Source organism: Corvus kubaryi, unplaced genomic scaffold (assembly GCF_017639235.1).
Source record: "Corvus kubaryi isolate FWS band 111438036 unplaced genomic scaffold, C.kubaryi_AGA036_p1.0 133, whole genome shotgun sequence".
In the NCBI taxonomy this organism is placed as follows: Eukaryota; Metazoa; Chordata; class Aves; order Passeriformes; family Corvidae; genus Corvus; species Corvus kubaryi.
In genome coordinates, this window is record NW_024580667.1 from 13,755,296 (window position 1) to 13,827,384 (window position 72,089).

Sequence of the window (72,089 nt, forward strand, 5' to 3'; positions counted from 1 at the left end):
TTGTCTGTACTCATGTGCCTTTGCTTTTTTTGGAAATTATGATTGCACCCACCTTGACATCTTCCACATGCTGCCAACACCTATGTTCAGATGCAAAACCGATCCTGCGCTCTTAGAAAGTCAGCATAACAATTATGCTGTTTTAAATCATGTAATAAATGTAATAAAAAGGAGTGAAAATCAGTGTCATTGCCTCTTCTCAATGAACAGGGTTCAGCCAAATCTAGGTAAGACTCTAGCTCTCTGCAGTACCCATGTTAGAGGTAATAGCAGAGGCTGCAATGTTTGGAGAAGTGTCTTGATGTTTTGATCTTCAAGAAGAGTAGGGTAACCCTGTTTTCTTCACTGAAAGTAATTCTAGACTGTATGGCCAGTCACTTTTTCAAATTTCAGTCTTTCTCTTAGCTATCTCCATCACTTTTTTTTCCCAGTTGTCCCTTTCCTCTTTTCACCAGGCACAGTAACTTGGCCTGATTTTATCAAAAAACATCTTGCATTGCTTAAGAAGACTCACCCCATCCATCTTTGCTTTTCCTTTGAAGCCTTATTTTCATCTAGAAAATGTCTGCAAAGAAGCCAGTGCTGCAGGTAACACTTTCTCTAACATCTCCAACATCGGAAATATTTCAGTTCAAGTTTCTCAACTGATGACACACCGCAACTCAGCTGTAGTGATGTTTCTTTTGGTCCTTCCTGCACCTCTTGTTCCTGGAAAAGATCTATGTACTGGGCAGACTTTGGAGAGTGTGATTGCAGAAAATTATCCTGGGCTGGCGAGGGAGCAGGGAGAGCACATTTTTCTATCAGCAAACATTTATTTTTTCCCCCCAATACTATATGCTTTATTTCCTTTTTCAGTGCAAGAGAATGTGTTGGTAGATCCTCTGCCTTAATTCGAATTTTAGAGCCTGTTCTAAGATCTGGTGTGTTTGTGTGAATATATAGTGACTTGTCAGATCTGTTCCCTTCTTACATGGAAACAGTGCTCACAAGTTTACTGGAGTGTCTCCTGAGGGGTAACAAATTCAAGTACAGTTACTACAAATAAATTAAAAAGTATAATAAAGAAAATAATAACCTACCTTAATCAAAGGCCAATAATCTCTGTTCCAGAAGGAATAGCAAGAAGCTGAGGTTACACAAGAAAGCATAAGAATCAGCTCTTGATCATATTAATTAAACTGAATTAAGCGGCCTGAGGGACCCTAGAGTAACTCCCAGTAAAGATATCTTTATTTATATTTGACCAGCTCTGAATGACGGTGCATATAATCTTCCTAATATAAGTACAATATGGAAATGGAAGCTTCATTAACTTCATTTCCTGGTAAGGGTGTCCTTTAAGCCAGTGGCAGAAAACTTAATAAAACCCAGTAAAGTTAATAAACCCAAATAAAACCTACTAGGTAAGAGACTTGACATATTTTCTTAATGAATATCTTAATAAATCCCTAAGTCTGTGGTATGAAACAGCAAAGAAATGTGTTTTTCCCATAGAGAGTTCCCAAGATCTCCCATGCAAATAGAAATACAATATAAACTGGTAATTAATGTCAACATTGGACAAGATGCAGCAGAAACAAAGAGAAGTACAGTTCTGCTCCAGAACATTTCTACTATCTGGAAGTAATGTTAGGCAGCATAAGGTGGTTCTTTCTATCATTCTGTGTATTGTATGACAAAGCTGTTCTAAGAACTGTGGGTGTTGGTAGATAAGGAGCTGGACATGATCCAGTAGTGTGTGCTCGCAGCCCGGGACGCCAGCCGTGTCCTCAGCTGTATCAGAAGTGATGTTGAGGAAAGGGATTCATTCGCTCTACTCCACTCTCATTAGACCTCGCCCAGAGTTCTGCATCCAGCTCCGAGGCCCCCAATATAAGAGGGACAAAGGGCTGGAGCACCTCTCCTATGAGGACAGCCTGAGAGAGTTGGGGCTGTTTAGCCTAGAGAGGGAAGGCTCTGGGGTGACCTTCTGTCAGCCTTCCAGTACCTAAAGGAGCTGAAAAGAGAGCTGGAGAGGGACTTTTTACAATGGCCTGTAGTGCTAGGACAAGGGAGAATGGCTTCACACTGAAGGAGCACAGACTTAAATTAGATGTTAGGAAGAAATTCCTCTTTACTGTGAGGGTGGTGAGATGCTGGAACAGGTTGCCCAGAGAATTTCTTTACTCCTTCGAGGGTTCAAGTCATGAGATTGCTGCTGCGCCAGCACAACTTGTACTGGCCTTGTCTGCCTGAGTGGAAAGAAACCAGACTGCAGACTCGTCGAATTTGCAGTCTCTAGGCACTTCATTATGTGCAGTGCTATGAGATGTCTTGCAACACTTTTCTCTACAGATTTTCCAATGAGTATCAGGGACTTTCCAATTTGTGCAAAGTGCTACATTAAAAAAGTATTAAACTAATGGGATATTATCGTACTCCATACCTTTTCATGCTAAATGCACAGTGAAAGGTCTGAGTCATGATACTTGTACTCTGTGAAAAATACCTACTCAAATGCAGTATTTTGATTATTTCATAGTGTGTAATATTATAATAAACAGATCACCTGGAACAAAATGCAATATAAGAAGCAGTTTTGTATAATAATATATAACAGAACTGTAGCCAACAGGATAGAAAAAGAAATTGAAGTTTTAAATGGGGGATAGCATAAACATAGAAAGAGAACCTTTCCAATAAACAGTCTTTTGTCAGTTGTCTATACTGTTTAAGCTTTAAATAATATTATTAATAGTAAGTCAAACATGCAACGAAGTGTGAGCTGCATTATAAATCTGAATCAAACAATGCCAAGCAGCAGAAATTGAAGTTAGTGTGACATTCTGCCTCCTGCAGCACTCCTACACTCCTAATGTCTGCATCCAGCTCACAATGTGTGTAATGAGGATGGAAAAGATCCACAGACTTAGTGGATTGGATTGATGACCTCAAGTGCAATAACTCTCCACAAAAGCAAGATCTCCTTCAAGCTGTGAGCTGCAATTGATTCTTAGAGGGCCAAAACTGTTGTGTAACAGATGCTCAAAGTGATATGGATGCTGAAGCAAAGGTCACTCAGTTTCTTTCCAGTGAGCCAGACACAAAGCCCACCGATGCCAACATATCCCAGGAAAGCTTTCATAACATGCCTCTGTGTTTTTCCATTAATTAATCAACATTATGCAGCTGAGTTTCACAGCCAATAACTGTTAGGTGTATTCAACTATTCTAATACAAATGCTCTTTTGTTTTTATAGGCAAGGCTGACTGCAGCTTTTCATTGCTCTTTCTGTGGCCTCCTCTCTTGCCTGCTCCCTTCACAGTTCCCTGGTATTGCATCCACATTTCCACTGCTGCTGCAGGTCAGTGGTGGCAGAAATGGGAGTAGTACACATTTCAAAAACCTCTGCCAAGTCTTATGGGTTTGCACACCTGTTGCCAGTCCTGTGTTGCCCATGGGAGCAAACTGGACCTGGGATGAGGATTGTCGGTGGGATTTTTGGTGACACAGCCTCTGGTGTTGTCTATTAGGTCACTGGAAAATAACCCTTTCTAATGTTTGAAAATTGACACAAAAGCAAGTGGAAAAAATGCTTATGAAACTTGTGTGTTTTTTCCTAACTAAAAAGCAACAGATATAATCTATTTTGTCTGTCATGCTTTATTAGCTGTAAGTTTTGTGCAATTCAATATTCATGTTTTGACAGAGTCTTCCGTTGAGTCCATATTTCTGTAGAGGCCATTCATGAGCAATTTTAAAAGCATGGTGTATAAAACTAGAAAATACATCAAAGTCACAGAAAAAAAAAAATCCAAATTGCAACATGTTTTCACTTTCTGATTTTTTTTCTAAATTTCCTTCTAAGTGCTATTTCAAGGGAGCTGAGACATTGACATTAATGCAAATTTTCATTTAATAGGGAAATTATTTTTCACAGCAGATTATACAGCCTCTGGAAAAGGAAACCAAAGCATGTTTCAGATAAAATAAACTGCACTGCCTCTGTGCACAGCAATTCAAGATATTTAAATTCTATACAGATAGCTGAATGCATACATACATTACTTTACAAAGTAATAAGTAATATTCATAGGAGATGTCAAATTTACACACACTTTATGAAATGTGTACAATCTTGCAGTTTGGAACTAAGCTTTTGCACACATGCATTTGGAAACCTAAATGAAGTGGGTTGTGTCTTCAGCTGTCCTCAGAGTGCACTGCTAATAAAGCCAATCTGTGGTATGGAACTGCTTCTCATCTTGCTGTTATAATTTTTATAAAAAGCAAATACTGTGTGGTGTCTTTAAGATATTTTTTAAGTGCATGTCATAGTAATGGCTTGCCACGCTTCCTGAATTGATTCCTGGCTTGTTCTAGATTGCCAGCAACTGGTCCTGAATGCACATTCAGAATGACTAGAAGTGCTCAACAATTTTTCCTCCAGGAACAAACAACTCAACTTGAAATGCCCTCCTGGAGTTCAGTGCTCACGGCTCTCTCAAAGAGCTCCACCTCTTGGAATGAGGTGAGTTCTGCCTGGAGACTGGGAACTGCTGAGTGAGGGCATAACATTAGAGTGTTTTTCAACCCAGACTCTGTCCCTCAGACAGAGCTTACCTCTTCCCTGGAATGCAACACTACCCTTACAGAGAGCAACACAACCAATTTTCCCAAGTTTCCTTTTGGACGCCAATAAATTATGTTTTTCTGACAGATTGTCCCTTTCATGGCACATATGAGTGTGTTTCAGACCAAGGAGCATCTTGCTCTTTGCCTTCAGCCTCTCGCATAGATAGCAGAAGTGTACTGTAGGCATGAGATTGGCTTGAGAACTTTCTGGATTTGCTATTACCTTCTTCTGAATGAATCTATGGCAATAAGACATTTTATTCTGACTTTTCCTCCCTATTCAGTCTGCTACAGGAGTAACCACATGGCCCAGGGGAGACAGGCCTTAAGTTAGATTTACGGTCTAACAGAGCTTGAGCAAGTTGCCTAAAGTCTTCCCACAGGGTCCCCATGGCCATTGGAAGTGTTTTCACAGCCAGTTCCCCTATCATGCCAGTGGGGAGTTTGACAAGCCCAGTGGGACAAATGAGCAAAGACCCAAACCACCATCTGAAGAGGTCTCCTATGTGCCTCATTAAAGTGAGTTATGGGGAGTAAAAGACCCCTTCTCCTTGTTAAACAATCCTAAGAGCCTGCCTAAGGTGACATGAGATGGTGGTGATAGGGCAGCAGTTGGTAAGAATAAAAGAACGGGGCTGAGTGCCTGCTTTTTTCAGGGCTACAGGTAGGAGAGTGGCACCCCACACCTGGGGACTACACTCAACTTTGTTGCTGACCTCCAGGGTCAGGGGGCCACCCATTTCTACCTGCTTTGACTTGGGTTTAGGCCAACCATGAAACACAGATAGAAACATCACTCTCTTTTTTTTTTTTTTAATTCCTTGAACCCTTTGAAGTGCTTTGCAAAGAAGACTTGTTCAATGGACAGGTGTTATAGTCTTCCTTCTCTGTCTCAGTGCAGAGCCTGGTGTCAAATCCACCCCCACTGAAACCCAGCTGCAGGGAGATGTTGGTGTGGATAATGCACTGTCTGACTCTGCAGCTGGAAGTGCTGACACAAAGCCCAGACCCATCCACTTCAAAGCAACATACTGGGTGGACCTGACTTGCCTTGAAAACACAGAGTAGCACTTACAAAGAAATGTTCAGCATAAGGCAGGCATTTTACCATTAAGTGTAATTAATTTGCATTAAGATAGATTCAATCTTTTATTTCAAAAGAATTCTAGGATTGATTCTCTTTAATTCATATCCACTTACAGTAAAACAGTCAAGCTAATCACAGAAATCATTTGAAGTAGCTATTTCCATAAACAAGCAATTAGGCACTTATAACATGAGTTTTAGATGTGATTTTAATATAAAATGAGATGTAGTCTTAATTGATAATCTTAGAATTAAGCAGAATGTTATTCAGTCTCTATTCTTTAAAGATTTTACAATTGCTGTGCTCAATTATTATGAAGTGCAAGGTAGACACATAAATATTCATCCAGCTGGCCAGCAGTGAGGGTCTTTCCAAGGGGGTACTCTTTCATCCCTTTTGTGGCATGACCTGCACAGCTGCCCTACCTGTGTGAGGACTCATTAACTGTGAATCCACATCCAGCTCCACCAATTTCAAGGTGCCAAGACTTTCAAGGTGTCCTGTACAATTAAACTTCAGGCTTCCTAGGGAAGCTATTACAAGGGAGAAGTAAGTTCTAGGAGATCTGTAGCCTGGGCCTGAGTGAACAGGTCGTGGGGTGCCCAAGCATGATTTGGAGATGTGTAGTGCCTCTTCCAGAGGTCTTGCAGGAGGCTGTCCAGCTGCTTACAGCCCCAGCTGCAGGCAGGATGGCAGGGGTGGACCCCTGCCAGCTGTTCTGGGAGGAGAGAGGGGTCAGGGACAAGGTGGTCTGACCAGAAAGGGGTGTGTGAGCACAGGGCTGGCCCAGGGCTCCTGGCTCTGGGGAAGGTCTGGCTGTAGTGGTGCATGTGAGATGTACAGCCCCTGCAAGAAACACCCTGTGTCAGGGAGGGCTGCAGCAAGAGCAGCTTGTCCAGCTCATCTGCTGAGCACCTCTGCAGGCTGGCTGAACTTGCTTGGGTGGGGAGTCTGTAGCCACCCAAGCTAAAATACATTTTACAGCCCAACAACTTTTTTGTTCCTAAATAAATATCAATTTACAGAAGACCTAAATCAGCTAAAGTCAGCTATCTTCCATCTATGTTTTCCAGGTTTAAAATACAGTATCACATATAAAGATGGTGTCATAAAAATTACAAACAAAAATTAAAATGAAGTGAGGGTGGCACAAATATTTCATTGAGGTGGAGGTTTGAACAATGCCGTCAAAATATTTCCTTGCATCCTTGAACTGCTGCTCCTTCCTCTTGGAAAGGGCAATATCAGTAATCTCTAATGATTTATGGTGAATGATAGAGGCCCATCACCTGCTGTGGTTTCCCAGTATGGAGAGGATAAGCTACCTGTTATCATGGCCCAGCACTAACAATGAGCAGTTAGCATTCAGGGGATTGCTCACTGCTCAGATAAGCAGCACTGAGCTTCTTGCCTTTAAAGAAGGCTGAAAGACAGGGTTTTCTTCCCAACTGAATACCCACAGATGGTTTTCTGCTGTAAAAAAATGTATTTTGTCAGAAAAATGAGGAAGAATGTATATTATTTCTGCCAAACCATGCACAAAAGTGTAATTTTTCTGGGTTTTAACTATAACATTCATTCCACATAAATCAAGCTAATTGGGAGAATCAGGATTACACATATCAGTAACAGGTTTCCTGTTTTCTTGTTAGGTGCATAGAGGTGCTTTGAATTTTTGTTCATTTGTTTAAAACAAAGAAAAATTCATCACCTGGATTTAAAAAAATAACTATTTGAGTTCAACAAGTATTTTCATAAATAAATATTTGTGTTTAAAAGTAAAACTCTTCCACCATCTGATATTTTTTTCTTGCTTGCACCTATTGTTGTCATGCAGCAGAATCACACATCTTTGATTTTTCATATTTAAACATTTTCTAAAAGGCAATATTTGGAAATACTGAAAAAAAAAAATGCCCCTTGTAGACAGAGATGAGGAATCTGAATTGTTTACCTGGTGTCAGTATTAGAAAGCTTCTATGCTTTTTGATCCCTTGTGGTGATTTTTCAAACCTAGAATAAATAGTTTTAGAGAGAAATTGTACCTGATAATCCTAAACTAAAGCAAGAACAGCTGAAAGCTGTGATTTACTCGGCATCTTCATCTCCCACCAGGTTCAGTGTAAATGAAGGGAATTCAGGAATCTCAGAAAAATTTAAATTCCTGATGAAGAACCATGTTTTATCCTATTTAATTTCTCCTGAGTAAGCATGGACATAACTCAGTATAAGCATGAACATAATATAGAATCATAAAATGGTTTGGTTTGGAAGGAACCATAAAGATCATCTTGTTCCAACCCCCCTCCAATGGGCATGGACACCTTCCACTAGATCAGGTTGCTCAGAGCCTCATCCAGCCTGGGCTTGAACACTTCCAGGGATGGTGTATCCACAGCTTCCCTGGAAAACCTCTTCCTGTGCCTCACCACTCTCACAGTAAAGAATTTCTTCTGTGTATCTAACCTAAATCTCCCCTCTTTAAGTCTGAACCCATTGTCCTATCACTACAGTCCCCGATGGAGGGTGGCTATCCGGCTTCCCTGTAGTCCCCCTTCAGATACTGGATTTATTCCTGTTTAACATTAATTTAGCATTTCACACCAATTCAGCAAATGGCAGCTATGTACTTTTAATAACTCTGCCCAGTAGCACTTGTGACCCAGGACGAAAGCACAGCTGCCCTGTGGGGAACAGCAATATTTCCCCGCTGTGTAACACCCGCATTCTCACCCAGGGACCATTTTTCCCACACCCCCACCCTGCAGATAGTCGAAATGACACAACTGCCATGTGTCACACAGGACAGGGCAGACTGAACCCAAAGGGCTGCCTTGTTCAAAGCAAATTTCACCTTTCCACTTTTAGACATGTCTGTGTGGACCCAGCAGGAAAATTCTTCAGCCTCCCAGGAGCCAGGGATTTCAGGGTCACTGAAACACAGCATTCCTTAAACAACATGGTCTGAGTCATTACTGCAATGCTTCCAGTGCTGATGGAGAGAGCAGAGCTGAAAAGGGGGTGCAGAGCCACCCCAGGGTCACAGCCAGGGACTGCAAAGCTTCCCAGGACTGGGCAGTACCTGAGTGCACAGTGCTGGAGTTGCCTGCCAGGATTTTATCTTGGGCACAGGTTTTCTTGAGTTGTATCTTGGGCACAGGTTTTATCTTCGGCACTTTGAAATTTACCAAACAAACAAAACACTGCAGACAACGCTCCAGGTTGAAAGAATCAGCACTGCAGCTGTGCCAGCAAACACTGCGAGAGCTCTAGATAAGGGATCAGGCTGCTGCGGCAGTGTAAAGTACATCGTGTTTTTGAAACCAAGGTAATGAGACAAGGAATGAGAAACACACACAAAATTGCAGCTACAAATATTTCAGTTACATGCTGGGATATTTCAGAAAACTTTCTTGAATCTTCCTTCCTTCCCTGACCTCAACTGCTGAACTGAATTTATTTCATTATTTTAATATGAGGATGAAAGAGAAACAATTTCAACCTCAGGTTTGCTCTTTCAAAGGCATTAAAAAATGAGTGCAAGTTTGTGAAATACATTTCAAAATACTTTTTGCAAGGAACTTCTTTCAATGCATTTTTTTTTCCCACAGACCCACTAAATTGTCTTAAAGATATTGAACAGGGAGCCAGGATCTGAATAAAATGAAGAATGTTAATGCAAATTGACATCTCATTTGAAAAGACTAGATCTAATTTTCTAAATATTAAAATAACTTGTATTTATCTTAGATTCTGATGAAAGGATTGCATTTTACATGGAGCTCCCCCTAAATTTATGCCTATCAGATGCAAAAACCAAGTTAAAAGGAATCATAGAATCACAAAATCATTAAGGTTGGAAAGACCTCTAAGGTCCTTGAGTTCAACCAGCAGTGAGGTCACCACTAAATAATACTGAGCAACTTAGGTAGGAGTGAGGCTGTGACACATGTGAACAACCTGCAGCTGCCTTTCTGGAAAGCATTTTCCAGACCACAGCCATAACCATCTTTCCTGTTCTTGGAGGAGTCACTACCTCTGTTTGTAAGAAAAGGGTAAAATCAATACCACTTATTTAAATCTGCAGTGCTAAATCTTCATAACTCTCCTGTGTTCAAAACAGCACCTTTCTCAGAGAGGCAGAGTAATTGATTCAGCTTAGCCCTAAGGGAGTTATAACACTGCTCTTCTCCCCATATTTATGATTTTCTCATTTTTATGATTCATGATTTATGATTTTAGCCCCTTCGCTCAGAAAAAAAAAAATTCAGAAACTTTTGAAGTCTCTTGTAGAACAAGAGTAATCTCTTGTTTGTTACTGAACAGGAGGACACATCATGTAGCACACCTGGTGTGGTTGCTGTTGAAGTATGTAATTCCTGCTTGCCTTTGATTAAATTCTTACAAGGATAAAGAAAATATTTTATAAAAATACCTTAGGCCAGATAAATTTTTCTCATTTTGAAATGTCATAAACAGCTCAAAACTCAACCAAACTCTCTGAAATGTTTGCAGACTGAGCGTCTGGTACTGTATGTGGCTTTATAGTAAACACTGGGGAAAGCACTGAAAATTTTAATAAATGAGGACCTTAGATAGCTCAGTAAATTGAAATTAACATCATAGTGACACAGTCAGCCAAGCAAGGGAATTGACTCATCTATAAAATAACCCTATCCCATTAGTTTTCAGGCTGATTAGGATGTGAGGGCACTTATGACTGCAGGAGGGGGTGACACAGGTGTCAGTGCCCAGGGCTGGTGGGGGAACAGGGCAGTGTTGCCCTTAGCAGCACATCAGCACAGTGGTGTGGCCACATCCTGAGCTCATGTACCTGCATGTCCAATCTCATCTGGAGGACAAAAGGAAAAATCAGGTGAAGTTTTCAGAGCTCTGTCTTTGGCATCAGAGCCTGTTTGAGCCCTTGGAGACACCAGCTCCCACTAGCATCACAAAGCAGTTGCAGATGCAGGGCTGAGTGCTTTTACACTGCACACATGACTTTTTCTACAAACACAGAGCAAACCCAGGACAAAGTTTTACCAGCTTTCATTTATCTTTTGGTGTGGTAATGAAAAGGATCATCATCAAAGAGTGTTGGAATCCTGGGTTCAGAGAATTTTAGTCTTGCACACAGCACCCAACGATGTTCCTTTACAATTACCACAAGGAGACTTTTTCATTTGTGGAAATAGAGTTTGGTCTGCCATTCCATCAAACCCCAAAGGTGGACCATGCAGCATTGGGAGACTTACTTTACTAACACCTAACATAAAAATGATTAAAGAACATAAGCATAGAGAAAAAAGATTTGTTGACCAATAGACACCTGATTGTAATGGTAATTTTAAAGCTTGGAATTTTGGAAGAAGGTTTGCTGCAGCTCTCTTTGTACTTCATGCTGCTGCAGGAGCAGCCTTGAAACAATTGAATCAATTAGGCTGTTGGCTAAGTAAGAACTCTCATGCCATTTCTCTCGCATTGAGCAACTTGTTAACAGATGTTCAAAGTGTAAGACATGCAACTTAGCAAATAGCAAATAGCAATAGATTTCCTTTTGTTAGTGCACAGACACGGATGCAGACTTTGATGGAATGTGTTGCATGAACCTTTCTGACCATTCTGTATCAATACACGAGAGCATCCAACAATTAGAAGAAGGTCTCACTAAACTCAAAGCTGAAAGAGGATCATGTTTGGATGATCTGTCTGATTGGTTGAGCCTCGCTCCACTATGGAGAGAGCTTTTGAGAGTGGGCATGTATGTTTTGATTGTCATAGTCAACATGGTACTTGTACCATGTCTACTTCAGTGTATCCGACAATGGTTTAAGAAAGCAGTTAAAGCAGTGTTCATGGTTCAAACAGGAGGGGGAGATGTTGGAATCCTGGGTTCAGAGAATGTCAGTCTTTCAGTGCTGACAGGTAACGATCTTCAAAAGCACAGTGCATTTGACCTGAGGCCTTGGGAAGAACTTCCCAGATTATGTAACAGCACTGAGATTGTTGCTGTGTAATTAAAGTTTTGTCACTGGGTGGAATATCTAGAGATGTAGAAAAATAAGGTTTATGGGATCTAGTAACAAGATGGAGGATTTGGGGCATAGGTTTGCTCTTCTTTCCTCCTTCTTCGTCACAAATCTAGGTGTTTGGTATTGGTTCAAAAAACCCGCAGTGTGGATCATGAATAATTAGTTATTGGATTATAAGTAAAAATAAATTAGTTGGCATTCCATAATTGGATAGTGTGGACTTTAAATGGCCTTGGAAGTTAGAACTTCAGGGCCATTTCCACCTTGTTAACTTAGAGGCACATTCCGTGCAGCTGTGCTATAGATAAGAAATAATAAACACCAATTAGAAGAAGAAGCCCCTGGCATCCTCCTGCGTTTCAATCTGAACTCTGAGTAAAAGAACTCGTGAAACAGAGGCAAAGAAGAAAAGAAACGAAAAGGAGAAAATTAATAAAAGAGGATAAGGGCCATTAAAAACCCAATAGTCTGCTGCAGTGATTGGTTTATGGCCTCATTTGGCAGCAGTTTTATTTATCAGGTGTGCAGCTTCATTGCTTGTCTTATAGCCCAGGTGCTTCAGGAGTTTGTTATCTGCAGGACACTGTGCTCTTGTTTCCAGAATAGATGATACCCGGCACAGGACTTGTTCTGGGGTGAACATTACAGTAGACCTGATTCTCCAATCAGTTTTGGCACTCTGTCTCCACAGATTTCTGTGAATACAGCAGGAAAAAATGTAGGTTGGAGATCAGACCTTGCATTGTTGACAGGTTTTGCTGAAAAACAAGTGTTTTACAAAGCACTACTACAAGAAAAATAGCTGTACTTCAGTTTCTGCTATTGCCTGCCCTTAGCCAAACCCAACTAAAATTTTGTGGTACCACTTGGGCGATGGATCATTCACTATCTCACACCTTTGAAGACAGGAAGAACAAAACAGTAATGCTTGGAAATTGCCCTGCTGTGTCCTCCGCAACATGGCAAAAGCTCACACAGTTGAAAGCTGTAAACATATTCCAACTCACATTTATTCACGTTACTGCTTTCACATTGACGTGGTGCAAGATACTGCTCATTTCAAATGGAGCCACTGACATGCCCCAGTAAACTCTTGATATCTTTCAGACCATGAATTAATACTGTACTCAGAAAATTAATAAATGCTTGAAAAGTCTGTAAATGACCTATGGTGAACTCCTTTGTAAATTTACCTTATTTAAATGTATTTTTTTCTATGTCAAAATACATTACACCATGAAATGATGGATGCAACTGTTCTGAGAAATTGTGTGCACCTCATATGGTCTTTATCACTGCTGTAAGTCTGCATAAATTTGGGATTGAGCAGGATGTGATTCTGCAGAGCCAAAAGAGATTTGATCTTAAAGTGCTCATTTTGCTCTCACTGAAAGCACAGCAGCAGTTCCCAGGGAGATCCTGTGGGCTGGTGCTCAATGATCTGATGCTCCGGCGATGCCTCAGTCCAGGGTGAAATTCTGGATGCTTCAACTTCATCCCAAGATGAAATGCTGGATGCTTCAAGCTCCTCTGAGTTCTCTGAGCACACCACACCTCCTTGCATGCGTGTGTGCATGCATGTGTGCGCTGCTCCCCATCCCCACGGAGCAAAGCCTGGCAGCTGTGCTCAGCACTTTATGTCCCTGACTGTGCCCTTTAAACACAGCCTTCGTGGCAGATGTGGTTGCCATTGATCAGGCTGAAGGTGGCCAGGGAGTGGTTGGTGCTCTTGAGGGAGGTCATTCGTGTCGTGCTCCTGGCCATGCTGTGGGAGCGGATGAGGAGGCGAGCTCTGCAGCACAGCAGCTGGTTGTTGAACTGCTTCCGAAAGCTCTTGCTGAGCAAGTAGAGAGCAAAGGGGTTGACACAAGAGTTAGTGAAGGCCAGGATCCGAGCGCAGATGCTGGCAATGAAATGCAGCACTGAGGTGTCCACCTCAGAGTAGTGGTAGGAGCGGTATAAATAGATGATGTGAGTGGGCAGCCAGCAGAAGGCAAAGAGGCACACGAAGACCAGCACGGTCCTGGCCAGGCGCTTACGGGACTCAATCTGGACGAAGAAAGAGAAACACAGATTAGCTGCTATTCCTAGCTCAGACCAGTGGCTGGCTATTTTTGCCAGTGCTGCAGCTTTCAGGCTAACATATGGCAGGTGGCATGTCCAGAGCAGGGAAATCTGGACTGCACGTAAACACAGTCAAGAACTCTCCTTGTCTCTCCTCAACCCCTTTCCCTTATAAACAAATAATTCTGAAAATTTATTACATAAGAAGTAGTCTTTCCTTTCCTGTTTAGAAATAAAATTCCAATGGCTTGTCACTTTGCAAAATCCCAGCTCTGGCAACAAAAGTGTGGACAATCTTCATTAGTTATCCACACATAATATATACAATCATATGTAATTTTAATATATCACCTTATTATTATTACTATTACTATAATCAGTTATCATGTGGGAATCTGGAATATTTCACAAAGCTCAGAGGCAGGACATTCTGCCACGGGGCCATGTGGTGTATGTACACAAAAGTGCTGTCAAGAGCTCACAGCCCTTTGAGACCAAGTGCAGCACTCAGAGTCTGGAGGAGATGGAGAAACAGAGAGAGGATATTCTGTACTTGGAGAAACACCAAGGCAGCAGCGAGGTGGACCCTTCAGCTGAAAGCACTGGAGCCACCAGGAGAGAGCTACAGGTGGTGAATCGATGGGTGACCACCTTTCAGCATAATCTGAGCTTTGTCAGGGAAAGGTGCATTCACAAAGCCAGCTAGCATGCAGTATAACCTTCATGCAGACCAGCCACACTTTTGTTTTACTTACTTCTACAGGCTTGGACTCAACCCAAAGGTATTTCTCAACTGAGGGGAGCTGAGATAAGCTATACCTTGTCTTTTGACCACAAGTGCTGCACACTAAGATAACAAAGCCACTGAAAAACATATCTCTCTTCCTAATGAACACAAAAGCCATGAAGGAGGTTGCCCAAAATGAGAGGACAGACAGGGTTGCCCAGAAAAACCTGCTAAAATGCACTGCCTCCCTGTGTGAGGTAGTGTGACCAGAGTTTGCAGGCTTGGAAAGTGTAACACTGCTGACCTTTTAGGGCTTCCTAATGTTCTCCTCTGTGGTAATCCCAGTAATGCTCCTCAGACACTCCTAGGGAATTAGCTGCATCCCACTTATTGTATTTAAATAGGATGTGAATGGCCTCCAACTGCTCCTGGCCCCAGCCCTGCTGCCCTTGCTCCTGCAACAGTGTGGCCACAGTGCCTGGCCAGGCTCCCAGGACACTTCCCCATCCTCATCCCCCTTCCAAGCTGCACAGGTAAATCAGAAACTGAGCATCTTACACAGGCTGATCTATTCTCAGGACAGCTGCAAGCAGGAAGCAGGCAGGAGAGACATGACAAGCCCATTTTGACTTTATTCTGTGCCCCTTTAAAGGCACCAACTAAAAATCAGCCATTGAGCTCAGGAAGAACTGACATGTACCAGGTGATAACGTCTCTAGAGAGACGGCTGAAAATTAAATCCTTTGAGAAAGGGCTCTCCTTGGCTAACCATATATGCTTTTTAAATGTATTCTTAATTTGATATAGGGCTATTGAGGCCACATCTGCACTAAAAAGAAAGGAAGCAACGCAATAAAGAAATCGATACCAGTTATCTCAAATGGAGACATATAGCAGTTGAGTGCACAGCAGGACGGGAATGATGGACGGAGAGTGCTAGAGTGCAGCCTGGCCTTTTGCTTTCTTTAGAGCTCTCTCCCCAAAACCAAAAGGGGAAAGGGCTGCTTGTACTGTTCACTTTATTGCCACTAATCAAAACAGCCATTGAATCAGCAGAGGAATGGCCTGGGCGGGGGGGGGGGGGGGGGAAGATTTACACACATTCAGAAGGGAAAAAGGATAAGGATTTCAGGGATCTCACACCATTTGATGGGCAGAACCAAAGTCTTTCCAGCCCTAATGATTCAGCACAGCACCTGAAGGCTATGTGAGATGATTGTGTTGGGTCAGCCTAAGGTGGAGGTGTCAGCTGGGTGCAATTGAGCGGACAACTGCGCAGCTTAGAACCATTTGTGCCAGTTTGGCTGAGGTTGAAGCGCACCTCGTTTAAAAGGAAGAGGTAAGGCAAGTCAGATAAATGCATCAAGGTAAACAGGCTGTTTAGAAACAGGCAAGGTCTTCTCTCTGACAAAGCAACTTTGTGAAGTTTTGATTTTCTCCTATATCACCCCTTTGCTTCAATCTGTAAACACTTACTCAGCTCTGCCTCTTTCCCTGTATCCTAGTCAATACCTTCCTAGGCTTTGGCAAGGGTCTCCTGCTATGCTTGCCATGGTAACCACTCTGCCAAAGTCTCTGAACTTACAAAGAGGAGATGCTTTAACTGTTTAGCCCTGCATCGTGGCTTCTTTCAACCATTTTCATTCTTTTACCCCACCTAATCTATTAAAATCAGCACGATATACACGGTTTCACAGTATAAATTTTCCTGTATTCTCTCTCTCCTCCCAGATTCACAGAGAATGTGGATTTTTGAAGAAAGTCAAATCTCTACCTGTTTCCTCACATGCACATTTCCTTCCACGGGGATGTTGTAAGCACTCCGGATCAAATTCTTAGCAATAAAATAATAATATACTGAAATGACAGATAGGGGAATGATATAAAATATGAGAAATGATGCCATTGAGTGAATTTTGGGATGCAGCCCATCTGAATGTGGGTAAGGAGCACAGCTGATAAAAGTTTTATTAGTCCCTTTGTCATGGAAAGGGTGCAGATCTGAAAACACTGCTTCAGGGATGGCAAGCAACATGGATACAATCCAGATTATAGCAGCTCTCACACAAATCTTCATCAGTGCATGGGATGCTTGGATCTCCATTGGCCTCACTATAGCTTTATACCTAAAAAAACAAACAAAAAAAAGGAAATAGTTTATTGGCCTAAACATTCGAGCATAGTATTCCTGCTTTCCCCTTCTGTTCAGAATTAAAACCCCAACAAAGCCATTCTTTTCTCCAGATTGGATTTTTTCTGATGTTTTAAATTTCAATGTTTTCAATAGATTTCTCATTTTAAATCAGAGCCACCTGTCATCAGTTCATTCAGTTTCATGTGTGTTGATTATGAGTTCATTTAATTTGTAATTGACCTGACAAAGCACAGGGCTCCCTGACATTAACATGTTAATTAATATTAATGACATTAATATATGTCCAAATAGCATTAAGACAGGAAGTGCAATCATAGACTTCCCTTCAAAAGTGTACAGCAGCTTAAACCCCTTCACAGAATAGTGTTGAAGGAAACTGGGCTGCGATTTTGCCACACATTTCAAGTTGTGAGTATACTGGCCTCCTTACTTTTTCTCAAGCTACAAAGAGCATGTTTCCTGTTTTAATTGCTGTTTGGTGGTGTAGCTGGCAAGAGTTTTCTCTAACTCAATGCATTCAGGTTAAGCAGCCAGAATACCTAACTGAGCTTCTTGCAGGAAAAACTCCACATTATTGCTTGCTATTGTAGATATGTAGATATATTTTTTTATTTGAAATTTTGTCTTTCATGATTTCAGCCTTTCAGAAAATTGTACTTTAGAATCCAAGAATATCACAGAATTAAACTTATTTGAAATTGGTCTGCACAGTGAGAGGAATGGAAAGCATCAGTGCTTCATATATGCTGGAGCCCTGCTCTGGCAGGATTTGACACTCCAAGTAAACTGCAACTCGCATATGCATTTAAGAAACATGGTAGAAGAAAAAAAACGTAATTAGGAAGGAGTATCTACAGGTTTCACAAATTAGCATGTAGGGTCATTATTATAACAGTTACAAACTGTTAGATATTTCTTTCAGGTTCTGTCTCACTCTGCCCATGGTGCATTTGGCTCCCCTTTGCTCACTGCTCCCTGGGGATCGGTGTGTGCCTGGGTCCTGGGCTGTCCCAGCCCACTTTGGCATGGCAGGCATCCCATCAGCTGCTTCAGAGTCCATTTCTAAGCTCCTTCCAGCATCCTGGCTCCTTCACACAGTTGAACTGGGCACCCGGGTGGGAGCAGAGGCAGTGAGCACAACGCCCTGCCCGAGTCCAGGCAGCACACCAGGGCCCCTCCACGCGCAGCCCAAACCCACACTCTACAGACACTCCATGACTCCCCATCTGCTATAGCCTGCATTATCCAAAAGCTCAGAATCTGAAAGAGGAGCCCATCAGTCCTGCCCTGTTTTAACTGGGTAACTGCTTTATTTGCAGGCTAAGCATGCATTCAACTTCTGATTATATGCAATATCCTGCTCAGCATACTTAACTTTCCATTCATGTAAGTATATATGTGTCTCCATATCTCTGTGTGAATTTTATATACATACATATACTTATATTCATGTATACATAACTACATACATAGTTACATACTTTTTTAATGAAGACTGTATCTGGACATTTATTTTGTCATTTGCAAATATTTCTTCATACAGATGTTTTGTGTAGACGACATTTGCTTTCATGTACTATGAATACCGTGCTCAGTAGTTTGCTGTTTAACCACTTATGCTCCAAGCTCCCCTTTATTCCAGCTGTAGTGGCCAGACACAGTATTTTTAAGGCTTGCTTAGCACCTCTTTAACTTCCACTCTGAAACTGGGGATTAAGTGGTGTCATACCACAAAGCACAATCTTCCAGCACCAGATCATAAACTCAGGCAAAGAAAGACACGGCACTTAAACAAATATGATGCTCCGGCTATTGCAGTCATAAAACAGAAGTGCTAGGCAGATTACTAAAGGAGTGTTGTTGAAATAGCTCAATTTATAGTCTCATTGTCCAGATATAGATTATTGACAGAAACACTAGCTCACTGAAAATCTTCAGTAAACCTTAAAGAAGAGAAATGCAAAAGGAAATTAATAATATATCAAGGTACTAGCAGATTTATTTGGTTCAAAGGTCTTTCTGCAGATGTCTACTGTATGCTTATCAACATGAAATGTTAGCATGATTATTTCACGGATTTTCTTACAAAATATAGACAGTTGAGAGAATATTTTCCAGTATTATTTTCCAGGAACGTGGATAAGTTAAAGAATATAGAGAAAGCAAAATTGTTTGATTTTTATTAACATTAACAGAGTTGGAATAGACAAAAAATTACTCCATTTCAAGTTATTAGCACATTTTAATTAGAGATGGCATTTACAAACAATTTAATTTGGACAGAACCTAATTAGAAATGTTTAGGAATGCTGGCACTGATTACTAGGCATTCAGTTTCTTTTTAAAACCTCCTACAGCAGATGTAAAAGATCTGAGAGAGGTTTTAATTGCAAGGGGTTCAGTGTAGACTCAAGACACGGGAGTGAAAGAACAGAAAGATAAAACAGAAGAAACAAAACTAGAAAACAGACTTTGAAAATACAAGTTCTCAGGTGCAGAAGCACAGGTAGATACTTTCTTAATAGCCTGACAGTCAAATTAAATTATTTTGCTGACTGTGTGACTCCCTTGATTGTGGGTTAATTTATTCAGAGATCTCCAGTAATCTCTGCTAGTCTCCGAGTATTGATGTGTGACTGATCTGTACTGATCTGGTAGGAATCCCCATTTCCAGTCACCTTGCTGATGTGTCAGTGGGTCTCTCCCAGTTTGTGTTTCAGCTGCTCTACTCTCCCACGACAGCTCGGGCTCTGGAGAGCAGCTGCAGGGGCTGCTCCCGGAAAGGGCACGGAGGGTGGGGGATTCACATGAGGAATGGCCCCCCAGGCTGCTGCTTGGGCTGAGACACCACTAGATTTTCCTGTTGCTGGTGTTCAGGGTATGAAAAAGCTGCACCTCCTGGTTGGCTTCTGAGTGGGGCTCAGAAATGCCTTCACTCCTTTTCTTTTCCACACCACTTTCCTGGCAGGGTCAAGCCTGGGTTTTATAATTTATTTGACATTTCTTCGGAACTTCATCAAGGTAGACTGGGTTTGAGTAGAAGCTCATTCTGCTTTTCAGCATGTGTATTTCCAGTTTGTATGTCAAATAATATTTCAAGCTTTCCACAGCTTTGTCCCCTGCATTTTGTTTTTCAATGAGCTAGCCTAAGGCACATAACTTTCCCATATTTAACATCCAGCATGTGAATATTTCAATCCACTTTGAAGGGGACATTGATGAATATACCTATACACCTTAGAGAAGCCATGGACATCATGGAGCTGAGCTTTCATGCAAAGGTCTTGCCACAGCATTATTTTTAACCCAGGTAGAAACATGGGCTCTTAAGAGTATGTGTCACATTGCATGTTCAACTGTCTGCAGTAGATCTAGACATGGCACTGGACTGATCCCCTCCGCTGCTCGCACATTCAGTCTCTAATTATTATTTGAAATATATATATTTTTTTTTCAGCTAAACTTTCCCTATCAGCTTTTAAAGAAATTTTTGGAAAAGCTTAAAAACCAGAGGTACAATTCATGCCCTACAACAAAGGCCAAAACTTAAAAATATGCCTTCTGAATATTCAGTTGAATAAAAAAAGACACAGCGAAGAACTCATGCCAAACAGCCCAGATGAAAATGACTGTGTTGCTGATCTGATCGGAAATATGAAAAAGATGCTGATCTTTACTACTGCTAGTGCTTGAATTTCCCTGTTCTCACTTGTGAAGCAGCAACTTGAAGCAGCCATGTACACTGCAGCTGCCAATGACCTCCCAGCCAGGATAGATGCCAGTCAGCTCCTTGTCTTGCAGTCTCACTCACAGAAGCCCTCAAACAGAAATTACTCATGGGGCTATCCTCAGTGTGCTTAATACAATTGCAATTCATGAGGCACCGTGAGGATTTCCCCCCTAAGGAAATCCTCCCCACACCAGACACAGTGACCATGGTGCTGTCCCTATTCTCCAGGTCAGTCTCCAAGAGGAAGTGGGTAATTGTGTGGCTTCAACCTGGAACACCTGATCACTTTTTAACTTAATCCCCAAAATTCATTGTGGATTGGTAGGAGCCCACACAGCACGTGCATCTCCACTGAATCCTTGAAAATGTCTTTTACACATCCCTTAGGATCTCTATCGTGCTCATTGAGTTATTGTTTCTCGCAACTGAAGCTACTGAAATGACCATAAACCACTAAAATGTGATGCACCCAAGGTCTTTGTGTGGTAAATACTTTCCTGCTGAGGTTACTATGCCAGGGAAACAGGAAAACTGTGTTGTTGTCCCTGTGTTAATTATAATGTAACTAATGATAGCATCACCTAATGTACTCTAAAGCTCACAGTATGCAAACATTGGTTAATACCATGCACTTAGCCCCAAAGCTGCAGCTTCGAATATAAACACAGAAGAAGGTGTAGCATGAAAAATACAGTTACAGATATACTGTCCAAAGATACCAACCAAAATATGCCCCCAAATGGATGTCAAAGTTTCCTAGGTGTAGTTTCTCTGTTGGTACAAAAATATTTTAGCCATCTTTGTGCTCCTCAGCTGAGCCAAGAAAATACACACCACCTGAAGCATAAACAGGCTTTGCCCTCAAAGCCATACTGCCTATATATTTCTATGCATAGAGGGGCTGCAGTTTTGCTCTCTGGGGAAGAAAGGACCTTATCCATAAAGACTGCAGCCTCAATGCTTCCTTCACAGCTTTTTCCTGTCACCTTCATCCACTTACTTGTGCCTGTTACAACAGCCACAAAAATTAAATTAAAACAACTAAAACATGGGGAGGAAAATCATTTGTTTTCCTGGGATTTAAAATTAATTTAGCTCCATATGACTAACTCCCCATTTTGGTTTTTTTTTTTAGGGAAGTAACTTTCTGCTGTGTGGAGAAGCTGGTGCTATAGGCAGCCTCAGTTTGCTCTCCTCTTTTATGATTGCTTTGTATTAATGCCTTTCTCCCTTCCCTTATGCCAGCAAGAAAAAACTAATGTACATGAGCCAGGAGTGTAGGGAGCAAAAATGGCTGAAAGAGGCTCTGCCACGGAGTACTGCCCTTTTCTATCTCAGTCCTTCCAAGCACGTCCATCTTTCTGCAGCTTAACCTCACACCTGCAAGAAATATAACAGAAAAAAAAGCCTACCCATCCTTTTTCCACAGGAAAGGAACACTGCCCCTCCAAAATGAATTTGCAGGAGTCCCTAACTGTCAAGGAAAGTTTCCTCTTACAGTATCACCTGTTACTATATCCTACACCATTTACATAAATAGATCCTGTGCCCCACTCCTGAATTTTTATAATGGTTTTAAAAACCAAGTGTGTTAAAACCTGTTCAAACAAGATTTCAGAAGCCTTGTCCACCCTTGCTTCATTACCAGTCTCACTGTTTACACTGCATCAGGCTGGTGGAAAGATGTGCCATACTGACACTTTCTGTTTTCTCTCTGAAGTAAGATATCTGCTTATGAAGTTTTGAATCTGTTTAAACTGAGCTATATTTTGAGAATCTCTCAAGCTAATTTGAGCTAATTTGAATCTCAAAATAAATTTAAAAAGCAGGTGTTGGCTGGAATGGAGTGATGTCTTACAGAAACAGTCATGTAGATTGCTGAGAAGTGAAAACACTGAGTTCTTCCCAGTTCTAGGAAACGAGCTCCTGAAATTGCCACAACTTCCTGCGGTAATGATGGAAGAACTGCCTCTCAGTCAGCATGTCCCCCATACTTCTTCTGTTCCCCCTTGTAACTGAAATGGGGAGAAAAGTGCAATTTGCAGTCCCTCTGATCCCCAAACATCTGTTCCCGTTTGTAAGGTTAATGTGAGCACATTGGTCTGGCCCTGGCCCGAGAACAGACCAAACAAAAATCCTTTCACTGAGATTTTGTAATTATGTTCTACTAGCATCACATTATTGTTTTGCCCACATAATATGAAGGACTGGCTCAATTACCATTCAAAAAAGCCTCAGGCAACAGAGAAAAATTGATGCTATGGAAAAACTGCATAAATGAAGAAGATGGAGCCCTGTTGAGTGTGATGCTCCACCTGGAAAGCAAGAAAAAAGTCTTACTAAATATCCAAAGAAATTTATGACAAATGCAATACCACAAACTTTCCTTATTGTTTCCACCATGGATGTTATGAATATTTATAGCTCTGAAGACAATTCAGTAAATCCACACAATTGCTAGACTGTCTAACCCATCAACACACTCCAACAACCTATTCTGGGTCTATCTGCTTTCTGCATACTTAGTTAAGATTATCATTATTATGCATGATTCTTGAGTGAACATCTGTTATTAAAATCTTCAGTAAATTGCATATGGGCACAAAGACATCTCTAATGGGCAAATCTTAAATACATTGTCAGGTACTGCCTACATTCTCTTTTTATTAACTTAACATATAAATGAAAAGAAAAAGGAGGCATTGATGGAAGTGGCATAGTTCTTACTTTTAAAGCATATGTTCAAAATTCAATCTGTATACCTGCATACTGCTACATCATCCTAGAATATGGACAAATCAGAATTTCAGTCCAGGAATGTGTAAATTCAGAATTGAGACAGGGTGTTTTAGAGAGCACTGAACTGCACTACATATTGGGGAAGGAGAGCTTAAACACTAGTCATTTCATAGTGAATGTGTTATTCCTAATCATAACCATCCACAGCCTCAAATATTTCAGAAATTACCTATACATATGAAAAACAATGGATTAGAAGGTTACTGCAGGAAATAAAGAACAACAGCTGCATGGATGATGCTTTTCTTATCAGAAAATTCCCCTTTGCACCCAGGGTATTTATTCTCAGAAAGTGATCTTCAGCCTGATGCCAGGTTAAAGATTTCAGTGGGGCCAGCTTCACAGTTCCTTGTGAACAGATGTGAGACCTGCTGTCTGAAGCAGAGATGGGACCCATTCATTTACAGAACCACAGAATATGCTGAATTGGAAGGGACTCATAAGGATCATTGAGTCCAACCCCTGGCCCTGCACAAGACACCCCAAGAGTCACACCTTGTGCCTGAGAGCATTGTCCAAATGCTTCTTGAGGTCTGTCAGGCTTGATGCTGTGACCACTTCCCTGGCGAGCCTGTTCCAGTGCCCAACCACCCTCTGGGTAAAAAACCTTTTTCTAATATCCAACCTAAACCTCTCCTGACACCACTTCAGGCCATTCCCTCTGGTCCTGACACTGGTCACCACAGAGAAGAGATCAGTGCCTGCCCCTCCTCTTCCCCTCGTGAGGAAGTTGTAGACTGCAATGATGCCTCCCCTCAGTTTCCTCCAGGCTGAACAAACCAAGTGACCTCAGCCACTCCTCATATGGCTTCCTCTCAAGACCCTTCACCATCCTCATGGTCCTCCTCTGGACACTCTCTAATCGTTTAATATCTTTCTTACATTGTGGTGCCCAGAACTGCCTCCAGGACTTGAGGTGAGGCCGCCCCAGTGCAGAACAGAGCAGAGCAGAGCAGGACAAACCCCTCCCTGGCCCAGCTGGCGATGCTATGTCTGGTGCCCCCCAGGACACGGTTTAGAAACATCCTTTAACTTCAAAACCAGCAAGCTTCCACACAGCTCTCCAGCACCAGCTAAGCACTGCACACATTTTTATGGGCTCAGTGCCTGGGTAGAGCCAGAGGGATGTGCCTGCTCTGTGTCATGTGATACCAGAACACATGCTGTTGTTGGGATTTCAATGTGGTGAGCATCTGGAGTGGAGCTGGGAGAACTGGTGCTGGCACCGGGGCCACTAGGCATGAGAAGGAGCAAGCCCCAGGGATGCTTTCCATCCAAGGATTTGCTGCCTCAGTCCAAGTCTCTAGGGATGTCAGCAGCTTGGGAGTGGGGGATCTGCATGCCTGAGGATTGAACCCTGACCAGGGCAACTAAAGGTGGGGCCTCAGACATGAACCCCTCATTTCACTAGAGAATCTGCCATATTTCTCCTGAAAGCACCACCTTTGGTGCATAAAGACAGCATCACTGAGTTATCTGAGCAGGTGGCATAACTGCTGGATATCCCACAGAGCCAGTTATAGAAATTCATTAGAGTTTCTAAAAATGGCAGTTTCTCAACACAAAAAGTCCTGCCTGTGATGTACAATAAATCAATACTGTACCTTGTTTTGACAGAGAAAGATGAGCTCATCATTGACCTAAAAATTAGCACGTCCATAAGCTATAGCAGCTGTGGTGTGCTTACCTTAATTTTGTGGAAATAGAATAAAAAGCTATATATATTTAGAACCAAGGCCAGGTTGGATGAGGCTTTGGGCAACCTGGTCTACTGGAAGGTGTCCCTGCCCACTTCTGAGGGGCTGGAAGTAGATGACCATGAAGGTCTCCCAACCCAAACCAGTCTGTGTTTCTATGATTCTGTTAACTTTAGAGAAGCACATTTCCTAAAGTTAGAAGCAACTTTCAAATCAAATGACTGAGAACATAAATGTAAAGGGGCAACACTAACTATACATTAGTCACTGACTTCCAGCCTGCTCCCTGGTGTCTCCCACCTTGCCATGAAAAAAGCAGGCAAAAAGCTGCCCTGGATAACAGAAAATGAGGAGTCATGCCAAAACCTCAAAGAAGTAATTAAAAAAATCAATATGCAACAGATGGGAAAAAAGCAAAAGTAAATGACAGCAAGTATTGGAGTTTTAAAATGTTGGTGGCTGATAAGGGAAGCTGAGGGAGCCAACAAATTATCAAAGGTCACTCTGTAATTGACAAATGTGCATTTTTAAATACATCAGGAATAAAAAAAAATCAGTAAGTCAGCCATACACATAAATGGTGACGATATGAACAATGATGAGACAAAGTGAAAAGCAATAACCAGATATTTGTCTTCAGGACCAAATATGTAGGAGATATATGTGGTTCTATACTATGTGTACAGTACTACAGATGTAGCAGAAAACTTGTGAGTTGTATTAAAGAAGATGTGAGCCAACATCTGCTAACATAAACTAATTTCACACCAGCAGGCCTGAATAATTTGCACTTAGGAGTATTAAAGAAACCAGCTGAGGAACAACTGGTGTTAATTTTTTTACAGATCTTGAAAAAGTGGTGAATTTCCTCAGAAGTGGAGAACTGGCTTCAAAGTTGTGGTGTTCAGAAAAACTGGATGGTGTGATCAAGAAAATTGCAAATATTTGGGCTGCCCAAGGCCAGTTGTAGAGAGAATAAGAGATAGGTTAATCCTGCTAACAGGTGATAATTAATATTAGTCTGTCTTGTTTAACACACAGCAGATTTCAGGTTTTTTATCTTGTCACAACATGATAGGGGATGTAAATAGGGTGTAGGCCATGCTGGTGTACAGAGGAGCTGCAGCTTTCATGGGCATGTTGGCACAAGTGACAGTGCACGTAGATATGCACGTGTGAGCCAGGGTACATGTGGTTCTCCCTCTCCTATCCACACAATCCCTGTCCCACTCCCACAGGACAAGGGTTAAAACTAGGACTCCTGGCCTGGGAAGGGGGAGTCCCAGGTGGGGACCCTGAGCCCCATGCTTCCCTAGCAGGGCATCAAGCATGGTGGTAAAAAGCAGTATGTGGAACCATTTGTAGCCTGGGTCCTGCGAACAGGCTCTAGCTGCAGTGTTATTTATTGTGCATATCAGCTGCCTTGAGCAGGCTATAAAACCTTTGCTGGAAAAGTTTGCAGGTGACACAGTGGCTAACCAGACTGAGAATGTTGTAGACTCATTGGGATAAATGGCCATAGTCTAAAAGAAACCATTTAAACTCAGTTATGTGTAAAATACTATATACAGGAGCCAAGTGAGCAGGAGATGCAAAAACCTAGTGCTCTGTTAAGGAAAGAAAAGATAAGAGAAGACATTAGAGTGACTCTTCTGCATGTGACAAAATGAGATATCCTGTGGGATTCTCATCGTGTCGTGGCTTTAGTGTAATTCAGTATAAAGCTAAGCCAGTTATATGATGCTTAAGTCCTTTTTGTGGCTTCAGTAAACATAGGTGTCGTAAGACATCATCACTACTATATGAAACTTCAGCAGCATGTAGGGGCTGAACAATCTATTGCTATCCCTGACTGCTCTAGTCACAGAGACGTAGAATGGCTTGGTTAGGAGGGGACCTTTAAAGGATCAACAAGCCCAACCCCTCACAATAAGCAAGGACACCTTCAACTAAGTCAGGCTGCTCAAAGACCCATCCAACCTGGCCTTGAACACTTTGAGAGGCAGAGTATCCACCACTTCTCTGGGCAACCTCCCTCCAGTGCCTCACAACCCTCATCGTAAAAAGTTTCTTCCTTATGTCTAACTTAAACCCACTGTTTTTCAGCTTTAAATGATTGCCCCTTGTCCTTTACAGGCCTTGCTAAAAAGTCCCTCTCTCTCTTTCTTATAAACCCTTTTAAGTATTGAAAGACTGCAATAACCTTCTCTTCTCCAGACTGAACAACCCCAATGCTCTCAGCCTTCCAGTTTTGCTCTGAGTCAGGTTATTATGCAGTGGTTAGCAGCCAGATGAATTTCAATTTGAAATATGATAGAAGTTCTAAAGAAGAGAGGGTAACAGAGTGCCAGACACACAAGAGAGGGCAGGGTGACACATGCACCTTTAGTCTGAATACTCAGAAAGCAGCCTCATGTCACTGGAAACATTTGTTCTAATCCAAATCCTGTGAGATATTCAATAGCCTCTGTGCACAGATGTGGGCAAGAAATACTGCTGAATTGATGGCTAGTGCAGTATCTCCTAGTCCTGCATCCACGTCTCTGGTTCTCCCAGGTCATTTGAGCATTCACATCTCAGTCTCATGCTTCAGGGTTGCCTGAAGGTGTGAAGAAACATTTTTTTCTCTCAAGGTGTCATGGTACTGTTTTCTGTCCTGCCATCCCAGGAGCTGCAGGAACTGACTGTGGACAGAGGGCAAGTGAGGACAGGATGGGCAGAGCCCTGACCACGCTTCTCCCTTTGATGCTCCGCAGTCTTCTACAGTCCAGTTAAACTGATCACTAGCCCGGCATCAGGAGGGGAGTTTCTGCAAGGGATCTCCAGCTTTCTGCTTCTATCAACAGCATAGCAACTGGCTTGCTGATGGGATGCCTTCAGGTGCCTCAGCACTGTGAGGGGGCCATGGACTGTCCCCGTTTTCTGCCCCATGGCACAGGGACATCGAAAACCCTTGCTCTGCCTGAGATCCTACGCAGCAGACATTGGGGGTCGGCGGGGATTGCAGAGCCTACTATGGACACGAGCTCATGGCCCTTGATGTCCTACATTGTATTGGGTAAAGTGGGCACCTGGGTGTCAAACTGCTGAAAAACAAGGTGAGGGGACTCCATAGGGACAGTGGTGAAGTCTCTTTCCAAAATAAAGGAAAACAGGTTATTGCAATGGCTGTCTATGAGCAAAGCAGTTACTAGATGTTTCACAGCATGGTTGTGCCTGCTTCTCCTTTTTCAGCTCAGCTCCCTCCTACTTTTCTCAGCCAGGCCATTGTCCACATTTGAACATCATGTAGTAAGACATGAACTGATGGGTCCACCATAAGCTCATCTCCTTGCAGTGATGGGGAAATCCCAGCCCACTGCTGGGACACACAGCTAGCAAATTCTCCACAGAGAGTTGCTCTCCTTAATAACAGCGTGTACAGCACCTCGTACTATGAGACCATGACAACTGATTGGGGGTTTTAGGTTTTACTGAAATGTAAACAATAGGTAATCTGACTTTTCTTCCTTTTGATTGCTTAAATATTGACTGTCTCCAGCACATTAGCACTGACTCTAAACTCAGATTTCCGCACCAGTCCCACTGCTATAAATGGGAGCTCTAATCTTCCTGGTTATAGAAGTTCATCTATTGTGTTTTGGCCATCTGCTCTGGTTAATCAAGATACCCAGAAACTTTGTGCTGTTTGATCAGTTGCTCTTGATGCAGATGGATTCAGGGGCTGAGGAAATGAGAGCTAAAACTACGGGTGTAAAAAGTGTTGAGATTATATTGACACAGTGGCCAGCAACCAGGATCTAAGACTCCTATACGTCAGCTGAAAGAGCTATGTGTGTATCACCCTGCATCAATCAGCATGTGGAGGGCAGCAGCACACGCTGTGCCAATGGCAAGGGTGGACATGGGGCTGCCCGGTGCTTCAGTGCGCGGGAAGGCTTTGGGCTGGGCCTCAAAGTCCCTCCAGTTTTCTTCCCTGACTTGGAAGGATTGATGTTCTGTCTGAGATCACATCAGTGGACCCAAACTCTCCACATAGGGTATCATTTTGTCAACTTGCATTGACTGGATTAGATGCTGTCTTGGTAGTTCAGAGTGGCTTTTTCTGCCACCCACTCAAACCTTCCTGGGGCTGCACAGTAAATTACAGCACAAGTAAAATGCTCCAAAATAGTGCCTTAGTGTCCTGAAGGTATTTCATGAATACTGTGACTAGAATTCCCAGAATAAATTCATAACCACTATGGACTTGGCACTTTACAACTGATGGTATTTAAAACAAAAAGTGTCACTCTGTAAATCAACTAAATGGAAATCTGTGTTGACTTTTCATAGCTTTTCATTAGGATGGCATGCTTCCCTTAGTTCTCTAGTGGAGATATAAACCAGTGATTGTAAAATAAAATAAATGAACTGGCAAATAGAGATTACACCTACTGTAGTATTGCAGGTAATATTAATAGTAGGGGCTGGAGACATCTAAATCATAGAAGAGATGAGTCCACTAAACAAAGAATTTTGCATGCTTTAAAGTGTATTTCTAGAAATTCTGGATTTATTTCTTTTCTTGCACTGCTGCTATTTTTAGGAGTGTTGTTTGAAAGTTTTATGTCTTAGATAAACAAACTGTCGTATGAGTTCAGAGGAGCATCAAAAGTTGTGTTCGTGATGCATTCCAAGAGACCCAGCAGAGCTGGGAACCCTGCAGCATCCTTGCATCCATCCAGGCACCCAAGGCACTGAAGTCCACATTTCCAAAGCTAACATCTTCATTTCAGGTCTCCCACACAACCGCAATCCTGCTGTCTGCAGCTGGTTTTACCACTGTAAGCCACCTAATCTCCTGTGTAACATCACTCCACATATCTCACTACACTGTCACTCCCTCCCTCCACAGGATTGCAGGCAGCTCTGGCTGGCAGGCACTGCTGCAGTTTTCCAGTACTAAAATCCACATAATCCAAGGTGCTTAAAGTAAAGATGCTGCTTGTAAACTCCAATTACATTTTACACTTACTCTGCTGTGTGCTTGTGAAAACAGCATTGCTTCAGGAAGGTTTCGCTGCATGAGCACCGGGGCATTTCGATCTTTTACGATGCTGGCCTAACAGTAGGGAGCTATGATCAATGCTTGACAGCCTGGTTAATTCAAATGCAAATGTATAAACCCTGTCAGTCACGGGAGAAAGTCAATTAAATAAAGACGTCTCCCATGACATCAGCAATTAAATAGGTGCTTTTCGTCTTGCTGTGCAAAGATTTTCCTTGATTTCCTGTCCCTTGCTGAGACAGCCTTGGCTGTTCTGCCTGGGCTAGAAGCCCAGGTGCCACTGCTCTCACGCACCCCTTACCCTTGCACTGAGGAGGAGGTGAAGGAGGAGGGCCGAACCCAAACTCCCTTTTTTCTGGGATAAGCTGAGCAGTAGCTGAAGAAACCACTGCCTTGACAGTGCAGAGCAGCAGGGCAGACAGATGTCCTTCCCCCTGCCAACCTCATTTACAGTCTTTCTAAAACACACAAACATCACGCACACACATGGGCTGCTCTTGTATACTCAGCACTGGTGCCTTATCACTCATGGAAGGTGGCTGTAAGCACAGCACATGCCTTAACCCTCTCTTAGCTGCTCTGAAAATTTGATGTACTTGCAGGAAAACAGGTGTCAAGCTCCCGCTGCAAATGCAGCCAGACAGATGAAAGCACCATGCAGCCAGTGGAGTGGTTCCACAGGAAATACTTTTCTAATATTGTAAACTCTTTTTTGCCCTTTCTTACATATTGTCTGAAATAATGACAAAATCTGAATGGAATCTCATGACTGTACACAGAGCCATCCTAAGCACCCAGGGACCCTCTGGCTGTCCCTTCCTGCTCAAACCTGTGCAGGCATGCTCAGCTGTGTCCATATGTGTCCACACAGAGCACTTGCAGGCTGGGAGGCTCCCACTGCAGGAAAAGCTGAGGTCAGCAGTTTGCCCCTCTGTTTCTCCTTGAGAAGTCTTCAAGTGAACAGCCAGTCTTCAGAGCAATCCCTCGTTCCTGGCGGGTCAAACCACTGAGCAGCTTTAGGTGCTCTATGCAGGAGGCTGGCACTCAGCCAAGTGGTTGCCATCTCTGGCAGATGAGAGATTCCTAACACAGGGGAAAGTGGAAATGGAAAGACTAAAAGTATACCTCAGGAAGGCATATACTCTTGCACCAATGATGTCAGTGCAAAAACCTATTAAAACTGGGCTCCTCATTTTCAGAAGGTGATCCAACGCAGCCAGGATGATTTGTACCATTGTTGTAATGCAGCATAAGTGACTCACGCTCTCACATACTCTATCTGCCCATCACACCTACCCACTGCTTTACACCTTGTGTTCTATTGGTCATGTCTCTGGAAATGACCCTCTTGTATCACACTCCAATGCTTTTCTTCACACACCAGACTTCTGTTCCCTGTGATGTCTCTCTAGCCATCACCATGATACAGTCAGTAATGCCAGAAGTTGTTCCCGCTTGCTTTTGTCAATGGAAGGATGCTGAAACCAAGAGGGTTGTATGATAATTTTTTGCAGATGATGAATTATAGACAAAAGGTCTGTAGTAAATTGACAAGTCTCCCTTTCCTTGGAGACCATGCCATGTGATGCTACTCAGAGTAGGTTTAGGAGGCTTTTCTCTCACATGTCTATGGCTTTGATTAATGAGAACAGGGACATTCACATGCCTCATGTGAGCATCTCAGGTGGAGTTCACATCACCGAACATTAACCATCTCACCACCATGCCCCTTTCTTCTGCAGGTGTTTCCCTTCAGGCAGTGCCATGTCTGTCATCAGAAATGGGTGTCTATGAAACCACACCACGTTCCAGGCTGAGCAACTCACCTGCAGCAAGGTGTTGGGCTTCCACATCCTCCACAGCCCCCAACAGGCATTACCATGTTGATTCACATTCAACTCACATTTTGAAAGCTTTCCCTTTACATTTTAAGGTTATTTCCCTAATGATTCTGACATGATTAATACTGGGGTCTGTAGTTCAGGGTGACAGTTTTAAGTAAATAGACTAACAGGCTGTGAGCTGACAAAATATAGACTGTATTATTTTGTAACAAAATTAACCCAGCACTGCTGTTAATTTATCAAAATAGAAACTTCAGCAAACATAACAGATAAGGGACACTTGTGTTTCAATGCACAGCATATTAGATTCATAGACCTAACAAAGTTACAAGTTTCATTATTATCTCATTCTGCAGTGGACCACAGATGCATTAGAAGAGGGTAAAATGACCACTTGGAAATTGGAACATTTGATCACCCGTGCAGCATGATGGTTAACAGGTTCCAGATACAGCTGAAGTTCAGAGCTTGAAGTCACCAAACCCCAAGCTTTAGGTCTTAGATAAACTGTCTTAGCTGCTGTTTTCTGTTCTGTTCTATCACTTCGGGCAAAAAGTGCTGTTCATATGCTGCTCAGTAAAAGCATTTGCAATGTTTACTTTGTGTAGCATGTGATCAGATAGCAATAGATCTCTCTAACATAATCTTCTTTACAATGCATTTTTCTGTTCCTTACACCCCTTAAAACAACTTACATTACAGCTTTGGAAAGATGTATTTTCCTGGAGAGATACTTATTGTTTTCCCAACATTTTCTTCAGAGTGGTCGGGGGGATCCAGACACCACATCAAACTCATGAGTAAAAGTGCATGTGGTCCTTCACTAGTGTAGTTTTCCTATTTTCACAGCACTTTAAAACATATTGCTTTAAGACTTTTATCTGCACATAGGTGTGTTTGTCATCTGCTACTGGGACAGCCAGTGCTATTTTTATATATATCCTGACATGGAGGAGTGGACAAACATATTGACTATTCTGTCTCTGAAACACTAAGGAGTCATCTGCTTTTGTCGAGACTGCAAATACTATATTGAAATATGTGTGTGAACTAAATTGAAATATGAACAAAAGTAGTCTGGTGTTTTAAAGCAGGTTAGCAAGAAACAGTGGCATGCAAGGGACTACCCACAGCAATCCTAGTTTCACTTATTTGTGAGCAAGGATGCAATCCCCCATGTCTTTTTTGATCAAAACAAAACTGAAATAATTTTTCACTCACTGGTTCTGTGTCACTTCATCATGGTGACAATGTATTCTTTAATTTCTTTTGGAAGCATCCAGAAAATAAACCAGCATATTTAATACACATTATTTTTTACTAAACATTATTGGAAGAGGAAGTTTCTGAACCAACAGCACAGATCAGTTTTGACTGGCTAAGGGGCAAACATTTTAATCATGGGAAATACACAGGCTATGGCAAACTGCGATTCCTGGCTTCAGGCAAACTCATTTGAATATCTGAAAAATATTTTACGAAATATTGCCTCACATATCATTAACTTTAAGGAAGAAAGCCACTGGAAAGAATTGATTCTCACTGCACTTTAAATTGCTGCTCCAGTGCCTTCACACTTCATGAAGTATGGATCAATTATCTTTTGGGCAAATATGAACATGCTATCTTTTAGCAGAGCTTCATTAATGGTATTTTCTCTCTCTGGTCTTTAGCTTGATCTGCTCTTGTCTCTATTTGAACTAATGTAGACTATTAGCTAAATTGCACAAACATTTAGTTTAGAAAAAGTATCCTGTGTTCAGTCTCCAACCTCCTCAAGTTGTATGCTAATAATTACCAGAAATTACCTGAGGTGGTTCTTCTTCCCTCATTACATTAAAAATAAACATTTTACCTGAAAATACGAATTTGTAATTGTGCATTTTATGGAGTCATAATTATGCAGGCTTCTTTTCAAGGCAATAGCAGCCAAGCTTACCTGTCAGCTGAGAGAGCAGTGAGAGTAAAGACTGACACCCCTACAGAGGTGAGCTGTATGAAGGGGATAAGTTTGCATCCAGTTCTGCCAAACAGCCACTCATCAGCAAGATACCTGCTGGCATCCACAGGCACACAAGTCACTAAAAGCAGCAGGTCTCCCAGAGCCAAACTGGAAATGAACAAATTAGGGACATTTCGCATGGATTTCACAGTACAGAAGATCTTAATCAAAGTGATATTGCCGATAAGACCTATCAGAATGATGATCCCGTAGATCGTGGGGATGGCATAGAGGAACGCTGGGTAAAACCAATCTTCCCCATGGAGGGAGAAGTTTGCACTCTGGTTGACAGAGATGTTGTAGAAAATGAAGTTATCTGTTTCTAGGTCTAGCAGAAGGCACTCTCCAGATGCCATCGTCCTACTTTGCTCTTCTTAGAAAACAGCTTTCTTCTTTGAAAGTCCTCAAATTAATTTCTTGCTTTAATTTTGTGGCTCCTTGCTGGCTTTAAACAGTCAGAAAAGTTTAAAAGTCATATTACTTTGTGACACATCTTGTCAATAACCAAATTGAAAAGCACCTGCAGCTTTCTCCACAGTCCTGTTTCCATAAGGTGAAAGGAGAACATGTTTTTGCGTGGTTGAATTGTGAAACTTGCCTTTTCCTCCTTGACTTGTCTTGCTGTTAAGTATTCCTCAGCTCTGGAAGGCCAATTATCAAATTCAAAGACCAGCAAGTGGCAGGCATTTTCACAAACGGGGCTTGTTAAACTCCCGGCCTCAGGTCTGCCCGGCAGCTCCGAGCCCGAAAGCAGGGAGTTACAGAAACAAGAACTTTCGGGAGTTGCTGCCACGCTGCATTGCCAATCTCTCCCGCTTTCGGTGCCTGCCCTCGCCAGCCGGATTTAAAGTGAGAGGGGAAAGCGGGGTTCGGCTGGCGGCTCGGATCCTATAGGCAGGATGTTCTGGACGTCAGTCCTTGCGCTGCTTCCCACGGTGTGCGCGGGCTGCCGGCAGCGCGGCGGGGGCGGCGGGAGCGGCGGGAGCGCCGGGAAGCGCCGGGAAGCGCCGGCCGCCTGCTGGATGCTCCGGGCAGCGCCGCGCGGGGAGGGCGGGCGGCCAGCACCGCCCTTAACTCTTTAGGTGAAAAAATACACATCTGCTCACTTAGGGCTCCTGACGTGCGTCACCGGCTCGCCACCCACCCCCTCCCCCGAAAAACAATCAACCCCAAAATCTCACCCCCCAAAAAAACCCAAAACCAAATCTTCCCCCCAAAAAACCCCAAGCCCCCCCCCACAAACCCAAAAAAACCCCCAAACCCACCAAAACCAAACAACTCTACCCCAAACAGACCAACCAACCAAACAAAGCCCAACCCAGTTAATTTCATACTGCAAACAATGTGTTCAGAAAAGCCATCCCACCTTCTTCACTAAAAGCACACTTATTTTCCTTGCACTCTGGTATTCAATTGTTCCAGTGAAAGAGAATGATGATATGAAGCCAAATTCATCTTCCCCTCTCCTCCCTAGACAAGTGAAATTAATAAAGCCAATTAAGATAAAACCCAACATCGTCATTAAGGTAGGCAAATGAACACTAGCAGTGTGAGCCTGAAGTTATCCAGGGAAGCCTGAATTCTGCACCTTTTTTTGTTAATTTTTTAATTTGGACGTAACAATACTGAGGGACAAAGTTCACCACTCTATGCGATAATTTCTATTTATGAGGTACCCATCATATTGGCATCCACAGATAATGCATGTTGAGATGCAACAGAAAGAAACTTGCTTGGCTTATAACAGTCTGGAAAAACTCCTTCTTAGAACTGAATTAAGATATAATTATTACTGATGCCTTATTGCTTTATAACAGGCTATTCATGAATATATACAAGGCCTTTCTGGACTGCAGAGATACATAGTTAACTTGGAAGCCAGCCTGCAGAATTAAATGAAGCTGTAATTTATATTTTCTCTTGCCACTGCTCATTTTTGCAGGCAAAAGAATGTTTCACCAACTGCTAGAGTTACTTGGTAGTGAGAGGGGAGGTGATTCAAAGCAGGCATTAAAGTTTGATCACTGGTTTCTGCATAAAAGAGGCATTTCAGGACACAGTCTGGAAAATCTCCAGGGGTTTGAAAGTGGTGTCCCAGGGTGGGATTTGAAGCAGGAGTCTTCAATAGTTGTTGTTTTTCTGCCTCATTCTTGTGACATGGGTCAGTGTTTTCAGCTGTTTTTCTGCTGTCCACTCTAAGTCAACAAAGGACTTATGTGTACCCTTAACTTTAAGTAGGGCTCCTTACATAAGTTTTTCAAGCCAAACACCCATGAAAGTGCTGTGCTGAGAGCTTGAACGTGCAGAGGAGAAGCCAAATTTCCTGGTACTCCTTTCAGACAGAAGCCTGCTTTTAAGAATAGGCTGGAGGTTACCACCGTTAAAAGCAGAGGACGCAGAGCAATTGTGCACAGTCTGATCGGGGCACACGGGCACTTCTGCTGGTCAGGGCCAGCTCTGGGCGAGGCTGCCAGGTTGGATGGATGCCATTTGGAGGCAATGCCTTGTTTGGCACAGCAGGACATACCAAAGGCACAGAGAGGAACTGTGGAGCTACTGAAGCAGCCTTGCCACACACCACGGTGGGACACCTTTCCCAGGACTTCCCCCAGCATATCTGGGAGCCTGGTGATAGGGACTGCCTGACAAAGAGATGCACACCTCTCCCCTCCCTCCCCCCACACCTTGCCTTCTGAGCATTGGGATAAAGTAGAGAGGACACTTCTGGAAGTGTGAGCAGCCATTTGGTGTAAACCTGATGGACCCCTGTGCCCAGCAGCCTCATCAGTAGTTGGTAGTGACCTGCCCTGAGTAGGAGGTGGGGACTTGTTGTCTCCCTTCCCATTCAAATGGCTTGTTGACATTGGGATTTGTAAACCCACCAAATTTAAATTTTTTAATTTTATTTTTCCAGATGGAAAACAAAGTGGTCAGTTTGACAAAAATCCTCTAACAGAGCCACTAAGTCATCACTCTTCACCATTTAGACTCTTCTACACTGAAATCTCTCTTCCTTTTACATGGCAAACTATGTGGGGTGAGCAAAGCAAGAAACGAGAAGCAATGCTGGAAATCCTGCTGATCCTCCAGCAGACAGTGATGTTGATCACGCTTTTGAGATGGGGCACATCACCATATCCCAGATGTCTCCATCAGTGAAGGAAGGGGCTCTCATGATCTCTAGGAGGGTGCACTTCACCTTTATCTTTGCAAGGTTGATAGTGCATTCCAGGAAGCACTTCAAGTCTAAAGTTACAGGTTTCTCATTTTTGCTTTTGACAAATCCAGGTTTCAGGTTTAGGACAAACTCTTTTGACCACAGAGAATGAGAAATTGAAAAGACAAAAAAAAAAAAAGAAAAAAAACCCAAACCCTAAACCAAACAAAACCAGATTCTATAATGCTTGAAACAGTTTAGATTATTAAAAATATTCATTATTTATGTCAAATGTAAATAGACTGTTTCAGGGAAGATGAAGGATACAGGCTTTATTCACCATTGCCTGGCCTGCAGATGTCCCCCACAAGTAACTTAAAAATGCTGAGGATGTTTCCTAGACATGTTTTTGTCTTGTCATAAATTTCATTTGAGAGATTTTGTTTATAATAAATAGTGTACCTTTTTAATAATTTCACTCTAACATTTACCTTCCCTGAGCAGGCAAAATGTCTGGGCATTTGTATGAGCATGCCACCTCTGTGTTCATTTCAAGATCCCAAGCCTTTCTCCAGAGGAAGGTAAGCATCAATACCCCTGTTTCACCACTGGAGTAACCTGCATGCATTAAAACAAACAAACAAAAAAAAAAAAAACAAACCCAACCAACCAAAAAAAAAAACTCCAAGAAGCAGAAGTGACTGGCACAAAGTTACTTAACAAGCTGTTGGCAGAGTTGTGAATGGAATAATGCAGGGCTCATGAGCCTGGTCCTGCATTATAATGGTTTTTGGTTGGACAGTGAGAGATTCCCCACATGCTTTCAATAGATGCCTTTTTTTCATCTCTCAACCTTTGTCCAACCTCCAAATGACAGCTGCAAAAAGACAACCTTCTTACTCCTTGACTGTGCACAATGAAGTAGATTTGTAAAAGTATGATGGGCAAACTTTTCAAAAGCACTTAAACCTATATGAAAGGTAATGAAATTTAGGCTCCTACGTTGCTTATGAGCTCACCACCCAGAAGTGGAGCCAGAGTTTCAAACAAATGCAGTTTGCACTGAGGAAAGTACACGAGGACCCGCTTTTCAAAGGCTCTTGGAGAGCTGCAGCTGCTGCAGTCACAACTCCAGGCAGATTTTCAAAAAGCCCAAACAGCCAGTGTGCCAAGGTCTTTTGAAAGACACTGATCATGTGTTCTACATATCTAAATGCACCACTTTGGAAAATCTAATGCAGTAGGGGATTCTGAGGCCCTGTGAGGTTCCATGGGAGATGACCTGGTGATGGAAGACAGAGAATGCTGGTGTGGCCACCAGCAGACCCTGAGGCTGGCCCAGCCATCACCTCAGAGAGCTGGAGCAACGTGCTGCACCAGCGTGGGAAGCCCATGCAGCATCCCCCACATCAGGCATGTCCAGCACCCAGGGGATGTGGGGGCAATGGGAATCACCTCCTTGGAGCATGGCTCTTTGCTAGGGGTGTCATGGTTGCTTGTGTGACTTTCCTTTTTAGCAGCCTCTTCCCATCTCAGAGGAGATGGATAAACTTGCATCCACAGTCAAGAGTCAGGAGAGGAGTCCCTGTGCTCAGGGTTCTGCTGTTTCCTGATAATGGGATTACTGGGGCTAGGAACCAGTGAACCAGGGATTACTCACTGCTGAGCTTGTGAAGCACAACATCCGCTGATTTACCAAATATTCTCCTTTCGCAAACTCTTCATCTCCCAGAGGGAACAAAGCAGTGTCGTGCATCCTGCCTATAATGTCTTCAAGCAAATTCTTCATTTTTATTGCTGTCACCCCTACGTGCCCATATCATGCTCTGTGTTCACCACTCTGTTTCAGTCACCAAGTTAACAGAAACTGTTCACAAAAGGGTGATTTTCTAACCCAGTTCATTCCAGGGTTCAGATTTACATCAGGGCTTTAGAGAGTAAATTACATAAACTTTTTCTTGAGCAAAGATCTGTACTTGTACCTGCATGACTGGAGGTCAGAGGGGCTGGGGAAGGAACTGAATATAATTCACAGCATAAAAGTCCCCTGAGTAGATACGATGTGCTGGTTTCTTGCATATGGAAGAATGGAAATGAAGCGTTGTCAAGTTTCCTCCATCCTGCAGCCTTGCTAATGCACAGCCTACAGTGCCAATGAAGATGCAGGCCACACAATGTGAAGTGCTCTCGCTGTGCCTTTGAAAATAGCTTGCTCATCCTAAATTAGACAACTCCTTCAGTGTGTTATTTAGCTTCACAAATCCCTTACTTATTCCCAGCACTTCATCATGACACACAGTCATCAAAAACTGACATGGCTGGAAGGGTTGTCTGAAATGCCTAACACACTGGATGTGTGCTCATGGAGAAGGAAGTGTTTGAAGGAGACACATGCAGATATATATTTACAGGAATATTCCGCCAGGCTGAAAGAGTAACACAGCCATAACACCATCTGAAAATGCAGTAAGTGAAAGAGTAAAGGTTTCAGGGTGGGCCAGCAGGAGCAAGGAACCAGGCTGTACCTGGTAAATGAGGGAGGAAAAGGGACTTGAGAATGCAGAGAGCTGCCTGTGTGAGCCTCTTGCAAGGAGGGCACATTTGGGAAAGATGCACAGAGAGTGTTGATGTGAGCCCAATGCAAGGACAAGGATCTTGGCAGCCCTCCAAGAAGCAACAATGCATTTTTTGAGAGCAAAGAATGCTGTAGCAGGCAAGATATGGGCAAAAAATCTTAGCTAAAAAAGAGGTAGGAAAAGTTTTATTTCACATACTTTATACAGACACACACCTCCCCATACCTACACCCTGCAAGACAGAAAGACCTGGGGATGCAGAGAGAGCAACAAGTAGGAAGCAGGACCGAGTGAAAAGCAGTCAGGAAAAGTGCTGCCACCTCGGTGCAGAGAAAATATTAATGTCTCGTTTAACCATGCTGAGCTCATGATGGCAACAAATAATTCCCCAGGAAATATTGCAGATTGAGATTCCCATCCTGATAGATGGAGGCAAAGTCATTGAGATTTGAAAGTCATCTGCATGGAAAGGAGACATAAGTTTGTGGATAAGGACAGCTCAGAGGGGCAAGGAAGGGTACAAAGGAAAGATCATCCCACAAATATCTGAGGGGAGACAAAAAGAAACCATCAAAGATCCTGCAGAAGGAAAAAAGCATGCAGAAAAAGAGAAGGCAGATGAGAAAAGCAGGGGAAGCCAAGGTTTTGGGTTAAATGTAAAATCAAACACATCATCCTAAGTAATACATGGCCAAGTAAGGTGAAGCTAGTAGCACAGTTTGGGCTAGAGGAGTCTTAAAGAATTATAGACTTTTGTGCATGAAACTTCAGTGCAGTGGAAGGGATGAATCCAGATTAAAAGTCTGGGCTGGAGCTGTAAAAGAAGGTGCTCTTCTTCCATGCATCTGTTTTCCAAGATAAAAGGGGAAAAAAGGGGATCTGGGTGCAAGAAGGTTGGGGACAGCAGCATCAGAAGGGCAAGAAAAGTGCACATAAGTCATGTTTGTCCTGAGTTTCCTAATTCTTCCTGAAGGGCACTTTGAATTGGGCACTTTATAGCATGGCACTTTGGTCAAACACTTCCTGAAAGCTCTCCTGCTCTTGGCCATCAGCAGAGCCAGCTCTTCCCTGCAGTTGCTGGCCCTTAGCAGGGATGTGGAAGCAGTTCCCTGGCAAGACCGCTGAGGAGAGCAGAGCATGGAGTGGCATACACACTGCAAAACAGGCAGCCCCAGGCCTGTAACACCACCTCAAGGTTACAAATCCTTCCTACTAACACCTTTCCTTTCAGGACCTACTGCCAGACAGCACTGAGCTCCCCTGGGACCTTTAGGAGGTACCTCAGACTTCACTTGGTAGGTGAAACTTGGGCAGAGTCAGCCAGAGAGTTTATTCAAATATTAACTCTAGCGAGGTCAGGCAGGATACTAAGGGCCAGAAGATCTATGCTGAGACCTAGAATTATGAGCATCAGCCCTGTGTCCATCAGCATCTCAGCTGTGTCACTTCACAGGAAATATAGGTGCCATTTTAACAAGACTAAATCTTCCTTCCTGACCCCTGGCCTGCAGAAGTATCATTTAGGACATGCCAGCCCTTCCTTGGGCTGAGCAGTGCTGATGCATTCACACCCAGTTTCACTCCCTTCCTTCCCTGCATTATCCCAGCATCCTTGGGCTCCTGGGGTTGGAATATTTTTTCTCTCAATGTTGTCACTGACAAGTAGCTGGTGCAATAAATTATTGCTTAATGCATGATGTTCTTTTCCTTTTATAAGGTAAGATGTACTTTTTTTTTCCATCTTCATTGTCATGGGAAGGTACAATCCCCCACCTACAGAAAAACACAAAAACGGAAATATTGTTATTATTAATAATAAGAATTGTACTCTGGGAGATTGGAACAAATGAAACAATTCAGTGTCAAATATGTATTTTAGAGAAGAAAAATATGTTGAAGGCCTTTATCAACAAGGTTGTTTAAGCTTTTTTCTAAACAAATGGTTCCAAAGCTAGCTGGCATAACTCACAAAGAAATGTGCTGGAGAAACACAGCAAGGTAATATTACCATTTACCATCTTTGTATTGTACTTGAGGGATGTTTCAAGAAGAAAATCATGTAATGTAGAGTCATGCAGTAACAATCATTCTAAACAAATTGTTTTTGTCTGCAGCTGGTATCTGATTTGTTTTCTATTATACTCCCTCACATGAGAAAGAGAGCAAATCTCAAATATTTAAGGGCAGTGATTTGCCTTCTAAGTTACAAGGGGAAGAGGCTGTAGTTGTGACAAGCAAGAGGTCCCGAGCCTCCGGTGATGCTCGGGGTTAAGCCATGCGCGAATCTCTCCGAGGGGCGCATCCCCGCAGTGTGCTCCAGAGACTTCTCGCGGGGAAGGGGAGCTCCCTGGACCCTTACAGAAGCTCTGAGGGCAGTTTTGCTCTGACAAAGCCTTCTGCGCTTTGTTGGGGTAGGTCGGATGCGCCCCCGCCGCCCCCTCCCCGGGGCTGAGCCTCCCGAGGCCCCCCTCTGTCCCGGGCGCTGCGGGGCACGGCCGCCAGAGGGCGGCGCTGAGCCGGCGGCGCTGCCGGGCGGGGCCGTGAGGGGCCGTGGGGAGCCGTGAGGGGCCGTGGGGAGCCGTGGGGAGCCGTGGGGAGCCGTGAGGGGCCGTGGGGAGCCGTGAGGGAGCCGTGAGGGGCCGTGAGGGGCCGTGGGGAGCCGTGGGGAGCCGTGAGGGGCCGTGGGGGAGCCGTGAGGGAGCCGTGAGGGGCCGTGGGGGAGCCGTGGGGGAGCCGTGGGGGGCCGTGAGGGGCCGTGAGGGGCCGTGGGGGAGCCGTGAGGGGCCGTGGGGGGCCGTGAGGGGCCGTGAGGGGCCGCTGCCGCCCCACCGGGCACCGACACCGACAGCACGGACCGCAGACACCGACACCGACAGCACCGACCGCAGGCACTGACACCGCCGCCACCGAGAGCCGGCCGAGAGCCCCGCTCTGCTGCACTCCGGCCTCAGCAGGAGCGAGAAGCCAGCAAGCGACAGGTTCGGAGAATCTTCCTACAGCAGGGAGAGAAAAGGGCAGAAGTTGAGCAGAGCTTCTGCTCTTGTCTCAGTTTAATTTAGCTCTGATTTTAGTTTCGTGGGCTGTCCCCAACACCCATTCACAGGATTTGTTTTAGTGGCTTTGCATATCAACAGAGCGTCTGACTTGATCCTTATTGCTTAACTCCAGCTGTATTTTTGATATGAGAGCACAGGTTAGCATGTCTGAGAAGCAAGGGAAGAATTGGGTTTTCTGGAAAGCAAAGCCATCTGCCAGTGTAGTTCCCTTACTCAGAACACCTCCTATGAATTTGGCAATGCTAGCTTTTGGGCCAAGTAGTGGCTTTGCTCTGACAAATGGTAGCAGAAGGAAGGGTGGTGCAGATGTTACACTGATGTCCATAAAGTGTGGAGAGAGAGCTAGGGTGCTGTAGGGCAGACACCAGGCTTCTGATGTCTGAAGAAGACAGCATATTAAAAAATAAAATCAGTAGCTATGTGAAGAAATACAAAGAGTAGGGGAAGATCAACACAACATTCATAGACGGAAGTCATAGCTCTCAAACCTAATACTATTTAAGTTAGGAGTCAGTGAGGCTGTAAATAAGGGTAGTCAGACAATACATGTGTGCTTGGACTCCATGAAAGCTTTCATAAACTTAGGGTTTAATAAAGGTTACAAAATAGGAGAGTGCTTCATATAAACAACTTCTGAAAATATACAGGTAGACGGGTGTTCAGAATGGTATTGTGGTATTCTCTGAGCATCTAACAAAGGATAAACTAATGAAGGAAAAAAAAGGGGGAAATGAATCATTTGCAACAAGCAATTAGATTAGCTACAATGAAGACAGAGGGATAAAAGGATTTGAAATAGAATTGCAATGCTGAAATAACTGGGTTTTTATCCCCAGAAAAATACTGCTTCAGAAGGGAACCTGAAAGTGTGAAATTGGTAAAGCTTAGTCTGATTTGGAGTATAGCTTTGCTTGCAATGAGACAGACAGCCAACTCTGATATCACACTGCTTTTCTAATGGCATAACTTCCCTGAACTCTGTGATTTGTTGTCTTGATTTACACACAAAAAAAAGACACATAACAGCATTCAGCAAATTCAATTCTGAATTTATGGCACCTGCAGAGAGAGACAAAATTGAGATGCAGAACTGTGAGTGCACTGGAAAAGTCAGCCCTGAACCAGGAGAAGAAAGCTCTTGATCCTTTGTAAAGAAGTAAGGCACAGTGTGCAATTCCCACTCCATCTATGGAGAATACATTTGTAAACATGTTCCTAAACTTCACTCAGAAATCAGACTGCCGAAGGTTTGTAGAGAATGTGCCAATGGATATGATTTAGTAGGACCTCAATTCAGTTATGTCATTCCAATAAAATACAGCTGTTCTTCCTACTATGGATGTTATCCACATGAAATAAGAGAGCTGGAAGATCCCTGGAGTTACAGCCCTGATGGTTCTCACCATGAATACCATGGGGAAAAAATCTTTCAGGAAGATGCATAAGCCCTCAGCTAAAATCAAATCAAAGTCAGTGTAAAACACTATATATTCATGAATGTATTGACAGCTCTAAGCACTCATTCCTGTGTCTTGGCAAGTCAGTGTCCCATCTTATTTAACTGAATAAACAAATTATTGGTTTTCTGGGCAGACAGACAAGTGTGTGAAAAACAAATGACTTTTTGAATAATTTTCTCAGCATATCATTGTGCTTCAGCAAACATCTTATTCATAGAAATCCCAAATAAGGGGCTTCTGATACAATACAACTATTGCTTTTTCTGCATTTCATGGAACTAATCCTATTATCTGTCAGACTGCATTGTTAGAAGAGAAGAGAATTCAAGTACAAAGTGAATGTATCATCCTGGAAGTTCAGTGAAAATGTGAATATGGAAAAGACAAAGCATCTGACAAATGCTTTGAGGATTCTCTACCAAGGAATGACTCTGCAGCCATTCAGCTGGAGCTGTAGTTGTGACACTTTGCTTTGTTCCCTTTTCTTGGGACCCATGTACATTGGACACGTACCTTTTTTTATAACTTTGGCGTGCTTTTTATCCACCTCACAATCTACCCATTATTCTAGTGCACTTGTATTGTTCATTTGGATGAGATATGCAGCACTAGAAAAGGCAAATGAACTGTTCCAGCTGTCAGTAACTTTGCTGCTGAAATTAAATTATTCACTTCTATTTAGCAAAGGACTTTAAACCTTAGGCAATATAAACACATTGTGGACTACATGAAGAACATGGAGGTCCTCAACTTCCACCTTACAAATCTGACAGGAAAGAAAAGATTTTCAGGAGGCATTTATTTTGCAAAGATGTTGTCAGTAAAAGTAAAGGAGATTAGCTAGCCTCAGAAAAACAGCTATGCTGGCGGGGTATTGGACACACAGAAGAAAGTCATCAGAGGACTCTGAATTATCAACAATTATCTGTAACACACCAATTATGCTGTCACACTGAAAATCCTTTCCGGGAGCTTGAGCAGTGACTGAAAACAAGACTATCCTTCACCCACCTTCTGTGAGATTAAACTTTTCTGCCTAATCCACTCTGCTCTTTCAGGTGTGCCAGAACACAGATATCATATTAATATTTAAAACGCTTGGGAAGAAAGAGTAGAAATAATTAAATGCTTTGCCATCCAAATCTGAAAACCATTCTACCCCTTAGATGAAAAAAACCCAGTAGTACTGATAAGACATTTAACAGCAGTAACAGTTGAGGCTCCTCTCTGTAATGTACAATGCAAATGGACCATTTCAGGCATGTTAAATATAATGAAGGTAAAATGAAACCATGTCCCCAACAGTGTCTAAAACAATTTTGAGGCAGACTCAACCCAGCACAGCTGTAAAACTTTCAGCCACATCTGAAAACTCAGTACAGATTTTGTGGTTCTTTTCCAAACCTTGGTAGTCAAATGGGAGGTTTTCCATTAACGCCAATAGGCTGCACTGGGAACACTCTTGGCCAATGTCTAACCACAGCCATTTTTTCTGACATAAAAACTTTACCTAAGCTGAAGACCAAAAAGTATCAAGACATTCATACATGGGAAGGCACCCTACATTTCCCATCTGAATAGCTCTAATTTGAGACCAAAGAACCAGAAAAGCTAGAAAATGTTATTATGAAAACTCTGTGAGAGAACTGATAAATGAAAATACCTTTTTCGACAGTAAGCTCTGTGTGTGTAAAGGCAATTCAAAGTGCTCTTTTTGTCTGGGCTAACACAGCAGGTGCAGGCACTTCACCTCACTGCCCAAGCTGTTCTTTCACTCAGAATGGTTATTAAGGGTGCTCATTCAGTCTTCCATGAGGATAAACTAAGCCACAATAAAAAGCTATGAGCAAAAGTTTTCCACTCTGAGAAATCACCTATCAACTTGTTAGTGGAGTTCAAAGATTCTTACTTTTTGTTGTCTTGTCCTATTGCTCAGCACCACTGAGAAGAGCCTGGCTCCATCCTCTGACACCCTCCCTTCAGATACTGATAAACATTGATGAGGTCCCCTTTTAGTCATCTCTCCTTGACGCTGAGCAGGCCCAGTTTCCCCAGCCTTTCCTCCTAAGAGAGATGCTCTGTTGGGGCCCTCCCCCCTGCCGTAGGGTCCTGGGAGAGGGGCTCTGGGGGGGGAGACACGGGGTTTCCCTGCCCCTGGTCAGCCTCGTTCCCCATTGGTTGTTTTGTGTTCCCCTGCACGGCCAAGAACCCCTGGGTCCCGTGATTGCGGCAGTTCCTTGGCAGATCCCGGCCATGCGGCTGGAGAAATAAACATCTCTGAAACATTGAAACATTTATCAAGAATCAGTCCATATATATTTCTTTTCCAGGGGCCTCGTTGATTGATACGCGTGTTACAGCATCTGCACTGTAACAAAATGGTGGATAATGCGGGCAGAACAATCCCCGATCCCTAAGCGACTGATTTGTGAGTAAACCCTAGAAACTCTGGATTTCTCTTCTTGTTTTTGTTTTGTTATTCCATATCTAAACTATGGAGGAACCGTGGAAAGACTCTTGGCTCTCAGAGCCGCATATGGACATTTATCTTAAACTTGAAAAGATTCTTGAACAACGGTTTGTAAATTTTAGCTTAATTCAAGCTCGAAAAGAACTGAAACACTTCCTGGCATGGTTGTTTAAGAATTTTTTCTGTGTTTCTTGGGATCTGATTCTTACCAAAGACTTTTGGAAGACCGTTTGGACACAGTTAATTTCTGAGTCAAAATATATGCTGATGGAAGAATATTTTTGTGACTATTATTTAATTACCGAGACTGTTGAGCAATGTCAGCTGTGTCTTGGCGAAGGGAAGCCTGCCTCAGAGTCTGTGAGACCCAGGCCACGTGGACCGAGTGCTGTCCGAGCAGCAGCGAGGCAGTTCCTGTGCACGGGCGGAGCGGCATGAGCTGCAGTGTCGGCAGCAGAGCGAGGCGTGGCGGGAGTGGGGCGACCCGGCGGTGCCTGCCTGGCCCCACGCAGCGCGTGGTGGAGCGAGCCCCGTGAACGCCCGACCAGGAGGGGCGGCACGTAGGTGGCAGCTGGCGGCGGTGATGGTGGAGCGGAGCCGTGCCCAGCCAAGACACGCGCTGGAGCAGGGCGTGGGGGAGTCATCGCTTGGGGCCCTGCTGAGACGTGGGTGCAGCCCCAGGCAGCGGCAGCGCAGCTGAGAGCAGAGGAGACAGCGCACAGGGAGCTGAGCGGCGCAGCCCGGCCCGGCCCACGCAGCCCCAAATGTGACCCCGAATGCGACCCCGGGAAGAGCATGCAGGCACTAGCAGCCCCAACAATTCCAACATGGGAGCAAGCAAAAGCGAAAGAGAAAGCAAAAACACAGTGAGACAGAAAACAGCAGCCACTTGGGAAAAGGAAAAAATCACCATAGCTAAGGTTTTAGGAATTGTAAAATGGTATAATGTTAAACAAAATTATGGTTTTATAACAAAATGTGACAACCAGCAAGACATATTCGTTCATAGAACCGCTATTAAAAAGAATAACCCTGAAAAATGCATCCCAAGCTTGGGAGATGGAGAGGTGGTGGAATTCAAAATTGTGCAAGGTAGAAAAGGGTTACAAGCATCAGAGGTCACTGGGCCTGATGGTGTTTTTGTGAAAGGCAGTATATATGCTAAAAATTGTAGTCATGTTAGACAATAACTCCATTATAAGCCCCCTCCTACAGTCTCCCTTTCCTAATCCCACTTTCCCCTTTTACCCTATACCCAATATGAACTTTTCCTAAATTTACCCCATCCCCAGTTTATTCCTAATCCATTTTTCACCCCATGGCTTCCCTATACAATTCCCTTTCCCTACAACTCCTCTCCGATGCCAAGGGGGGGATGAAAAGGGGGAGGGAAGAAATTAAACCCTCTCCTGCCTCAGTTTTCCCACAAAGCATGCCCGGAGAGTCCTGTCTCCCTTCTGTCAGCCTTAAGATGTTCCAGAGAATCTGTTTGGACATATAAAGACTCAGGAGGGTGGCTTGTTTTGTTTTGAAACTGTCCTTGTTGTCTTCAATGTTAAGTTTTAAATCCCTTTTTGTTAAAAATAAACGGGTGAAATGTCGGGGTCCCTTCCCCCCTGCCGTGGGGTCCTGGGAGAGGGGCCCTGAGGGGAGACACAGGGTTTCCCTGCCTCTGCTCAGCCTCGTTCCCCATTGGTTGTTTTGTGTTCCGCTGCACGGGCAAGGACCCTCGGGTCCCATGATTGTAAGAGTTCCTTGGCAGATCCCGGCCATGCGGCTGGAGAAATAAACATCTCTGAAACATCTATCAAGAATCGGTCCATATATATTTCTTTTCCATGGGCCTCGTTGTTTGATACGTGCGTTACAGCATCTGCATTGTAACAATGCTCCAATCCCTTAATCATCTTTGTTGACCTCTACTGAACCCACTCCAGGATCTCCATGTCTCTCTTGTCCTGAGGAGCCCAGAACTGGACACAGCACTCGAGATGTGGCTCCACCAGGGCTGCATAGTGGGACAGGATCACCTCCCTGAGCTGCTGGCAGTGCTCTTCCTTATGCACACCAGGGTTCCATTGGCTGCCTTGGCCACCAGGGCACACTGCCAGCTCAGATGCTTCTGTATTTTGTGCTGTTCATCCACTGCACACTGAAGGCGTGAACAAGTGGGAAGATGGGGAAGGTAAGCATATTCTAGTGGGGCAGGACTCCCACTTCACTGCCAGAATGAGGGCACAAAGCACACACAGAGCCCCTGCCACAGCTGGCCCTCCTTACGTTTCTCACCCTGGCTTCTCATCTCCTTCCCACTCTTGAGCCTTGCACTCTTTGTTAATGCCTTTGGCTCTGCACCTTCCACAAACGCAGCAGTCATTACTCCAACCAACCAATCCATCTTATCCTTCCTGTATTTGGTTCAATAGAATAATTAACATTTTCACTGGAGCTGATCCAAATGGCCCTAATCAAGAGGAATTGGCAAGCTGGGAAACTCCCTGCAGATTCCTGTCAGGGATGAAGTAAGACCACCTTTTCTGTAACAGATACCAGGATTCAAAAAACTACTCCTCTCCTCGTCTTCCCCAAGTTCATAATTTATTAGAAGTAGCAGAAAGGATTTCAGATTTTTAGATTAATGCTATGGGCCCCACCTGTGCAGCATGGGGATAGATGCAGGATATGTTATATATTCCTTTACATTGGTTTTGGTTTTGGTTTTGGTTTTTGTCTTCCTCTTAGGTTTAGGCATCACAGCCTAAGGCAAATGTAAAGATACAAACATCTGGTTTTTAATGGTTTACGTCCTGAAAATGAAGTACGTTCTCTTACAAATGCAATTCTTATCAAAGGAAGAGAAGTGCTTAATTATGGGGTTGCTGTTATTTACTAACAATTTACAGGAACACTGGCCTCAGACAGATAAGCAAATCCTTATCCATGTAATCATCCAGTAAATTCATGGCTGTTGGTGCAAAGCCCTCTGAAATATGAAGCAACTCACTTTTCTTTCACTGAAGAGTGAAGCAGACAGTGAGGATGAACTGAGACACAGCTGAAATCTAACCCATTTCCTACAAGACAATTGCCAAGCTTTGGTGTGTTTCCTTTGGCAGAAATGCTCTCTCAGAGCACCAAAGTGTATTGTCTGAGGGATTGACCTTATCACTCTCCACAGCTGCCTGAAAGAAGGTTGTGGCCAGACGGGGATCAGCCTCTTCTCCCGGGCAACCAGCGACAGGACAAGAGGACATAATCTTAAACTGCACCAGGGGAGGTTTAGGTTGGACATTAGGAGGAATTTTTTCACAGAAAGGATGATTAGATATTGGAATGGGCTGCTCAGGGAAGTGGTGGAGTCACTGTCCTGGGGCTGTCTAAGGAAAGACTGGATGTGACATTCAGTGCCCGGTCTAGTTGGCAGGTGTTGGGTCATGGGTTGGACTCAGTGATTTCAGAGGTCTTTCCCAACATGACTGATCCTGTGATTCTGTGATTCAAAGAAAGAAATAGTAGTGAAGTGCTGTTATACAGTGAACAGAATGAAGTAATAAATAAGACTCTTAACCACTCTGGAAGCAAAGATTATTCTTAAAAAAACCCACAAATGAACAACCATGAACATGATCTGCATTCAGTCAAAGCTTTCATGTTGTCATGCTCCATTATGAGTGTCTGCCAAGCTTTGTGTCCAGTGACATACCCTCTGTTTCAGTGACTCCTTTTCAGCTTGTTGAGTGCTTCTGCTCCTATTTACAAGTGCAGCCGTAGTGTCTTGGGGCAGGCTTTAAAGTGCGTAATCTGACCGATGTGAGACAGTATTTGAATTGATGTGTGAAATGCGAAGTGTGCTTCTTAATAGTTATTTATTTCTCCTTGGAAATGCTGAATTCGCTTGAGCCCATGCTGACAGTGATCCATGTTTATGAAGATTCAGAACTGAGTCATAAATACTCTAAAATAGCCTGAAAATCCCACAGCAAGTGTGTAACGGGAACATGTTCAGTAATAAAGAGAATTGGACTGGGAACAATGAGACCTTTCCTGCTGACATAATAATACCATGACATTTTACTGCTCTTTCTTCTGTGGCTACCACATACTCAGGACCTTGCTGTACAACCTGTACTGATTTTGGCCAGTATCTTATTCCATAGGTGAGACTGGTGAGACTGCTCATTATGTAAGATGTTGCTCCCTATAAGTAATGGTATTGTGGTCCCTAATGAGTTTAGATTGTTTAAATAGTGCTCAAAAGACAAATGCCCTGATTACAGTACCAGACAGAGATAAGGAGTTAGATTGTGTGTGAGAGGGTCAATATTCTTCTACCTTTATAAAGCTAACACATTTATGAATGGAGCTCAACTTATGAATTACCCGACTACCTTCTGTATCAAATTTGTATCAGATTTCTCTTTCCTCAATTTTACAGAATGGTGTTTTTTAAAGGACAGTCTATAAAGTGAACAGCCTGGGTAATCTTGGAATCTTTCCTTTTTCATTAACGAAACAGGATAAAAATCCCAGCAGACTCTATAGTACACTTATCCTTAGGAATGTGTGAATTGAGATTAGTCAACAATTAAGTTATCTGGTATTGATTTTACATGCACTACCAACCTGCTAACCCGTGGCTAGCAGAAACTCTTGACACTATGAGAGGTAGAGTCTTTACCTTAATGTTGTTTTTTTCAAAGGTAAACAGTAAAATGTTGTCTATGGCAATTTTCACAAAAATGTTCTCATTCTTTTTTTACACCTCTCAAAAATACATGAACAAGTATGTTCCGTAAGTACTTGTTTGACAGAAATTATTTTGCACTCAGTTGAGGAAACTCAACCTCCACATTTTCAAAGAAGTAAATAGAACATTGAATTTGAAAAGAAGAATGCTTAGCTCCAACTTTTACTAATTTCTCAGTGACTGTCACCAGAACATGATCAAGATGGTTCCCTTGTTGTGCAGAGGATTATGATTTCACATTTAGGTCACTGAATTATAGTATCAGAGAATGGTTTGGGTTGGAAGGGATCTTAAAGATCATCGAGTTTCAACCCCTCTGCCATGGGCAGGGACAACTCCCACTACACCAGGCTGCTCAAAATTTGGGAGTGCTCAGTGTCTAGCAGAACAAAGCAAAAAGTCTTCCCTTTAAAAGCCTGTACTAAATATTATCCATGGGCAAATCAAAACGTGATCACCTCTTTTGATTCAAAACAAAATAGGCATGCCATGAATTCCATCTCAGCTGGAAGGTGAGTAGCAGAGCAGTTTTTCTCAGAAAGGAGAGTATTTCAAATGCTGTGCAGAACTCACAGGAATATCCCTGTGCCAATCATAGGAAGCTAACTCACTTGCGTTTGGAGCTGTAGAACAGGAGAAGGGCCGAGGGATCAGCACAGAGAGCAATCACAGAGTGCTGGGGCAATATCTTTGTGGGAAAAGCAGTCCTTTTTCAAGAGCAAAATAAGGCTAGAGGTAGCCTGGGAATAAAACTGCCCTGGATCCCAGCAGCAAAGCTGAGATGTAACTCTAGGCTCAGCCTAAAGGCACCCAGCAGCAAGTGCTCATGCCATGTGTACCCTCTGAGCTCCCAGGCAGTGATCAGCACAGCTCCCAGAGCTGGGAACTCACCCGCAGGGAACTCTTTCTCAAAGCTCTGCAAGACCCTCTGTGTCAGGCTTTTCCTACCATGAACTTAGGGCTGCCCTGTCACACTGGTGTAAAGGAGGCTCTTCTGAGTTATCTGCACTTCTCTCCTCTCCCTCTGTAATTTAAATGTGACGAGAAAGTTGTTTTACTGTTGAAGCCTGATACAATCTCAGGCCTTGTGCTGCTCCCTGATTTAGCTCTCTCCCCCACTGGGATCTCTGCAGGGAACGAGGCTGTCATTCTGCAGCTGCTGTAAGCTGCAAAAACGGGGGCAGCTGTCACAAGAGAAGTCCTGCCTGTCCCTTTGCTGGGCCATGTGTTTTCCACATCCACCTTTGTGCTCCTATCACTACTGGTACCTGAGACCTGAGGTCTCAAGAAGCAGGTTCGGCTGGCAACAGGAGCTGAAAGAAATGAAGAAACACTTTTTACATCCAGATTGGTTTTGGTGTGGAAGTTACCAAGCAAAATATGATGCATGAGCTAGAGTACAGGCAGGCAGGCAACTTGGGGAGATGCAGCAGGGCACATGGCTGCTAGTTTACTGCTTAAGATGGAGAGTATATCCTTATCCATGCACCACACATTAGAGCACTGGGGGGAAAGTCTGTCCTCTTCAGGGTCTCATGGGATCTGACTCTGGCTGTAAGGTGCTTTCCTCCTGTTCCCCATAATGGTACTGGGGAAAAAGTGTCATTGCAGCACCCCATCTAACTGTGCAATAACGCATGTCCACCTGCAGCTTTTTCCCAGTCTCTAAACTCATGATGTTCTTACAAGTTTCTTCTTCAACACTAATTATTCCTTCAAGAAAATTCAGGGGTTTTAACAACTTTTTTTTTCACTCCACTGCCTTTAAGGCAGGGCTATAAATCATACTAACTGCCTCTACATTATGTAAATGGACTCCTTTGCAGAACATTATTCATTCAATATAAACAGAGCTATTACACCCTTTGATATTTGCCTAAAATTGCTATTTCTTTTCCCCCTTCCAAAGGGGGACTTTTAATCTGTGTCATCTTTTCTCTTGTGTCATACATTAAATGAGAATGTGCTGCAAAAGCTTCATCCCAACTCTCCTTTAAAAAAAAAATCTGTGTTTGACCTGCTATCTTGCTAGCCCTCCTTCTGATGTGTGTCCTTTTCATTGGTTCATTTAATTTCCTTCTGTCTTTGTGCATTCTCTTCTTGTATTATTAGGTGATACTTTCCCTTCAATTTTCTTTCTCATTTTTCAGAGCATGTTTCATGCTTCAATACAGGGCATTTAAAAAGTGTCTTCTTTTGCCATGTCACGGCCAAACATCTTAAGCAGCTTCTTTTATGTCAGTTAATTCATCATTTTGCCAAAGCTTCTCTGGGTTTCTATATTGTTCATCCTAGTGATGCTATTGGCACAAAAAGTTGAGTACTAGAGTACTTCTGCTTCTCTGCCACACTGATGTTGCATTATGTATTTGTATGTTGCATCAGCGTTATCTATAACAATCATGTTTTGATCCAAGAGACCCTGAACAAAAGAAGGACGATGAAAGCAGTTTCCAGAATATGGTTTTTAGACAAAGGCATGGGAGCCTCAAAAGCAGAGCAGAGCTCAAATTTTTCCCAAGTTATCTAGAGAATGACAGAAATCACAGAATCACAGAATAAGTGGGATTGGAAGGGACTTCTGGAGATCATGTAGCCCTGGCCCCCTGCTAAACAGGTTCACCTGGAGCAGGTTGCACAGGATCACATCCAGGTGAGTTTTGAGTACCGCCAGAGAAGGAGATTTCACAGCATCTCTGGCAGCCTCTTCCAGTGCTCTATCATCCTCACAGTAAAGAAGTTTTTCCTCGTATTTAGACGGAACTTCAATTTGTGATTGTTGCCTCTTGTCCTGCTGTTGGGCAGCACTGAAGAATCTGGGCCCATCCACTTGACAACGACCCACAAATTATTCTCCATGATGAATTTTATCTAGTTAATGACCTCCTTAATTACTGAAAATTAAGATCAGTTTTGTGTGCCATTTTTATAAACTAAAGATGTAAGCTAAGGGATATCTGGCTTTGAACATCCGAGGTTGCTGAGTTGCTTGAAGTCTAAGGTGCAGTGCAGTTTAGAAACTCCACCATACTCTAATGTTAAAAGAGGAATTTTGGTACAGTTAAAGTTAGATAGATCTTCTTTATTGCTCTATTTCAGATAGAAAAATCTATGATGACAGTTTGCTTCTCTGTATCATTTATTTCCCTAATTTTATCCCCATGGTGCTTCTTTAATAACAGAGACACACGGAGTCAGTCACCCTGACAAAGCTCTCTTTCAGTCAGCAGCTAGAAACTCACAGTTGATTTTATCCATACAAGTGTCATCTTTCCTTGTCTTTCTGTCAGTGTTTTTGAACAAAATGTCAATTAATTCATCTGCAGCTATAGTTTCTTTGAAATGTTGTAAACTTTTCAGTACTTCTGAAGTTAAACAATTAAGTGTGCCAGTTTTTCTCTTGGCCAGCATCTTCTGTGCATCTTTAACTGATACAGACTCCACTGCTGTTTTCTAGGAAATGCTCTTTGTAATCTTAGTTGGAAGCTTACCGCTATATAATTATTTGAATGCTTCCTGTCTCTGATGAATTGACCACACTGATTCTGCAGACTTTATCACAGAGTGAATTTTTGCTCCTTCATCTAATCCCTTTTATTTCCCCCCTTTTTTTTTAATTTTAAATTTCTCATTTTGTCAATCAACATCATAGCTTTTGACAAAAATATTGGTACCTCTGCAAAATCAGGGATCTGCTGAAGGAGGTTTTGTTCAGTTAGATATAACTGGATGTTGGAAACTCAGCTGGCTTCCAAACTGTCTGAAAACTTCCAGGAAACCCCGTTGTCACTGCTGTGACAAACTGTCCACAAAACACTCATGAAAGATGTTGGATGATTTTCCTGTAATGGGTAAGGTAGACTGATGGCATGTTTGGAACAATTAGGATCAAGATAATATTGTTTTCTTACGGATTATCCCATCTCTATGTTCTTTCCTTTCCTTAACCTGGGACAATTTTATCTGAAGCTGTCTTCCCACTTGAGGTCAGTTTCAAAACACAGTCCAGTCCCAAAGAAATGGAGGTTGTGAGTGGCTCAGTTGTGAAACTTCTGTTGCAACCAAATTGTTCTAAAATAAACTCTACATATATATTTCTACAAACACTGATCATTCAGTGTCATTTCACTCTAATCCACCCCAAGGGATCTATTAACAAGAGCCTGCATTGCTCTCACCTTCTGGGGCAGGTTGTAACAGAGATGAAGGGCCAGATTTTGCCTCAAACCTCTGGCAGTTATAGTCAAGGACCTTTGCTGGAAGTTTTCTTAAAATCTTCAATTTCTCTTCTTCAAAATTAAAAATTACTTGCCTAGTTACAGTGAAGCTGGAGACATTTAAAGCCACTGTCCACTTCCATATGAGTCACCCTGTCCATGCCTTCTGGAAGTTTTGTGTGCATGCTTTTCACCTTTGCACTTAAAGGTTTTACATTATATGTTTCCCCCAGGCTCAGAAGAAGAGTAAAAAAGGAAAACTCTCTGTATTTTAAATGTCTCATGAGCCTCAGCTCACAAACTTAGAAATAATCTTCTGTGAGAGCCACTGTTTACTCTTTCCAGTCACAGAAAATTCCTTGTGACCGAAATTGTAAAAGGTGTTTATTTGAATGTTTAAACCACTGACAGTTCTTTCATTCCCTGTTAGAGAAGTTTTAGTGTGTCCTTGATCTTATTGGAACAAACTGTAGGCAAATCATCCTTGTTTGTCTCCCTTTCTATGGCAACCCCTTCTAGCTTCCTTTTCAGTCCTTAGAGGGGAAAACCTTCCTTTCCTTTGCCCACTGCCAGCCCTGGGCACTGCTTTGACACTGTTCCCAAGTCCTCCTGATTCATTGCAGCCCCACACAGAAGTTGTTACAGACTGTGTCTGTTGTCCAGGGGCTTCAGATGCAGAAGAGGGGAAAAGTCCTGTTCTGTTTTCAGTGAACCATCACCTGCCTTTGCCACACAGGGTTTAATGATGCAGTGACTGCACTCTGCAGCACTGCAGGACATCAGAGATGTTATCTGCCTTGCTAAAAGCAGTGATGTTAATTTTACAGCTCTCTATTATGCAGGAAAAAAAAGGGATAAATTTCTGCTCACATAAATTTGCTCTGCTATGTTACTGTTACTAAGACACCCTCCAACCAGGCAGGGGACAGGTCAGGAGCCATCACAACGAGCTGGGCATGATCGAGCTTTTGGCTGAATGATTTGAGAGGAAAGTGCATCTCATCCCTATGGACCAGGTAGAAATGGAGTCAGAAAGTGAAGTAATAAAAGTATTTCCTGTGGAGCTTCCTCTGAATGGGTGCCATGTGGGAAATCTGTGAGGTGCCACAGAGCCAGCATCCCTATTGGGACTAGGACTAGCAGAGCTGTCAACTTTCTTTCTCACGCTTGCCTATAAATCATGCCCATTTCTGAAGTTTTGGCCACCAGCAATGATCCCTAGTGTCAATTTAAGTCCATATCTCTAAGGAGCACAATTTTTCAGAAGAAAAAAATGGTACCAGTTTTTCTCAAATGGAAGTAACACCACTTTAATCCAAACTTTTGGTGGGCAAGGGCCATTTAGTGAGCCCTGAAATCCTGTCCTAGACAAAGTCTCTGTCAGCAGAAAAGAAACATGGGTATTTCATGTCTGAAGTTTAGACACTCTGGATCTGCTAGACTGTAGAGGTATTTAATCTTAACTCATTACTGTGAGTGATTTGTGAACATCCTGAGGAATAAAAGCAATGATTTAGTTTTCATTTATTTTCATAACAATATTTATCATTTATAATAACTAGGACAGCTTCCTGCAATTTGGGAAAACCTCCATGTATTCTTACCTAATTTAATGAGTCACCATGGAGCCTATATTGCATTTCAAACACTTGGAGTGAGCTAGTCATTCTTCACCTGCCTCCAGATTTCAATCAACAGCTCTGGGAGGCAGAAAAGTGAAAGAAAAAACTGTTGAAATATAATCAGAGGAATCATTTGCTATCACTTACAGAAATTAAACATGTTTATAGAAAATGGAATGATTCTATAAAGGCTTCTCAACAGGAGTAAATTTACTGCCATTTGATTTGTAATGATTCAGTCAGAAAATAAATAGAAGTAAGCCCTTGATGATAAAAAAAACACTGTTATTTAGAAATATGATTCTGCTGTGATGCAAAGACAGTCTTGATAGAATGACTTGACTGTTTTGTATTTGAAGTGTGGGAAGATAGTTGGAGACCAAGATCTCTTGGATATATAACTTAGTGATTGCATCATAGGTGGAGAATGGGAAGCTTACTACAAAGGTTTTTGAGAAGAACCTTGCATGCTGAAATAGCAGATCAAGGTCTGCGAGCACACATGCCTTATAGCACAGTGTTACCTCAAAATCCCATATAAAATTAATTATATCCTCCCAAACTACTCAACACCACTAAGTCTAACCAATGCTATGGATTCAGTTTATTTTCTACCTTTCTTTTGCATTCCCAGATGGACGACAGTAAATATGGAAATAAAATTTCAGTACAAGTCAGAAGCAGGTGCATTTTTTTTTTTTTTTGATGCTCCAAATATTTTTGTTTATGAAACTTGAGCTGAAAAAGGAGCAAGTGAAGATTGCTGATGGACATTGTAACAGTGTGAAGAAGTGTTGAATAGTTAAAAAAGCCATTACTGTCCTCTGGACAATCTTTTTAGTGCAGAGTCGGCCTGACTGTACTTATGTGGAAACTTATATCACACTAACTTCTGTCAGTAAAACACACAGGCTGATGCCTGTGTGACATGTAGGGGCACATAGAAGAATGAACTTCAAAGCACCTAAGTAGACAGAGATTTTATCTGCACTATTCCTTATCGAAGTTAGCCATGCTGCTTTTCTACCCTTTCTTTTCCTATGGAAAATTGTCAGCAAACTGTACTGTTTGCCCCAGAAACACCCTTTGTCTTGACTCTTGATGATTAAACAGGTTTTGAAGTGCCAGCCACTTACTGTAGTCATGCTGTTGAGTGAGGATAGTCTGATTAGATAGAGTAAGGCTCTAAACAGCTAAATCTCACAAGAGATCAGCTGGCCTGTTTTTGGTTTTTTTGCTAGACTTCACCACTTTAGCAAAACATCACTTCAGGCTGCTTTATGATACATCTTCTTCCTTCAATGAGGGTGTTTATATTGTGATTACAAGGCAGTGTAATCTCTTTTTGGAATGTTTTGCCTGCTGTAGCATTGCTCCTCTAAGAGCAATTGCTTTCAAGGGAGGGATAAGTCTTACTATTTGATAGTCCCTCTTAATATTGGTTAGGTGTTAATGGACTTTGCCATTAATAACATTTTTGCTTTTTACTCAGAACCCCTCATTACTCAGGATGTTTTAGGCTTCATTTGCTGCTGTCTTTTGAATAATCCTCCTCTGAGGCTAATTTATGAAGAGGCCATCCTTAAGGCAGTTCATGAATATTAGTCAAGAGTGCCCCTTACAGATAACTATTATTTGTTACTGCCTTAGCATGAAACATTAAAGAAGTAACAACAGGGATGGCAGGTGACTGATTTTGAAATTCCTTAAGGCCCAACATGGAGCCAACAAAAGCCTCTGAATCTACAGAGTCAGAGGCTACAGAAGTCAATCCACACAACTGAGTCTGCAAAGCTCCTTCACCCCCAAATTTGGTGTTTGTATATCTTGAGAGAAATGTTAAAAGTCCTTTTACTGAGAATATACAGATAAATAGTCAGCCTTCTGCTAGGTTGTCTCTTCAGACATCCGTAAATGTGTCAATGCTTATATATATTTGAGACAGAGATACATCACCAGTTAAGCTCTCCTGGATGTACCAAGTCACCTCCAAGAGCAGACTAAACAAGGTCCATGATATATTGGGAATAATTCTCTCTCTCTCTCTCTCTCTCCCTAGCCTGAGCAACAGATTAATGTAGCTGGAGAGGTAATAAAGAGTAAGGGTCTCTCTGCGCTCCACAGGGCAACCTGCTCCTGTTACTGCTGTAAGTTCTCACAGGAATTAAAGCAGGAATAAAATCTAGAAGAAATTTCTCAAAATAACATAGAAAATCTAACAAAGATTTTTTTTTTTAGTTTTACAAAGGACACCCTTTTCATCAAAGCTTTTCTCTTACTGTCTAGAATACAATAAAACTGGATTAAGCTGTGTAATTCTTATGCTGAAGCATCTTTCATAAGCTTTTTTGCATGCTTTTACACTAATCAGGGAATTCTCTATTCCCTTTGGTATAGTGTCAGGTTGGGCGGGCTTTCTGTGGGATTTTTGGCTTTTTTTTTTTTTTTGGATGCAAGGAAGTGGAGTTTAGGCAGATTATTACAGAATTAAAATCTGCTTCCCTTTATAGAAGAGCAGTTCTTCATATTGTGCAGTGAGACATACAAGGATTTAGCCTGAGAAGGTGGAAATGTAAGTAAACAGGAACATGACATTTATGAGCATGCAGGCATTTTTGCATTTCAATCCACATATGCAAAAGTTAGCTACTCTGCAACTAACTTGTTTTGCATCTGAGCAGAGAAGGGTGCTATAATGAAAAAAATTCAGAAGATGACATGACCACTTAAATTCAGTTTTAAATTCATGCGTATTTTTGGAAGTGTAAGGCATGGACACTTCCAATGTAAATCACTGCCACTTGAACACAGCTCAGGAGAAACACTCCTGAGCAATTGGCTCTGTTCTGTCTCAAAGAGGCTGAAAGAAAACAGTGGGGTTTGTGGTTATAAAGTTTCTAACTCATTCAATACATAATATAGACAAATTTTCAGTCCTTTGGAAAAGATACTGATTTTCCAAGATCATTCTAATCTTCTATGGTGTTTTACAGGCTTCTTATTTACTAAATCTGTTTTGGTGTTATGATTTCAAAGTATTCATTATATATTCATGAAAGTATTAATAGAATAGTTTGTAGTATGTTATTTGTAGTATGTTATTTTAGTATGTTATGGTTTTTGTTGTTTCTGGGAGGCATTTCCAAAATAATATTGCTAATTTGTCCTTTCAGTTTGAGGACTTTTGCATGATGCTAGTATATAGTCTGGGCGAAGAGTGGGTCTGTCCATTTCTATCACAACTTACAATAAAAAATGCTGCTTTCCTTCAAAATACCCTAAAGGAGGAGTTTTATTTTCAATCTCCAAGTCTATACCCTTTTACTAGGTACTGACATCAGTCTGTGACAAGCAGCAAAGGTGGAGAGGGAGGGAGAGTAAGACCTGCAGATACGAGGCATGGGGGAACCTGTCTTGATTTGTACAAGCAATTTATGTCTAAACATGTAAAACAAAATAGTTTAAAATAGTCTATGTGCACAGCATCAAATACTTGTGGGGGGTGTTCCAAAAAGGGACAGCACTATCCAAATTGCCAGCCATTTTAGGTGGCCTTGGTCCTGCTGTCTCCCAAGCCGTGCCAGGGGACATTGGGTACCAGCTGGCCCAGACCAGAACCATTCCTGGGACCCTCTAACAATTTGCAAATGGGATGAATAGGACTGAGTTTCTTGAAAGCAACCTTGTACTGCTTTATTTTGCAGGAAACTCCCCACAAATCTGGAAAAAATCCCTCTTTCACCAGAACTCATGGTTCCAACATCTGTCTTCCAAATACCAAGTCTTTTTTTATTGCAGCTAATACACTCTGTAACAAAAATATTATTCTTTGCTCTCTGGATAAGTCACAAACACCATACCTGAGTCAGTCCCACTGGTATTGGTGCCCAAGGGGACCTCTGATCTTGGAAAATAGCTAAATAACTAGAATGTCACAATGCTGCTGTAACTTTGGGGCCGAGTGAGCATCTGTGGAGCTGTTGTACCTCGCAGTCATTTGCTTTCATGAGCCTTTCCACTGTTCTCATCACATAAAATCGCCTTAAGTGGCTTAAAATGTACTTGGTATTGGGATACATTCTGGACTTCTTCCAAATGTGCAAAAGTACAATTCCTAATTCTTAAGCCTGGCAGAAGTCTGGCTACTTGAAACCGGCAGGGCAATACAAAATGCTTTTAATGTCAGTGAGAGCCAGGCTAAACGGCTTTGTTTTACCATTAACTCTCTGGGCACAGACTAAGACATAATGTGTTTGTTTTAAAGTCAGAGAACCCTCATGGGAATCATTAAATAATTTCTTTAAATTGTGGTATACACAAAATATCATTTGTTACAGTGCTTCAAGCAATAACTGTTTCCAGGGAAATTACCTTAATGAAGCTATTTCCCTTATTTCTCTCATTATTCATACATTTCTGTTATTATTCACATCCTCTTGTGGATTTGCTGGCACTAGGAGAGTGGTACACAGCCAAATTGTGGCCTTTTGTAGAGGGGATTGATTTATCTCTTATATCCCATTCCTTAAATTGCAATGAAGCAATAAAATAAACAGAAAGTAGCTAATATACCTACAAATTCAAAGATGTCAGCTCATTATGGAAATTACAGCAAAGAACTGAAATAACAAAGACCTTCCTATGTCCCAGTGATGGGTTAACTTGAATGAGAGGGTGGGGTATCCATGTAGAGATCCTCTGCATTTTAGGAGCTTTTCCTGAGGTGAACCATCAACCATTCATCTGTATTTGCACCCCACCCCAGAGAGTGCAACACACACTTTCAGCTTGATCTAATAAATATGGTCTGACAAGCTCCCATATGGCCCCAGCATCACTTCAGGTACTTTTAACATCTCAGAGCTCTGGGCAAATTGGCCTCAGTTGCAGAGATTGTTCCTCTGTCTTCTTTTTCCTTGGTGTAGACACGTACAAGGATACTCCAGATGGAGGTGGTCCTGAGTCATAGATATTTCCTAGGAAGTAAGAAGAATGCTGTCCACACTTAAATGACACAGCTGATTTTTAAGCATATTTTCATTATCATTATGAAACGTGGTGATAAAACACTTCTCAGGTTTCTCATCTGCCATAAAAGTTGCAATTTTGAATGTCAGTATTAGTTGGGCAGCAAGATAATCTTGTGTGATGGCCTGATCTGGGATTTAGGACTGAGGGGCATGTTGCTGGTCGTGGTGGGGAAACTTTCTGGAACAGGACTGGGTTGACTGTAAGTTACACCTTGCAGAAGACTGTAGAGTCCATTTGGCCATGCAGTCATGCATGAAGCTTACACTTATGGAGAACTGTTCAAATCCAGGTGACTTGCAGCATATAGTAAACCAAACCTCCTTAGCTGAGTCTGACCTCAGATGATGCTTCTGGGCAGGCTGCTGGAGTAGTGCTAACTGTGTGAGACTGGGCCATTTGGCATTTCCAAAGCATGTCAAACTGTACGAAAATACCCAGGCACTTCACCATATGCAGTAAGAATCAGAAATAAAACAAGCTGTGCTGTCTAGCAGCTGGTATGTCACCGATGTGTAAAGCCAACAGAAGTAAAATTGTAACTGTTGACATAGGAGACGTGGTAACTGCCTTAGGCCAGATGGTGAATGCAGATTGCCACAGTTCCACTGACGCGAGTGAGTTTGCGCTGGTTGATCCCAACTGATGTGCTGAATCGAAAGTATCACTGATGGAACAGGACTGGGTTGACTGTAAGTTACACAAAATCAGAAGTAGCAACAAGACATCTTGTACAGATTTCTCAGAAGTGACACAGTGGCATAGTTTTATCTATAGTCTTTCTTGATGCTTCCATAAAAGATTTTTTTTTGCATTTTTTACAGTGCAAATCATCTGTATTAGCAAGGGATATCTGAGCTTCCACTGGGGCACTGGGCAGTATTTCTGCTTTGTAAGGTCCCTTTCTGTGAAGATACCTAAGCTTTTGCAAACTGGGTTCCGAACTTTTTTCGCTTGGATTGCTCTAAATCACAGGCAACAGAACTGATTAATGATGCTGTGGTGTTGTAAACTGATATAACCAGAGGTCTGCTTAGCAGCCAGAATATGATGGGCAAAAGCAAACACAGTAATGGTTTTCATTGAATGTAGCTTAGAATCACACTGGAGCAACCCTGGGTAGCTGAAAGGCAGGTGGCTGGTGGAGAGAAAGGACTCAGGAGTTACCAGTCCTCAGCAGGGACAAGGTGTCTGTTACCTGCTGCACACTCTGCCACCTCCCTCCCTCAGCTTCCCAGCTGCTCTCAGAGCTTGCAAAGCCATTTCAATCCATTTGGTTCAGTTCTATAGATCTTAACTCTGTCCTATATGTGTGGTCCTCAGTGGTCCCCTCTGTGCCTGTGCAATCCTGGTGCCAAAATGAACCTTATTCCTCCCTTCAACTCCTTGTTCCTGTAGGGCCCAAAATGCTGGAATAATTTGGGTTAGTAATATCCATGCAAAAATTGCACTTGGTATGTTATTTTTCACCAAAATTATTGCCTTTGTGTGCCTCATAAACACATGGACTACCTTAATTGAAATGGCTGCAATTAGTCTGTTGTAGTAGAGCTAAATGATCAGCGATGAGAACCTCTTTAGCCAGGACCTCAGGAAAAATGGAAATATATCCATCATTATGCATATTTCTTTTGCAGTTGAAGAGGAGAATTTTTAATTCTCTTTTCTCATTGGTGTCACTTCAGTGTCAGATAATTATCCTGGACTGCTGGTCATGGTAGGTTAGAAGGAAAGGATTTTCACAGGCAGAGTATCTCTCACTTATTAAATTAAGTATCTCTCTTTTCCAGTGATTTAATACATTTTATGTGTATAGACATACACATACTCATGCAGATATAGATACGCTCATATATATGCACACATATTCACAGATAGAGAGGTCTAACTGTTTATGTGTGTGTATATATATATATACATATAATGTCCTGCTCAGTCCTATTGTCTGTAAAATATTGATGACTCCTTTCTCCTTTCAAACATCAGGAAAAGAATTATTTTTTCTTTTGGCAGTATTGGCATTGTAAGTTAATTCTGCATCCTTTTTCCTCCAGGTATTTTTTATCATATCCTTAGAATGAGCAACTGAATGTCAATATAATTAAAATTTTTAAAATTCCATTGACTTTACTGCCAGTTAAAGAAAATACCAAATAATTTAGGCTTGAGGGGGAGACCAGGTAACATGAAGTAGCAAAATACCAGAATGCCTCAGTCCTCTCCCAGTTTATCTGCCTTTACAGCTGCTTTTCACAGACTTTTCTCTCAGCAGTGAAGAGGTACCCATATTGCTGGTGCTTATGCAGCCCTGCAGAAGAATTTTTTTAGTCTCAGCACCCTTGCTGCACTTACTCAGCTTTGTTTAAGCGACTTGAATTACTACACTGATTATTCAGTGCAGAAAAAAACCCCAAACCAAATAAAACCCCCAAGAAAACCCTGCTGGAAGAATTGATAGGGCAAGTTTTTTGCTTTTTTGGAACAGTTGATTCTGCCATTAAAAAAAAGTGTCCTCTGAAGACCTTATAAATGGAACAATTTTTTTTTTTTCCCAGAGTGCCTTTAAATTAATAATTATGGGGGTTTCAACATTCTTCTACAGTTTCAGGGCTCACTTCATTTCCAGGTTGCAGCGGGCATGCAGACACAGCACTCACTGGTTCTGCTTGCTACATCCTGTTTGCATATCTTGTCAAAATCAGGAGCAGCAGGCAATTTCTGGCTCAGAGAAGGAGAGTTTTTCCACTACACTAAGGAGCCCTCTGCCCCAGCACATGGAGAAACAGAGGCTATGACAGACACATCAACTGTTCTGATTTGGACCCAGGGAAAAAGGCTGCGTCAGGGGAGATTTAGATTGGGTATTAGGAAGAGGTTCTTCACCCAGAGAGTGGCTGAGCACTGGAACAAGTGCCAGAGTTGAAGTGCACAGAGTTCACCAAGTGCTTGGACAAGGCTCTCAGGCACATGATGTAATTTCTGGGGTTGTCCTGTGCAAGGACAGGAGCTGGGCTTTGGTGATTCATGTGAGTCCCATGCGGCTCAAGATATTTTATTATTCTATCAATTTTTGACAAATATCACACATAAAAGTTTGAGAAATCTAAAACTAGATAAATATCCCAGATATGTAGATATTTCTTTTTTCTTTTTTTGCTTGTGGTTTTGGTTTTGGTTTATTTGTGCTTTTAATTTTTTTTTAAATCTCATGACAATAATAAAGTGATAATTTTGTAATATTTATATGATTTATATCTAACTTGAGTTTCATACAAGTATTATTTTCAAAGCCCACCAGAACACTGAGATATTCTAGTGAGATGAGCTCATTATTCAGATTATTTCCATCCCAGCTGGAACTGCTGAGACAAGACTAATTTAAACTAATCCACAGAAGAACTTCTTTTTTTAAGAATAGGATTATCTGTAGCCAGTGTTAGTTGCAAGTAAAGATTTACTAGATTAAAAAAACCTATATGCAAAAATATATATGTTACAATTTGACAATGGTGAGTGATTTTACTGTGAATTCGCACCTAGTGTGTGGTAAGCTGTTGTGGTTCACAGGAAATGAAGCTGCTTATACAAAGCTCATTATTGCACAGGTACAATGAGATGTATCTGAAGAGTAAGTTCTAAATAAAATGCCTGTACATTTCCATCATATCAGACTAGGCAGGGTGAACAGCTTCTAAGGGAAATCATACTGTTTGTTTTATTAATAGACATCTGAAGCACTGATGACAACATTCAGTAGTATGTTAGATAAGTGACAGCAAATATCTGGTGGCAAGTTGGCAATTAAAGTGTGTGCTACCCTTAGACACTTGTTATGAAAGGTGGTTTTGACTTTTCTTCCTTTGAAATGTATTACATCATGCAATGTCTGCTGAATAGGACATATGTTACAAATTAAAAGCACTGGTGAGATACTGATCAAGGAAAGAGTTTATATTTTAAATAAATAGTTGTGTTCTCAGTCTATACTGGGAACACTGAATGTTGATGTTAAAGCTGCAATTATTAAATTCATGAGAGGATCTGTGTTTCATCATTTGAACAGAGCAACTCATCTCCCTTTAAATTGCTCCTAAATTGAAAAAAAACCCCAAAACACCACCCCACCACCCAACCATCCCTGTCTGAGTGGACTGCTTAGGTTGGCATGAATGAACTGGTAGGTTTGAATACTTCATAGTCAAAACATATTCAACAGCAGTGCTGAATACTTTGGAGAAGCAGATCTGATATTCCCAGTGGCCAGATAATCTGTTATGAAAGGTTCTTCTTCAGGCAGTTCGCACTTGCCATTTGTCCTCAAGCATAAAGAAATATGTTCTCTATAAATGTGTCTTATCAAACAATTGCAGATGTTCTTATTATGTGGAACCGACTCTTCTGTGAATTGCTGCACTCTTGTTCTCAGCATTATCATTTGACAGTGAATTTCAGGTGAAGCATGCTCTGTGAGAAGTATTTCCCTTTAGCCTTTCCATTTCATTTAATGTTGCCTTGTTCATCTTCTGAGAAAGGGCAAACAAGAGTCCTTTGAATTACCTTCTCTGGATCATTCATTACAATAGGCAGAGGTGATAGAGCTTCTTATTATTAAGTTTGGTATTTCCTATTACAATACCCTATTTTCAGTTGCTTTTAACTTTGTCAGACGTGACTGCTTTAGGCTGTAAATGTCAGTGCTACGTGCCCACCCTAAGCTGAATTTTTTTCAGAGGTTTCAGGCAAAATAGATTAGCTACTTCTGAGAAGGAAGAGAACATTTAGGGAAAAAACCCAAAAAATACAAAAAGAGCAGCTGTTGTTCAGTATTAAGAACAGCACTATGATGCAATTTTGATTACTCAACTATAATCCAGCCCCTCTGGCTCAGGGTCTTGGTAACTGTATCTTAATGAGTTCTTCTCCTTTGAATATTCACTCTGTAACAGCTGATCTGTTCAGCCAGTTCTCCCAGTCTCTGTGAGTCCTTCCCTGCGGAGCGAAAGAGGCATTCCTGGCCTCATTGGCCCCAGATGAGCTTGGCCAGAGTCAGGGATGGAAATATCAGTGCGGGGACACTGAGACTGAAAGGCGGAGTAGGAGAGAGAAAGTCAGGTCAGAAATGGTAACTGTGTGAGGAGGCTGGGCATTGGGAGGAATCAGACTCTCCCACAGCATCAGAGAAGGCTGAAGACCTCAGCTGCACCCATCTTGTGCTTCAAATCAGCAGGTGTGGGATGATGGCCAGGGTGTCCCAGTCGGGCTGTGGTGACACATGCAGGGCAGGAGTCAGTCCAGCAGCTGCAGCTGAGGTGCTTGAGGTGATCCAGCCCCAGCATCTGGGAACAAAATTGTTCCTCATTTTCTGTGATATGTGTTATGAAACTCTGAGATCAGGTCCATCAAAGCACTGAACACTCAGATTTTTTGCTTGAGTTAGAATTTGTTGTATAAGGCTTTGAAAAAGTAAGGTTGAAAGTGTCTCTAACTGGGTTCTCAAAATTAATGCATTTTTTTAAACTCTAATAGCTGTGTCTCAGATCCCTCTTTGCAAAGTGGATCCCCATTCATTTGCTGGGTATGTGAAAAATACAAGACATTAACAGGTCTCACATAAGATAGGCACCATGGGAAGAAGCAAATAATTCTGCCTGCAGCATGTAGTTTCAATAGCCTGCAGGAGGTAAAATATGGAGACAAAACAGAAAAATATGGCAATAAAGAGCTACTAAATCTGTACTAAAAAAGATAAGGTGCCTAGGAAAAAACAGTATCGTGTAATTACTGCGGTGTTTATGCTAACACTGGGGTTGGTCCTGTAAAAGCAGTCAAACAAGTGCTCCTCCATTGCCTCTCCAAAAATAAGAGGCTCAGTCTCCACAGTTTGTCCTTATCTGGAAATTCCACCACTGTGATTTTAATGACTGATTCTCAAATGACCCCTCTTCCTGATCTGCCTGTTGAAACAGGATCACTAAAGTGAATATTCCAGAAAAGCAACACTGCTCATTTATAGTCTCAATTACCTCTGTGCTAGTTTGAAAACAAACCAGTGGGAGATAACAAGTCAGAACTATAATTTAATAGGAAAATTAGAATAAATGTAATAGTACAAGAACACTGGCAGAGTCAGGATACAACCTTGATGCCATGAAGATTTTTGCCTTTTCCTTTATATCCCTGTTATACCTTTTTTACAACTTCTGTATTCCTAGTGCTTTTTCCCTACATTCTTGGACTTGTTTGTTCAGCTAAGAGACTAAACATTTTAGAAGCTTCATAGCTAGGGATCAGTGTGCCCCAGACCCCAAGGTCCTCTCCAGAACACATTCTGTAAACTAAGATAGAACCATCCAGAGGAAGGTTCCTTGGGGAGGGGGGCTCACTTGAACCTCTCTTTGGGGAATCTTTGATAGATATGCTAATTAGTAAAGCCTATAATGTTATACCCGATCTTTGGGGGCAGACTCGGCGGGGTGCATCTCGATGCATATGACCTGGACGTGTGCACCTAAGGATCCTTAAAATAAATACCAAGGTAAAATCCCTTTCCCCCTTCTAACCGTGTATGACTCTTGATTTTAAGACCAAGAAAAGGCATCACCTGACACCCTGTTAGTCCGGGTGGTGGTAGCAGTCCAGATGAAGTGGTCCTGTTGAAGCAGTGATCCTGTAGAAAAGGATCTGGTCTTCACCTTAAGGTCCAGTGGTGTAGCTCTTGCTCTCTGGGAGTCCCATAAGTAAGAGCTGCTCATGCTGTTCTAAACCCCAGATTATATCCAGGTGGGAATGCTTGGCTCCTCCCTCTGGGCGGAGCATCTCACAACGGGCTGGTGTAATTCTATGAGTCATGTGGTGGGTCCTTGATTGCCCATTAAACAGAGACAGTTCCGGAGGGAATTATCAGGGATGAGTCATGATAGGAGATAATGAACACTGCCCCACCTGCTTTAACAGCTTGTGAAGATGGTAATAGAATACATACTATTGGTTACATCTTACACTGTAAGCTAGGGCAACCTCATAGTGGCATTGATGCTCACTGAGATGCTTTGTGTTCTGGTCCCTCCCCTGAGAAATCCATCTTTACTGAAATTTTAAAAACTGTTACCAGATAGATAAAAATTTTCACACCAATTTTTCCTCCATCAAAACACCAAGACAGATACCTGAATACTTGGCTTGGAAAAGTTTTAGAGAAAGGAGTGGTGGGGGAGGGAAGTCCATTTAAGCATTCTCTTCCAGTTCAACTCCAAATTAGACATCTGTATTCAAAATCTGGAGTAAAAGAATTTCTTTTTTTTTTTTTTTTTCAGGCCTTTGACTGTACTGGTTTTGTCAGGAAAACGGGATGGAGTTCAGAAAAAAAAAAAACAACCCAACAAGATAACAAGTTATCTTCTATAAACAAGTTTCAGAACAGGAGATGGGCACAGTACTGGCTGGGCTTTTTCAGCATAACCTGGAAAATATGGCGTGTTTTGGCAATGATGTCTGGTGGCTCCTGACTTCTAGAGCCACAGTGACACAGTGCTTCTGAGACATGCCCAAGGCTCCAGGGGTATGAGGTCTGAACAGCCTTGCCCATCTCTGGGACAGGATCACTTGCAAACACTGTGCATGATAGATAAGACACATAGTTTCTGGGAAGTCAGAATGGACCCAATACCAAGCTGTTGACAAAATCAGTTTCTCACTTTAAATAGAGGCAGTGACTGCCTTTCTCCATCCAAGACTGGGCAGCTGTTGATTCAAAATTTCTTGGCTCAAATTTTTTTTCAGGAAGAATGGGACGGATGGGGTTCTCCAGCTGAATTGATGGAAAGTCTGACTGCCTCTAGGCAGTAGAGAGAAAGACAGCAGAGTGAAATTAGTCTGACTTACTTCAGGTGCCTGTGTTGGGATGAAATGACTCATGTCCCTGCTTCTCCATTGGTTGCAAAGGAAGGCGAGGAACCCAGCTCACATCAAGGAAGCTGCACACATCTAGGTTTAGTGAGATGAAACTCGCCATGGAAGATGTTGCATTTCCTCCCTCTAATAGGCACAGTAAACAAGAAACATATATGCTACACTACATTATACAGGGAGTGAATATATTCCTTATAGTACCGTTAGTCCACATGGCAGAGCTAGAAGGATGAGAGACTCCCCACAAATGTGGGCAGATGCATTGTTTTTAAGGTGAGCCAGGCTCAGGAAAGTAGTTGGGAATGGCCCCTGTGCAAGGAGTGTGAGAAAAGATACTTTGCCTGCTCTGGGTTATAAACTACTTTGGGTTGGAAAGGACCTTTGGCCCCACCTGTACTTCCTGTACTGTATCTAAAAATAATGTGTCACATTTTATAACTGATCATACAGCAAAGTCTGTGCCGTTCAGAATTTCATCATTATCATTTTCAGTCACAAAAGACATTGTTCCTTAGCTTGATGAAGGACTCCCATTTGGAGTGGCTTTATGCAGACTAAATAGTAGTTATGAAGAGAAAATCAGGAAGTGAATAGTAATTGCACTTGTCTGTTCATGATTAAAAAGGATATATTAAAAATCATACAAAGCTTAAAAGATCATTTAAGAGGGTATTAATTTTAGTGGTGTGAATTATATAAGTCCAGAGAAACATATTCTAAACTATGCATAGTAAGTAAAACCTATTTCTGGTAAATAAACCAATTGTATTTTGAAAAACATATTTTCTGCACCATTTAAGACAGCAGGAGCCCAGTAGAAACATTAATTTGAATGAACAACTTTCACAGTGTCAATTCAGAGGTTCTAAATGACAATAAGCAGAGTTGTAAACAATCTCCTATCCATATATAAAAGTGGTGAAGGACTATTACAGCTGAAACAATGGTCTCTTTAAGTGAATGGGGCAATCTGTGCCCTTAAACTAAGAGTGTGTATAAGAGTTGCAATTTCTGTAACTAGAGGTGCACTGGTATTCTGTGAAATTCTTCCAGTTGGCACAGAAGACAGTAGGTTAATGGGACACTGTTGAGGCGATTGCATTAGGATGTGGTATGTTTTTTAACCTGTGAGACATTTATAGGGACAGGATTCTGAGCTCTGAGTACCTTACCTGGGCTATAGACCATAAAAGCAGGGCAAATGTAAGAGGAGGCTGGGAAAACCCTACTCGTGCTTTTAGCAAGTAAAAAGATCCTTGGGATAAGATCAGTGGTTAGAAATATGGACATCAAAGGAATAGGAATGCTATAATTTTAAAAGCACAGGAATAAAGGAAAAGATAGCATTAGCAACAGCTCTTCAGCTAGTAAACAAGTAAGCTCAGAGACCATCCAAAATGTATCTTGTAAATAAATGCAAAGACCCTGCAAAAACCCCTAAAAAACATGACGAACTTGTGATTTCTAATGCAAATGATGAAAAAAGATTTTGCAAGTATGAAAACGGAAGGAGCCTGGTGGAATGGGTCTGAATGAATCAATCAAGTGACTAAATGACCAAAATACTAATTTTGGGCTTTCCAAGAGATATCAATACAGACTAGACTAGCATGTGTGCAGGAAATCGACTGCACAGCCCCAAGCCGGCAGCCTTGCCAGGCTCCCAAACCCACAAGGAAAATGCAGTAGTCCTCAGTGCAGGGCCCTGTGCTACTGCAAACTTAAAAATCTGACCTTTATCCCAGAGACTATGAAAGGAGGACACCAGAAGATAATGTATAACAGGGGGTATTACAGCCTGACACAGATAATAAAGTTTGCTACACTGTTTAAGAGACAAGTCACAGGACAGGAAAAAGGAATGTAAAAAGCAAACCCAGAGTCATCATACTGGGAGAGGAGAATGAAGGGCTAAAAAATATCAAAATGAGAAAATAAAGAAGCATGCTTCTGAGCACAATCTGAAGGAAAAATAACCAGCTCACTTTTCAAATTCTCCTGTGCACTCAGTACACATCTGCCACCAGCATCCTCCATCACTGC

The 72,089-nt window shown here is 42.3% G+C and overlaps 1 protein-coding gene across 1 annotated transcript; it reads right to left on the minus strand.

Annotated features, from left to right (window-relative positions):
* Positions 1-12,733: 12,733 nt before the first annotated feature.
* Positions 12,734-41,908, minus strand: GRPR (gastrin releasing peptide receptor). Its single transcript, XM_042037371.1, has 4 exons — positions 35,172-41,908; positions 33,743-34,881; positions 16,303-16,654; positions 12,734-13,786 (listed from the first exon to the last, which is right to left on the minus strand). Exons 2-4 carry the CDS (start codon positions 34,159-34,161, stop codon positions 13,394-13,396), a joined length of 1,164 nt encoding a protein of 387 aa, XP_041893305.1. The 5' UTR covers positions 34,162-34,881; positions 35,172-41,908; the 3' UTR covers positions 12,734-13,393.
* Positions 41,909-72,089: the final 30,181 nt, after the last annotated feature.

Bases quoted from the DNA above. Each gene is read 5' to 3' on its own strand.
- GRPR (XM_042037371.1), bottom strand. From the start codon at position 34,161: ATGGCATCTGGAGAGTGCCTTCTGCTAGACCTAGAAACAGATAACTTC. The intron at 16,655-33,742 runs GTAAGCTTGGCT...TTGTTTTTTTAG, and splicing joins ACTGCTCTCTCAGCTGACAG to GTATAAAGCTATAGTGAGGC. The intron at 13,787-16,302 runs GTAGAGATTTGA...TTCTTCGTCCAG, and splicing joins ATGTGCATGTGAGGAAACAG to ATTGAGTCCCGTAAGCGCCT.